At 39.4% G+C, this 69,194-nt stretch overlaps 11 protein-coding genes across 13 annotated transcripts in view; 10 read left to right on the top strand and 1 right to left on the bottom strand.

The window, feature by feature from the left end:
• The window catches only part of LOC107228198, a 3,604-nt gene extending 878 nt beyond the window's left edge, over positions 1 to 2,726 (top strand). Inside the window, exons 3-4 of the mRNA XM_015669576.2 lie at positions 1,061 to 1,511; positions 1,756 to 2,726. Coding sequence (XP_015525062.1) covers positions 1,061 to 1,473 — 413 coding nt within the window. The 3' untranslated portion in view covers positions 1,474 to 1,511; positions 1,756 to 2,726. The remainder of the gene's footprint in view (positions 1 to 1,060; positions 1,512 to 1,755) is intronic.
• Positions 2,727 to 8,275: 5,549 nt separating this feature from the next.
• LOC107228186 lies at positions 8,276 to 16,636 on the top strand. Its single transcript, XM_046746658.1, has 6 exons — positions 8,276 to 8,406; positions 8,594 to 9,076; positions 9,485 to 9,771; positions 14,168 to 14,526; positions 15,048 to 15,220; positions 15,730 to 16,636. Exons 2-6 carry the CDS (start codon positions 8,614 to 8,616, stop codon positions 16,050 to 16,052), a joined length of 1,605 nt encoding a protein of 534 aa, XP_046602614.1. The 5' UTR covers positions 8,276 to 8,406; positions 8,594 to 8,613; the 3' UTR covers positions 16,053 to 16,636.
• A 1,655-nt stretch (positions 16,637 to 18,291) lies between these two features.
• LOC107228185 lies at positions 18,292 to 21,813 on the top strand. Its single transcript, XM_015669560.2, has 2 exons — positions 18,292 to 18,972; positions 21,129 to 21,813. Exons 1-2 carry the CDS (start codon positions 18,501 to 18,503, stop codon positions 21,518 to 21,520), a joined length of 864 nt encoding a protein of 287 aa, XP_015525046.2. The 5' UTR covers positions 18,292 to 18,500; the 3' UTR covers positions 21,521 to 21,813.
• Positions 21,814 to 23,233: 1,420 nt separating this feature from the next.
• LOC107228201 lies at positions 23,234 to 25,072 on the top strand. Its single transcript, XM_015669580.2, has 3 exons — positions 23,234 to 23,777; positions 23,878 to 23,937; positions 24,057 to 25,072. The coding sequence occupies exons 1-3, from the start codon at positions 23,417 to 23,419 to the stop codon at positions 24,380 to 24,382; spliced, it is 747 nt and encodes a 248-aa protein (XP_015525066.2). The 5' UTR covers positions 23,234 to 23,416; the 3' UTR covers positions 24,383 to 25,072.
• A 10,658-nt stretch (positions 25,073 to 35,730) lies between these two features.
• LOC107228199 lies at positions 35,731 to 37,429 on the top strand. Its single transcript, XM_015669577.2, has one exon. It carries the CDS (start codon positions 36,032 to 36,034, stop codon positions 36,845 to 36,847), a length of 816 nt encoding a protein of 271 aa, XP_015525063.1. The 5' UTR covers positions 35,731 to 36,031; the 3' UTR covers positions 36,848 to 37,429.
• Positions 37,059 to 39,074, bottom strand: LOC124293398. Of its 2 annotated transcripts, none has more exons than XM_046734261.1 (2): positions 38,332 to 39,074; positions 37,059 to 38,258 (listed from the first exon to the last, which is right to left on the bottom strand). In XM_046734261.1, the coding sequence occupies exons 1-2, from the start codon at positions 38,696 to 38,698 to the stop codon at positions 38,035 to 38,037; spliced, it is 591 nt and encodes a 196-aa protein (XP_046590217.1). In that variant the 5' UTR covers positions 38,699 to 39,074; the 3' UTR covers positions 37,059 to 38,034. The 2 variants fall into 2 exon arrangements, with proteins under 2 accessions (XP_046590217.1, XP_046590254.1); XM_046734298.1 differs by having other exon boundaries at positions 37,059 to 38,245.
• A 1,778-nt stretch (positions 39,075 to 40,852) lies between these two features.
• Positions 40,853 to 43,908, top strand: LOC124293462. Its single transcript, XM_046734363.1, has 2 exons — positions 40,853 to 41,240; positions 42,242 to 43,908. The coding sequence occupies exons 1-2, from the start codon at positions 41,063 to 41,065 to the stop codon at positions 42,550 to 42,552; spliced, it is 489 nt and encodes a 162-aa protein (XP_046590319.1). The 5' UTR covers positions 40,853 to 41,062; the 3' UTR covers positions 42,553 to 43,908.
• Positions 43,909 to 45,644: 1,736 nt separating this feature from the next.
• LOC107228200 lies at positions 45,645 to 48,570 on the top strand. Of its 2 annotated transcripts, none has more exons than XM_046734012.1 (3): positions 45,645 to 45,951; positions 46,226 to 46,426; positions 47,094 to 48,570. In XM_046734012.1, exons 1-3 carry the CDS (start codon positions 45,747 to 45,749, stop codon positions 47,459 to 47,461), a joined length of 774 nt encoding a protein of 257 aa, XP_046589968.1. In that variant the 5' UTR covers positions 45,645 to 45,746; the 3' UTR covers positions 47,462 to 48,570. The 2 variants fall into 2 exon arrangements, with proteins under 2 accessions (XP_046589968.1, XP_015525065.1); XM_015669579.2 differs by having other exon boundaries at positions 45,646 to 45,951; positions 46,244 to 46,426.
• A 295-nt stretch (positions 48,571 to 48,865) lies between these two features.
• Positions 48,866 to 51,439, top strand: LOC107228202. Its single transcript, XM_015669581.2, has 2 exons — positions 48,866 to 49,327; positions 50,928 to 51,439. Exons 1-2 carry the CDS (start codon positions 48,958 to 48,960, stop codon positions 51,272 to 51,274), a joined length of 717 nt encoding a protein of 238 aa, XP_015525067.1. The 5' UTR covers positions 48,866 to 48,957; the 3' UTR covers positions 51,275 to 51,439.
• An 8,719-nt stretch (positions 51,440 to 60,158) lies between these two features.
• On the top strand, positions 60,159 to 61,363 carry LOC107228197. Its single transcript, XM_015669575.2, has 2 exons — positions 60,159 to 60,727; positions 60,812 to 61,363. Exons 1-2 carry the CDS (start codon positions 60,250 to 60,252, stop codon positions 61,186 to 61,188), a joined length of 855 nt encoding a protein of 284 aa, XP_015525061.1. The 5' UTR covers positions 60,159 to 60,249; the 3' UTR covers positions 61,189 to 61,363.
• Positions 61,364 to 61,718: 355 nt separating this feature from the next.
• On the top strand, positions 61,719 to 64,781 carry LOC124293296. The gene is made up of 4 exons (XM_046733624.1): positions 61,719 to 62,378; positions 62,576 to 62,671; positions 62,745 to 62,909; positions 63,385 to 64,781. Exons 1-4 carry the CDS (start codon positions 61,817 to 61,819, stop codon positions 64,122 to 64,124), a joined length of 1,563 nt encoding a protein of 520 aa, XP_046589580.1. The 5' UTR covers positions 61,719 to 61,816; the 3' UTR covers positions 64,125 to 64,781.
• Positions 64,782 to 69,194: the final 4,413 nt, after the last annotated feature.

Genomic DNA, 69,194 nt, shown 5'->3' with positions numbered 1-69,194 from the left:
CGAAATGAAGGGAGAGCAATGCCGGAAGTTTGGGCTAGTTTTACAGAGATAGAGTTGGCGGCCGAAGTACCACTCAGTAACAACCGCTATCAGATAGAATGCCAGAAGTTCTAGCGATTAACAAACCGAAAATGCAGACGACTTATTCTACGCTCGAAACGATACATGCACGTCGAGAGAGTACCAGGTAGTGTTTTTTCTGCAGTAGTCGGTGTCGCACTTATGCAAAAAGAACATATTCTTAGACCGTGAAATCAGCCGATGAGATAAATCTATCGCATGAAAAATACCGGCATTTAATTAATTTCCGTGATATTGAGTGTGCCTTCGCGAATATGCGGGTATGAAGATTTAAGATTCACGCGTGCTGAGCACCTGTAAATAACGGAGTTCAACAGACACTAACCCAATGTTCGCCAGGCACTACTCTGCTCGACCGGTTATGTTTGTATTTAGCTTCCGAGCATATGTTTGTCCAATAGATACTTCGCAAGAGTTCAACGGCAGACCGGTAACAACCATCTAGCTTGAGAGTACGTTGAGCGTAGACAATACGCGAAAGGTGAAACGGATTTTCGAGTTAGTTAAACAGGTCAAAAGCAGCGCGTTATCATTCTTTCTATCCTTCTTGAACCTTGGTATATAGCGTTCTTAGAGAGGAGGAAAAATGAATTCAAAGTCATTGGCCTTTGCGCCCTCTTACTGTGCTCCCATAGGGTTCCCACGAAAAGACGTGCACAGCTATAATGTGCTTCAATCTTGACTTGACCAGACTGTAGCATATTTAGAGTTAGTCGTTACGCTGCCAGAGATGCTGACCCACTGAGGAACTGGTTCCGCTTCCCCTTGACCCTGTCAAGCTGTACGGAGTCTACCTCCATACGATTTTTGACACACTTACGATCATGTCCGGGGGCGTGTTCAGTCTCCGTACACTGGAGTATCACTGATCGAAGCTGAAGAGATTTTATTTCGACAAAAATTTAGGGATATGATATATCATCACGTGATGCCGTAACTGAATTCCACGCTTACGTATACCCGATTTCCAAACTTTTAGAGAAGGCTGCGAAAATTCTTGGACCACTTCTCATGATCATGGCCTTGAAAATGGCGGCTCTGATCCCACTGGCGATGGGCGCAATTGCTCTGATCGCTGGTAAAGCTCTCCTTATCGGCAAGATCGCTCTTCTCATATCGGCCATAATTGGCTTGAAGAAGCTTCTGGGTGGTCAGCAGAAGACGGTCACGTACGAGGTAGTTTCTCATCCTCATCACAGCAGCTCACACGTAAGTCACGACGATCCTCACGGCGGTGGCGGCGGCGGATATAGCAGTGGTCCCGACTTTGGAGGATATGGCGGAGGTGGTGGTGGCAGCAGTGGCCACGGATGGGCCAGAAGTCTTCCTCAGGATGTTGAGACCGCGCAAGATCTCGCTTACCGCGCGTACGTCCCTCAGCCTGCGCAATAAGGACACGCCATAATTACCTAGGGATTCCATTTTTTCCAGTGAGTATAATTCATTTTTTACAATTCGTATCGTTGAACGCAGGTGTGCTTCATATTTTTGTGAGATAATGTTAAAAGAAAAAGTTAATTTCACCAACTTTAAATCGGCCATTCTGCAAGTAAGAATAACCTTTTATTAAGTATTGAGTAGCAGTCAGAAATAGAATCTAATGCCTTCCCCCTTCACGTGCAAAGAAAGTCGGATTCTGATGCAAGAGTTCAAACCGTTTCTCTTTTGTTTCAGGTCATCTTGCGAGCTCATCCGAAGCATAAAAGCACCGTCATCGAGAACTTAGTTTTCCGGACAGTTCACGACGTGGCGCTCAGCACTGATCGCGTGTAAATCTCCTTTCGTTCTGAAACCATCATCCTATTTTCTGTTTGCTGGATGCATGTTTTCTCTTGACCAACATCCTAATTTTCACTTACTTCAGGTGTTGAACACCGAAAACTGAGCAGGTTCTAAGCTGGTCACAATAACCGGTACCACTCGAATACTCGTTAATAATATTATACATGGTTATTTATTATTTAATCAAATGAACACTATTTATTCTTTAAATTGCAAACGAACAACGTGTTTCACGTTTTCATAGGATAAGGAACTGTACTAGGTTCTTATTTAATCTTATATAGTTAGTACAATGACGCTGTCCTGACCAACGTTTTTAGGTTTTTTACTATACTCGACGATATCAGACAAAGTTTGATGAACTATACAGGTAAAATTTATGCGACACTCAACAGACTTTTAGCTTAAAAATTTCTGACTTTAAATCAAACACACCAAGTTACGTTGACTATTCAACACTGGACTTGACTTTAACTCTAAGTACTTAGCGAGCCTTACATCCACCCATCTTCATTGATATGTTCGGACAAATACGTTGAACAATATGGCAAGAATGAATTCACTCGCCACAAACTGTACATAATTCACTCTTTTTACAGAACAGACAGATACGTTGACTACATCCTTACTGAAACTTTTTTCCTCTCTTCTCTTCTTACATTCTCTGAGATCTCTTAAGCGGAGACTCTTCTATGAAACAGACAGACAATCCTTCAATACTTTACGCCTGACCAGTGTCACGATAAATGTGTTTTACGTTTCTAAATGTAGTAGTGTAATTTTTTTTTTTTTACAAAAAAGCGTAATAATAATACAAAAATAAAATAAAATGAATAAATAAAAACGAAAAAATTAAAAATGAATCATTTCATTTGATAAGGCGTCATTGCATATACATATGTAATCATGCTACCTGCAATGTTATATTGCTTACTTGTTCCGGCCCACGGAATCCAGCCTAGAGACGAAGATATCGTTTACCGTTAAATAACCTACAGCTGTTTCCAATTCTATTTCTCTCTACCCGTTTCTCCTGTCACATATTTTTCGTATGATATGTGCAGCATTAATAGTATTCACGTCGTATCAAATACCATGCGGTTCTGGGCAACTAAAATAATTCCAAGTATCCTTGTCGTCAAATTAATTGCAGCATTGCGTGAAAGTTTTACTAGTGCCAAAGAATGCTGGGGAAGACCAAAGTGTGGTAAGTGTGCAAGCAAAATAATATATCCCGTTAGCTGCAGCAAATGCGCTTTAATAAGGTCAAAATAAACAAGCTGCTTGTATTAACTTGCTAAGTTTTACGCCGCACAATTTACCTTCGGATAAATTTTTTCACAATTTGCTCCGATTAATTTTTGTAAATTTTCAATCCTCTTGTTACCACGACGATGGATACACGAATTTCATTCGTGATTCATGGTGCCTTGACAACCTAAGTCACACGCACATGAGTGTGCTCACCATTTATTCCTCATTTGTGAAGTGTTCGGCATCACGCAAATACCACCTTCACGCAAGAGCTGTAAGACTGAGATTGTATTGACCGAATTGATAGGGCAAGTCGAAATTCGTTGTTGTTTATGAACTGGAAAAAAAACATCCAAAAACATATAGTTTCTGTTCTCAATGTGCAATTCAGTATTTCCACAAAGTATTACTCCAGTCACCAAGATTACTTCGTCAGATTATATGTGTACAGTATATCCGTGATCGCACCATGAATTTTATGCATGACATTTTATTTTTATGTGAAGGGGTTGATCCTATGTCTAACTGTGACATAACTTCTAAAGAAAATCTACAAAGAGATTTTTTGTAGATAGTGAAATTATCCGCATTTTTTATTCGTAATTTTTTTTTTCTAACTTGTATAATGAAAAAGTAGCAAACAAAAACAACTCTAAAATTAAGGGATCAATGCTTTTAAGCGTAATAACTTTTTTTATATCCTTATCCTACGGACAATCAACATCATAATTTGTTCACAGAGCTTTTATTAGCAAACAATTGGACCTACCAATTTAATTTTTTTTTTAAAGATGTTTTAGCAGGTTAAAAAGAAGTGACTAACGGGTCAATGGGATACATAAGTGTATCAAATTTTTATTTACATTTATTTTTGTGTCATTATTTTCTCAACTTTTAGTTAATTGGTTAGTTATATGTACATGAATATACGTTAAAATATTATACATGGTTAAAATGACTTCATATTTTAATATTTTTAATTTTATATATTCTTTCATTTTATACAAATTTTTATAATATTTAATTTATAATATTTTTACTTCGTGTTTTATTTATACTATATTTATTTTTAAGAATAACATTCTTACTATATAATAGACATGATTTGGAGCAAATTCTAATAACATGCGCTAGGACATCAACAGTTTTGAAAAAAAGGTTCTATCAGTAGAATGATTACGTTTGTACGTTATGACCACAATATAATGCAAGATTTCTTGAATGTGTTCCACAAAAATTATGGTTATCTGGTCAGCGAGCGAAATCAATCCAATACATTAAAATAAAATAAAAAAAACACGAGAGCCTTGGCATTTTGATCTTTCGAATTATAAATGGTTTCCTCATATTGTTATTATTATTAGCTTGTGTTATTCGAATTTGTTCAGAATTATTTCAATTATATACTACATATGTTGTTTTATTGGGGTTCATAATTATTGGTAAAATTGACATTGCGAAAGATTTTTCAAACGATCGTTTTTCTGCTTGTAACTTACGACTTAGACTGACATTTCCATTCATCCTGTGTATTTATATTTTCAAAATAAACATCGTAAACACAAAACGCACCTAGTCAAGAGTAGTTATAAGCCAGGAACGGAACGCATATATCAATGCGTTACAACTATCGGTCAGGGTTTGTACCCCATCATCTTTGAAATCGTCGTCTTATGGCTCTACATGGACAAAGTTGAGCATATTTTCTGAAGTTCTATGTGAAGTCACTTCGGAACCTTGTTAGTGTCCCAACTGCCATCCATCCAAATAGCATGCACCTTAGTAATTCTTTGCATCAGATTATATTGAATCCATGTGGATCAGGAATCAGTATTAAGGGAGAACCGGGTGATGCGGAGCAGCGGGAATTATTCAACTTCTTTTCACTTCCGGAGCTCAGATCATTCTTTAAAGCGCAAGCTATGTATGGCTACACAGAATCTTAACATGAATACAATTTTTTATTCACTTTATTCAATCAGTTTGATTTTAGCCTGTGTTCACGTAAGGGCGTTAATGACTTTCTATTTTAGAGCAATTTCCAATGAAAATTCTCAATCTCTCGTTTTACGATAAACACAGTAGTTTTCAAGTTCTAATAATTAAGACAGATGCATTGCGATGAAATGCGATGATAATACGCGTGCGTTTAATCTGGCGCACATGGTGCGCACGATAATTCGTGAAAGATTAGAACGATTCTTCGTTTCTTTACCGGTCCTTAGCATCGCATTTGAGGTTCCCCAGATAACGGTATCTTACTTCTGAACCACTCCCCCCCCCCCCTATATTTATGAATCACGCATTGATCGTGGATGCGTGCATATGGTAACTGCAATGTCTCAAGCAACATTATTAGGCACGGCAGTTGTTGATGATTTAAAAGGTGGTTCCATAGAGTATGAGACTCAAATTATCTGGAGGTTGTCTGGATTTAGACGATTTTTCTACAAAAATTGTCAGATATTCGCAATATCCATAGTGACGTAACCATTGTACGCATGCGCTGACACCATAGATGCTGCATAAGTAGCGCAAGTCTTATGCAAATTGGGCCAGAGATATAATAACGTTATATGCAACACCAGATAGGATGTATCTTAAAACAATTCTCTATTCGCACCAAACCGAGCAATTACGCATGAGTACAACTATAGCGGGAGACTAATAAGAACGAAATATTTAAATGTCTTTCGAATCACGCAAAAGGGTAATAAAGTTATTATTATTCTTTTATTAATGCAAGTAACTTCCTCTCTGTGTATGGGTCACGCAATTAGAAACTTTATGGAAAAAATGCACTATGCCAGAGGGATATCGCCGGCCATTTCGCGGTCTTTTCATGCCGAACGGCCTTGGTCTCATTCAAGGTTGCCCAGTCTACCACGCGTCTTGTAATTATATACAGAATTCTAATAATTTGAATCACCATCTAAGTTGTTGATTTTCAAGAGAAATGTAGTTTCATCAAATCAACCACAATACGAAACACGTGACCATTAGAAGCGGAATGACCTCTGCTACATTCGGCAATCAAAGTAAAGAGGTTGCTTATTTGTCTGTCCTACAAGATTTGCGTTTTCTCTGCTAGGCATTTCCGGTTTTCTGAATGATGAACGCTACTACAATGTAGTATATAGTACATAGGCAATTATTAATCCAGTACAAAAAGAAAGTTGCATAACTCCGCGCTCTTTAGACATACCAGAAATGACATTCGAATTTTCGACGCACGTTTTTACGCTCATCTCTTACAAGTGCTTCAATTAAGCATTACCATGCTGTTCTTTCGGCGTTGTACTTTTTCTTTCCAACACACAACCTCACTATCTCTAAAGGAGATGAACTTTAGCCATAACTGCCATAAACACGATGTGCTCAATACTAGCTAACCGTTTATTCAAATTTCTGAATTTTGATCGCAGTTTACAGACTAGTGCCGAATAGAGCAGGCTCTATTGCAATTTTTGTCACGTTTGATCCGAATTGCACAACGGTAAAATGGACAGTTAAAGCAGCAGCAATGCTTACGGCAGCTCCCAGTTCTCCCAGAAAACATCACAAGCATCGTACCTAACATTTCGTAACTTTCGGTGTCTGTTTGAGTTAAAAAATGTCGAACCGAACAGTATTCGAGAACATATGATCATAAATAATTCTGTTCTTTCGAGAAAATTTGCTCTCTATGTATAAAATATGCCAGTTTGTATACATGCTCGCGACAGTATACTTTGTTTTTTGTCGTCAGCCTCGCCCCAAAAACTTGTCTCGTGTATTGGGTGTTTGGTCTTTCGAGTTACGCATGAATAGATGAAAGCATCAGAAAGAGGCAGAGGACTGAGAATCGGCGAGTAAACAAGAAAGAGGAAGAAGGTGCGAGGAAGGCGACAAGGCCAAGGTAGCCGACGAGAGCGTTCACGTTCGGGTTCGGCCCCAGACTGTGACCGGATAACGTACATTCCATAGTGTAACTTGGACCGAGAATGCCAGAGGCTGTATAGAGTCAGGACTCGCCACTGGTATTCGAGGGCCGAGTGGAGAGTGGCTATATAACCACGATACCGGTTAAGGGCAAGAAAAAGGTAGCTGGCGATGTTCTGCGCGGAAGGGCCCAGAGGAGGTAGGAAGACGAACGGAGAAAAAAATAAATGAAATAAGAGACGGAACTGGTGGTAATCAGCGATTGGTTAAGTAGTTCAAGTGCGCCGTTCTTCGACGTACCCACCGAAGTGCGAATAATGTAATCGTGGAAATTGTATGAACGGCACACGATACTTGTTAAGGACAATTAGCGCTCTTTTAAGGAGTAAAACCACTGACGATGGACGGAATTAAGGACGCGAAGCTCAACGCAACGTGTTCCGGTCAATTATACTTCCATTTCTTTCCCCTCTTCGTGCGTACTTTTGTTCGTTCGTTCGTTCGAACGATAATTGACCGACATCATATAAGACGCGACCCAACCTTGGTCTATCCGACCATCTTTTCCGCTTTTGTGATCAGCTTGAAATTCCTACCTGTATGACCACCTCGATACCATGCCTGTAATGCATATGTGAGTTTACTGTACGCTGTTAGAACAAACATTAATCACCGCGAATCGGCGCTGCATGACCACGCACGGGTATTCCGAGCTGGCTGACCGATTCCGCAGCAATTTTATGTACGAGACGCATTGCGCCACGTTTAGCTTTGCGGTTTTCACTTGGTGTGACCCAGTTGTTTTACCGTCATCTAGAGGTCCTCGTGGATCTGGACATCGGGTTGCTACGCTTGCTGGATGACCGGCTGGCGGGCTGGGGGTACCACGAAGAAAGGCATTGCGGGAAAAAAGGTACTCGGTAAAAAGAACACTGGAATAAAATCTGGTCTGGCTGCCTGGCTGCTTGGCCGGTCCGCCATGATCCTGGCAACGACTCACCTGCGTGGCTCACGCAGGTCCAGGGGGGCGACGGGGGATACATAATGGTAGGGACAGATCGACACCCGTCTTGCCTCGCTCCGGTGGTTGTTGTTGAAATATAAACTCATTGCTCGCTCTCTGAAAATACTCCACAGGCATCTCTAAGACAGGATCTGGAGTGGGAGGCATTCCAGGTACTGCCACGGTGGTACACTCGGACAGATATATAGAGCTAGGGCTGGGCTCGTGTTACGTACAGTCTTACTAGTGCTCCGAAGAACGCATCTTGCCAGTGTCGTCTTTTCAAATTTCAGGCTATTTGAACTTTGTCGGAGTCGGTAGTTTTTTTATCACGTTTCTCAAGCACCCCGGCCACTAGAAAAAAGGTACAACCAGTATTTCGTTTGAAATTAGGGGAGGTTTTATTTGCCCCCATAGTGAATTAGTGAAATCGATATTATATATTTCTTCAATTACCAAGACCGCAGTGACCATTTTTTATGTTCATCTCCCACTGACGTGAGTGTCAGGTGAGTATAGCGATAATATACCCCAAAATTTCTTATTCTTCAGGTTATCGCTCATCGTCAAGCATGGGGCACTTTCCGCGCTACGTCGTCCTCGCTCTCTTCATCGCGATAGCATCAGCACGATCACCAGAACTGGATGGCAACTCGATCGAAGATTCAGGGAGATCTTCAAACGGCGTATTCGGTGACATTCAATATGTGTACCAAATATACAAGGAGTGCTCCTCGGCTGACCTCAGCTCTTGCCTCAAACTGAAGCTGATCGGTGCAATGGATAGAATCTCCAGGAGCTTGGACATTAATCTGTCAGACGGCATCACTTTGACTAAAGACAACGGATTGGACGCTGAGCCGTTGACGAAATCCGAACGGGAAATTGAAGCAGATCTTCCCAGAGCACTTGAGGAGAAAGAAGATGCCCTCAATTCCATAATCCTCGACAAGGTTGTAAACTTCTTCCGAAGCCACACCCTCAAGCTAAAGTTACCGAACATCGATGAGCTCCAGAGGAGCTTTACAGAGGAGGGTGAGTGGGAGAGGATGACTAGCTTAGCATTGGCTTAAGCAATCGAATAATCAACGATTTTATTTTTATTTCATGGTTTCAATTTTAGGTCTTAAGAATTTGACACACCATGAAAGTAATTTTAGTAACTGTATTCTAGAATCTGGCATAATATCACGATATTTAGAACACAAAACGCTACTGACCATAAGCAAACCATTCTTGATCATCTGTAAAGGATAAAAAACGATAGCCATTGAAGTCATTTATCACCCGTTGACAATAGACGCTAACGGAAAACACAATATAATATGATCACACGGAGGCCCAGATTGTTCGGATGTTAGGTATAATTGATTGCCATTGGGTGAGGCAATTAATCACTTCTGCGTTAAACCTCGCTGATGATTCATTTTTCATATTATGAAGGTCGTAAGAAGAAGAAGATGGGTGAACTGTTGGCCATCCCCTTGCTCATCGGCGGCACGCTGATACCATTGGCTCTAGGTGCTCTAGCTTTACTTGCCGGAAAGGCTTTAATTGTCAGTAAACTCGCCCTCGTTCTTGCATCCATTATTGGCCTGAAGAAGCTTGTCTCCGGCAGCGGTGATGGCGGTGGCCACGAAGTTGTGCAAGTAGCTGGAGGTCATGGTTCCAGTGGGTGGGCAAGATCGAGCCATGACATCGCCTACTCAGCGTACAAGCCGCATTCCGCCTAGACCATTCATAAAGTTTCCGAAATTCTTCGTGCCTGAAGAAGAAGAAGACGGTACATTCCTCGTTCTCGACACGCAAGTGTAAAATGCGAGGTTAATTATCCTTCGCTGGAAATACTCTATCGACTATATTAGAGACTATTCTCACTCAAATGATCATAAGACTTTCATCCATAAACGTTATGAAAAAGACCTTATATTACCTTCACTTTTGTTATCTCATACTTTCGCACATAGCAATAAATATTTACTCATTCGTTCTTTTATAGATTTACTTCACTCGTCATTTCAGCATTTTCTATGTTCTTTTGATACTTGTGCATATTTCATTATCATTATCGTAAATTGTGCTTTTTCAAGCACTGTGATTCAACGTTACTCTCATGAATTTCTCTCGCGTTTCTCTTGCTGCTCCGTTGACATATTCTATATTTGTATTTAATCATTGTTGTTTTATTCGTTGAAACTACTCTTATGCTCAAACGCCTTCAGTATTTAATTATGATTAATTAATTAATTTATAACTATGACCGTCTAATTATACGTATATGGATATGTATATAGATATACACACACACGATGTAGATGTTTAATAAATTGAAGAATTTTGTAAATGTATCTGTGTATCTTCGTAACGTTGTACCTTTCGTTCTTGCATCAGGACAAATGCATTCAACTAATAATAGAGCAAGAGCAAAGAAAGAAGAGAAAAAAAAGTAAAATAAACGCCAATTAAAGAAATAACTAGTCTATACCTACTGTGGCATGTAAAGATGTAGATCTCAGACATCCTCGTTCAACGGAACGAAGAAAACAACTTATGCTGGACAGATACCCACAGATATACACAAGTAAATGTAACTGGAAGTCAGGTTTTGAATTTATATTCCCGTCCAAGCTTGGCTGAATCGTCGCCAACGCGTTCGATCTGGGTTATTGGTGCGCACCTAGTAGACATACATCTAGAAGCGATATCGAGACGTTTCTATAAGCTAATCGAGAACTTGCAATTCAGTGCTCATTGAACATGTACATGAATCTGCATTGCAGGGTATATCCACATTAAAAGATTGATCGGATACTGTCAGTTGCGTTTTAAGTAGGTCACAAGCCAAGGGACTGACACAGCCGGTTTCCGTTTTCACATGTTCTAATCTTCAGCACATATATATATACACGCGTAGGTATTATATATATTATATGCGCGTGTCGCATCTCAAACAAGTCTTTCCACTTCTGTTAGCCACGGCTCTGTACCGCGTCTGTAGGCATAATTTAAGCGTAGAAAAACCACAAGAGATTAGATCGTGCCTGTTGGGTGGCTCAAATGTCTTTTGGAAGAAAGACTCTCGGCATGTATGGGAGAAAAGGAATCCCACCATTACCAGCAAGTGTCTCGTCCGCGTCACCCGGGCCCAAGCATGGACTCCTCGTTTACTTACTCAACTCGTAGGTATATCTCTAATTGTAAGTGTATCCAGTTGTGTGTGAGTTGGTGTTGGACGTTAACGACGCCTGGAAGTCGATGCAGGAGGATGGTGATGTGAAACCGGATGCACAAACGCCTTGGTTGACCCCAGTTTTGACCGCTGTGTACTCACTGCACGAGAGTCGGGAGCATCGCATTTCCTATTCCTTGCGTACGGCAACCGGCCGACGCGACCGTCGCACATGGTGTTGGGTCGGTTCTCTGCACCGCACACACGCACCTTACGCACTTGCACGCGTGACGCGCTCGCTACCCGAATAAGTAAACCAGGCCGTCCGGGCAGCATCCTTTCTGCGGTGCGTCTAACACTCTCTACGCCAGAGAAAAAGATATCGTGTCATACTCTACAGTCAGTTCAGGATAACTTCGAGTCCCCAGACAGTGATCGGTGACTGACTTGATATGTAACCTCAAATTTTTATTTGCGTCAAGTTCCGGGATGCCTGAGTTCAGGAATTGTGAAGATTCCTTCCAATCCAGTAAGTCCTTGGTACCAACAGAAATCAAAACAAAAAAAACTCCCTCGATGGTTTCGTATGCATTGGTAAACGCCAAAAATTGTATCATTACGCACTGACCACTAGAGTCCGTTGGCACTTTCGAAGTATTTGGAGACGCTGCCAGACTCGATAGAGTTTCAGTCGTGAGCTTGACCAGGTTCCCATGACTACGTCAGGACCGAAGCTGCGCAGCAGACCGAAGAAGGAATATAGGCCTGCCGCGTGGGAGCCTGTGCCTCGAGGGAGCCTTGACCTGACCTCAATCTTCTGCGGGTTCACTCTCGCCGCCGATGAAAAGAAGAAAGTGTTCCCTCTGTAGCGAGGAGTTGACTTGGGACCAGAGTGTAGACTCAGTGGTTAGCAGATCGGTCCTTATTACTCTTGCAAACCCGGAGTGGGTTCGAGCCGTCCTGCAAAGGATCGGAAACGACCGGTACATTTATCGGTAATAAGAAAACTCTGTGCGCGAGCTCTTCGCTCGATGCCGGTATGGCTTTCGCGTTCCAGGTGAAAGTTGTCGAAGGCTGATCTTTCTATGTGTGTGAACGCCGGAGTTTGACTTTGACTTTGACATTTAGCAGTGATTGCTATTGCTCGTTCAGGAAGGCTGGGACGATCTTGTCTGTCTTTGTCCTATAATACGTGGGGCACGTTGTTACCTTGGCGATGGTTCGATACGAGCTCCGAATAAACCATCGTATAAAAGTAGCCTTTTCCGATATTTTTTTCCTTTCTTCTTCTTCTTCTTCTCTCTTGCTTTTCTAGGCGGTAGGTTTTCGGGGTCAGCGGGAGGAGTGGCACCATGGAGGTTTGGCGCGAGCCCAATACACACGATCTTCAATCGCTTGCACATTCCAGTTAGAAAAAAACCGTTAAACTTTCCGAAAGCCTATGGAATAAATTAATTCTTCCTTAATTCATGTGTTAAAATCAATAAGATTTCTATTTTGCGCGTATTCTTAAAGATAGCATCACACAAAGTGACATATGATCTAGGTCTCGTGTACGAAAGAAAAAGCCGAATGCTTGTGGTACTCGCCACGTGTTTGACATCAGCAGTTAGCTACCATTTCAAGTTAATGGAAACCATCTCGTTAGGAAGAACCTAAATTCTTTGCGCGAGAAATTTGATGATCAAACCCTTCTACCTGTTCATAATCAGGTCTCAGTATTCGAGAGCCGCAAAATTTTACAAAAAGAAAAAAAAAAAAAGAAAAAAATAAAAAATTACAAAATAACTCTGCATACACGCCAATATACATGTCCTGATGTACGGCCTACTCCCTATACTTTAACGTATTCAGAGCCGGCAGCTGAATTCCTCACCGTTCACTATTCAAGGTCAAAAATTATTTTTGCCCGTGTGAATGATTCACAACACACCGCCTCAGATTAAATTTTTGCATTGAAAGTTCAGATGTCGGTTGATTACGGACCTCGAGCACACCGTCGTTTTACCTCACTATTTAAAGAAAAAATTGAATTTCATATAATATCATTATAGGAACAGTGATAAGGTAATATTCAACAAGAATTTTCTCAAAACATTGGGTACCTCCTTTCACGGTTGTCGAAATAGCTTTTTTATACGAAAAGAAAGTTCTCTTTAACGTTTTTTTATTATTTTATCAGATGGTTATCCGGAAATTTCTCCGAGATTGATTTGATGTAGATTCTCGTACTACAGTAGTTTTTGAAGATAGCGGCCATTTATCGGCGACACTTATGACTACTGGTCGTTTCGTAAATGAAAGTGACTGATTATTTCTTGACCATGAAAAAAATCTAGTTACGGAAAGAACAGTATGCTATGCTTAAGAAATGAAAGTTGGTAAAAAACAACTGATTTTGCTTGAGCTTCAACGAGAATGAAGAGTGGACCACGTGGCGATTGAGCGATTCTTTTCAGATTGAACGTGACATACATGGTGTTGATACTCTAGCTATTGGCCAGCTGGGTCCATCTGCGAATGAAACCTACCTTTGAATATTTATGACCTTGTCAGCTATCGTATATACGAGGCGATAGATGGACTACCGTGAGCTTCCTTGAAAACTGTGTTGTTCGTATACGTGAGGTACTGCTAACCGAAGACGGGGCCCCCGGCTCGGGAATCGGCGACAAGAGACGCTGCGGCGGGCCCGGCATACTCACGCACGAGAATGAGTTCTGCTCACATAAATAAGACAGGCGACACACATCCACGCCCGTGGTGTTCACAGCGAAGTCGACTCACACACATTTGCTGTTGGCAAACATGAATGTAGGAATGAGGAAGAGCCGAACCTCGTAAAGAACCAATAGCCTGTGCCAAAGGTGGGGGCCATCAAAATTTCAAAAACGTACCGAGACCCCTTTAGCGAGGAGGATAAAAGCAAGCTGCCGGCCCCCTTTTAGCAGTATTGATACAAACACCGTGACGAGAAGGTCAGGAGCAAAAGAGCATCCTCTCGATCAGATTCGATTCGATTCGATAAACGACTTTGTCAAATACTCGCGATGTTCAAACTCTTGACTGTCTTTTCGGCTGGCTTCTTGGCCTTCGCCGTCGCCGCCCCGGCATCTCAGCAGGAAGCTGTTACCGAAACTACCGGGTCACTTATCGGTGATGCTCTTCAAGTGTACTCTTCTTGTGCCGACCAAGACCTGACGGTCTGTCTGAAGCTCAAGGCCCTGCGATTCGTCGATCGTGCCGCTAGATCCGCCGACCTCGTCATCGGTGACGGTCTTCGGATTGTACAGACTGACGAAGCTAAGGCCGACAGGTAAGGACACGAACGACTGATAGACCCACGCACGACATGGACAGTGAAAACGCGGATCTGTATTCCGTGTGGTGAATTAAAGAAAATGAGTACCTTTTTTATTTTTCTCTCAAACGGAAAGTGAAGTGAAACTTGGATTACAGTGTACGACGACAATGACTACAACTACGACTACGACTACGACTTCCAATATTACTTTTCGATCAGAAGATCTACTCTTTGTTAAATAACAACTATCGACTGACGTTGTACCGAAACGATCACAGATGCTTTGGATATTCACGTTTCACCCTTCACGATTTGATCAAGTTCTAAGTGACATAACAATCACGAAAGTGCGAATTAATGTTCAAATTTTATTGAAACGTGATCCATTCATCTTTGCGATACCATTTTACCAAACAATCATGTATCACGCTACGTAGTATATATATTTCCTTTATTGATAGAACGACTGTGTTGGTATTTGTTCACGTGCGACTTAACCATCAGCGTTAACGACGAACGAATCTGTTTTATAGCCGCGCAAACTCCGGCCGATCTCTGAACGACATCGAAGCATCTCTTCCTCAGGAAGCCGAGGCGAAAGAAGCTGCCATCGACGAAGCCCTACTAGAACGTGCTGGGAAGTTCCTCGCCAGCCATACCGTGGAACTCTCAGTTCCCGAAGAAGTTTCTCGCTCATTCGACGAGGGTAAGTTCCACCTTTGTCGTTCAGCCGTAATCACTTCCCGTGACCTATGTTCGTTCCGAGGTTCCCCTTTCATCGTGATTGTAGTACACGGGGAATTTAAGGAAGCAAATTATTCAAAGTTGAAGCTAATTTCGCTCAGATCTGTATGTGATGCATCCAGGTCTCAGTTTGCAGAGAGATCGACACACTTCTTCGTCTCGCGACTTTCTCATCAGGGGCACGATACGCGATGGTCGTTAGTGATTGAATATCGATTCCGATTAATCATACTGGCACTAAACGAGTCGAATCTATTAACGAAGCCACGATTTTTAGTAAATTTTCCCACCAATCAACGATCAAGATAGAGCCGAATAATCGTTAGAGATCATCAGCCGGTTAACAAACACGTTCCCAGATTACGGCTCATGCTTGATTGTGCTGTAAGCGCGGGTTTAATGAACGATGCCTTAGCGGGCTTTCCTAAGGTGCGTCCATTTGTTAAGTTTTTTTTTTTCTACTTTTTTCAGCTCGTGGTAAGAAAAAGAAAATCGTCAAATCCCTGCTGCCAATCCTTCTGCTGTTGAAACTGAAGGCTGCTGCTTTGATCCCAATCGCTCTCGGCGCTCTTGCCTTGTTGGCATTCAAGGCCTTGATCATCAGCAAGATCGCTCTGGTTCTCAGCGGAATTATTGCCCTCAAGAAGCTCCTGGGGCAGAAACAGTCCAGCAGCTACGAAGTGGTGGCTCACCCAGTCCACTCGTACGAAGACTCTCACCACGACCACCACGGCTGGTCCAGCAGGTCCGCAGGTTCCGACCTGGCTTACAGTGCTTACAAGCCCGAGAACTAATTCAAAGAAAGCGACGATAAATAAACTTCATCAAGATTTCACTAATATAAATCGAAAAATCATCACAGAGCTGAAATGCCCGACGAAAAATAACTACATATCGCGAATCGTCACATCCACGTTCAACGACGTAGGTGCATCAAATTATGATTATATTTGGCATCGTTTAATTATCTAAATCGGACTATTAATGCGCTATTTTGACGACTTAAGACGACCGCACCGTACGACTTAAGACGAGACAATTACGATGACGGTAATTGAGACTTTTACGACGCTCAGACGATACCTAGAGACCACAAAATAATCACAAAGACACATACCTGCGGATGCTCAATCACGGTATCCATGTTTAAGTACAAAAAAAAACAATTATATTTTTCGAGGCATTTCTATGTATAGTTTTCATAGCGATTATAACTCGCGAAAGTCACGCTTGCATGCATATATTACACTCATATACAGGCAAGTGACGAAATTTCTTGATTCTGAGGATACTTAAAACGGGTAGACAGCATTTGCTGTCAGACTTCGTATGAAAAAAAAAAAAAAAATACCTCTAAACATGACGACTTGTACTCAACGTAGACTCGATTATCATACTTCCATCGCGAAGCGTGCATTGTGTACATAAAAATATGATAAAATCATATTCGACGCATAACATGTGCTATACCTGCACGTGATTTGGAGAAGCTACACCAAAAAAGTAAATACGTAACAGCAAATTTTTAAAGACGTACAAACACGCGACTTTCAAACTCTTGACGGTACACGAAGCTTAGACATTAGAGTATTTCCCATTACTGAAAAAAAGCACTTAGCTAGTTTGACCAGTCTGGACGATGCTACAAATCAAAATAGAACGCAACGGATAATTAAATCCCGTAGCATAATCAATTTCAAGAATCAGCTGGCACGGACTAATCAATCGTTAGCTCCTCTCCTTAGCCCGCAATAGCTCAACTCTGAGACGGTTTTGGTTAGCATTACCGGTTGCTTTTAATTACATTTAATAATTTATATTATCATTAATTATTGTATCGTGTACATGTCATTGGCCAGGTTACACCTGGTGCCATGCATTTGCCATATTTATATTATTTATGAATAAATACTCATTTTATAGATAAAACAAATCTCTCATCATTATACCTGATTCTCTGTACAACAATTCTAGTTCCTCTTCCCCGTTTACTGTTAAAAATGGTGACCCTCTACTAGCGTAATGTTACAAATATGCACTTTCTTTATGGTAATTAAAGAAACGTTGTCCGTCTGCGCAAATATAGAGAAAGTCGAACGAGCCAAGCGGGACATGTGCAGCTGAAGTTTGAGATTACCGTCATGGCCCATTTTATTAAAGGTTGGATAATTGCTCGGTAGACGATTGATGAAAGGAAGTAAAACGAAAAAAACATATGAAAAATAACGAACAGCAACAAAATATCGATATATTATTGCAGTATAACGCAACGATCGACACTTACCTTTTAATCGGCTTTATGTTTTCGCGTCCCATAAGCATCAACCGACATCTCAGTACCGCAAGCGATGTAAATAAACTTACGGTGCCCGTGGAAATTTCTACCACACCACAAATTAAGTCGGTATTAACCTTTAGCACGGTTCGCGCGCCTTACGAAGTAAGCCAATGGCACGAATTTAGTTAATTGCTTTTTATTTAACTCATTCGTTTACGTTTTTTTTTCTCCTCTCTTTTTCGATTGTAACTTTTTTTTATACTCCATGCTGTAATTTAATCGTCAGTGACTAAATATGCGGTGAAAAAATGCAGTCATTGTACTCAAATAAGAACCGTTATTCAAGGTGATGCTTGGCTACTCTCTCGTACGTGGTATCGATCTGTAAAGATAGTGTATCGTACGTTTAGTAGGTGGACTCGCGAGAGAGTTATTTTGACTGTATCGCTTGTCGAAGAAAGGATAACGATAATCGTCTGTGGGTAGTACATACATTCGTACTTCATACGCGGAGGCGGAAAGTGATTAAGATGAAAATCGGCGAACCGTGTTCCTGCAGGCCAATCGAAGCGAGGATCCTTACCGGAACTTTGCTCTCTTAGATCGCATCCGGCGTTTGGAATGAAATGGTGTACTTTCGCTGCCACGCTTATACTCCCTGGTTCGCAGGGGCAAAGCCTTGGAGTGAAACCGATTGTTCCGTCGTCTGTGAAAATCCATTGTCCTTGTATATATATAGGGTTCGTTTTCCTCAAAGAATGAGCAGTGCTTATTGTGACTCTGAGAAAACTAGGCTACAAAAATTTTGGTCGGAGCGTAGAGCTGAGGCTCACTCTGAACTGCAACGATCGTAAAGATCGGTTGAAAAATTATGCAGCAGTTCAATCTGTTTAACCTGTATGATAATTAGAATTCCACGAAAGATCATTGATTCGAAATCAGACAAACAGCCCCTAACTTTATCATGAAGTTGTCGCTGCTGTGTATTTGTGTAATAATTTCAAAAAGTGTTTCGGTGATAATGGAGCCGAAAGCGGAGTCCAAGTTGGTCGTCGATGAGCCAGGGACGTTCGGTGAAACTTTGGGAAGTTGTCTGGCTGACAAAATCGGCACCATGGAATGCGTTAATCGCGGGGTTCTTAGCACCCTTCAGTCCATCAACGAACAGGATGAGATTAAAGTCGACAACTTCTACTTGGAACGAGTCACTGGTCAGAACCGGGACTTGCTGGACTTAGACTATGATCCCAAGGACTTTGGGAATATACTGAAGGCGGGTGCGAGGTTGATGGAACAACGGGGGTTAAAATGGGATCTTGCAACCTTGTATCCAGGCCTGGTTATGCAGGTCGGACCAATGATCAATGGTCAGGGTGTTCTTGAGTTTGTTCTGGATGAACGGACTGAGTCATACTCCGAAAGAAGACTTGGCACAGGTGAGCATAGCGTGATCTAAGATGAATGAGCCGTACTGTTCGGATAAAAAGTTAGAAGAAAAATAAAATCGATTCAAAATATCTTCCGCAATGTTATTTGTCCCAATGATGATGAATACGAATAGAACAATATCCCTATTATGGAATAAAAGATAGTCCGAGCAAATTCAAATGACACGAGCTACAAGATATCAATGATTTGAGTGAAAGGTTTCATAAATAAAATGTTTAAAATGGTTGAACTTCAGTGTTTTTGGTATGATTTCAATATTTTTGCGTTATCTCTGCTCATGGAACCCCGTCTCTCTTCCTCACTCCACAGATTTTCTGGAAAAAAATTCAAGAAATTTCACCTTAGAGTATAGTTTTACCTACGCAAATTTATTTTCATCCATTTTGGAAGTATTTATTTACTAAATATTTTCAGGTGACCTCTGAAAATATTCACGGTGTTCAAAATATGAAAAACTATTACGATCGGATGAATAGCACCAAAGCTTAATAATTTTAAACGGTCTAATTACAAATCCTTTTATTAAATTGTTCATATTTTAACTTGTGATGTTCGATGTTCCTTAGATTCCTTTCTACTATATGGTAGGGATGTGGTTTCATTTGATTTAACCATCACACGCACAAATAACATTGCTGGTAATTTTTCAAACCCGTTTTTTATTCCTAACTTTAATCGGCACGGTCTATAAACTCCAAGTAATCTTGAACATCATCAGTCGTTGAAATCAAAGTATATTTCACTTAATTTCATGTAGAACAGCAGGAATAGTTCTACATCAAACAAAGTGCAAAATTGGCTACAAGATTTTCAATTCCATTTCTTTGGTCCTATTCAATTCTGTTTGGACTGAGGTCGTGAACGTGAGGTACATGTCGCTATGGTATTTTTACGGGGCGTAGAAGCATCGGAGGTGGGCCAAAGATCTGAAATCGTTAAATCGTCGCGCCACTTCATTCAGAGATCTGCTACTAAGACACAGCACGGCACAGCTGTTTTACCGACGGCCGATTACTTCGGACGTTATTCTATGTTAACAGCCAAGTTATGGTAAAGAGCCATGAAAGTTTTCAAACTGCGACTTAGTTTCGAGTGCTTCACGGGCGGCGCTATAATGTGGGAACTTCCATTGAGTTTATAAGATCCGAGCGTGTCCACGTAACAATGTAAACGAACAAAAACCTTATTAGTGATATTTCCATCGATTTTTTTGAAAACTTTTATGGTCTGAAGAAGGACAATGTATTATCATTCTGGAATCCGTAGACTGTGAACATTTTTGCAAGTGAATTACGATTTCTTGACAAAAGAAACTCTAAAAAATGTCTTTGAATGTGCGAGAACTACTATTTAAATCTTCAATTTGATATACATGATGTTAAAGGTTTTGAAAAGATTCATTTTATTTTTGCATAAACGTAAGGTATACTATAAAAAAGGTTCAGAAGCGTTAAGTATTGTTGTGACTGGTCCAAAAGTAGAATAATGTAAAAATCTTGAACATAAGATTCACAAAAATCGTATGTTTTTACGTATTGAATACACCAAAAGTTGCTATTTAAAGTGTAATAACTATTATCGAAATAAGGAGAAGTTTAATGTATTATGTAATTTTTTTAACTGAATACAAACAGAAACTTTCTGGATTCAGAGAAGCGATTAGAGACATGGACAGATGTTTAATCTCGATTCAATTTATTTTAGGAAGTCTGCTGTTAGAGATAAGAAGATTTCATAGAAAAATAGTAAATTGACAATTGTCAAATATCGAATAGGATCGTTTTTCTTCGTAGATAACTTTATGATGAAACGATTCTTCTCACGGAATTCTGTTTATTATAACCATTCTAGATTAAATGATGAAAAAATCTCGCATAGTTGAGGTGACGTTTGCAAAGGCTATCCTAAAAGTATCACGCGACTGTTATGTAAAATCTTGGAGTGTAACTGCGAAAATATACTGGCAATAGGTACAAGAACAAAAGTTTATTGGCTTGTAGTCAATTATATATTTTTTTTCATACTCTGGATAAATTAAATATATGCACTTGATAAATATGCTTTTTTAAAATGACGTCCTTTTTATACAAGCTTTTCATTTTAAAGTACATCATCATCGACTCAAACCGATGTTGTTTTTCAGGTCAAGCGATAGTGAGGAATCTCATACTGCCATTTCTTCTGGGATTCAAGTTCAACCTTGTGTCTTTAATACCACTTTTATTTGGGGTCCTTCTGCTCGTCGCCAAGAAAGTTTTTGTACTGGCAAAAATTGCAATTTTCCTTAGTGGTATTTTCGGATGGAATTCCCTGTATGGGAGTGGACAGCAAGGGCCGCAACACGGTGGGGGATACGGTTTTGGATCGGATTATTACAACCACGTACCAAACTACAATTATAAGGAGTATACCACGATCCCCGATTACAATCCGTTTCAGCACGTAATCAGAGAGACACTTAACGTATACAAGAGGGACAGAGCATCCCAAAATTTGGATGAGAGTAGAAACTTTGCATGGGGTAGAGATCAATAGTAACTAATAATTAATAATAAGTATTTCTATAAGGCATCTTATTTTGTAATTTTGTACAGAACGATTTCACTAATATTTGAATAAAAGTTTCGAATGAGAAACGCACGATTTACCGCGAATGCAGTTTTGTCTGTCACTATTTTCGCTGAATGTTTACACCTTGGAAGTATTTTATACACGGCTCACAAAAATTAGCGGATACATTTTTACACAAAAGATTGTATCATTTCAAGGCTGTCTAACTTCGCTCCTACAGAATGTAAAATATTATTTGACAAAGGGTTTCAGGTCCAGAAATATCAGTCACAAAATGCTTTTTGCATATTTAGTCTGAATTATCAATTTTTTCTAAAGCTATGCTCATTTGTCGTCTGCGTCAGAAAGACTCGCGGTTCAAGACTTATTTACAAAATCCATCTCGGATGTTTCTTAGCATGTTTACTTTAATCAAAGTTCTTAGATAACTTTTGGTCATTGAAGAGTGAGTGAAAAATAAATTAAAGTCCTCCGAAAAAATACTTGAGACTCCAAATTAGCTATTCCAGCAACGAAGGAAATTAATTATTATTCTTCCTTGTGCAGTACTTCAAAGTAGGAGCTCACTTTACAAATTTGACATACCTAATAAGTCGTTTAAACTAAGATTCATAAAACTTATGTTCAATAATGTTGACCAGATCTGAAAAAAACACCTCACAGCTGATAATATAAACTTCAAAATTTGATTTAATATATTATATATATATTAAGTGTATTTTTGATATGCTAAGCAATTTTGGAATGTTCCATGTTTTCAAGTAAAAGTGGGTGGCTCATTGATTTTTTGGAGCAATGTAGTTGAAACAATAAAACAGTCAGTTGATTAAATGAACAATAATTTACAGAACATTTAGTGGATATAGTTACTTTATTTATGTTATTGCTTATTTCTCACTAGCATGCGTGTTCATGTACCGACTGCATGTCATGTAGTTCTCACGGACCGTATACCATTTTTTTAACTGTTTCCAGCAAACAATCGTATTGTAGTGTTAGAATTGTAATGCTGGCAATTATCAGATATAGTGTGAACTTGCGAACATTGGCAAATTTACATCAACCATTCACTAGAGCTACATTTTTATGTATAACGATTCACTGTAGTCTCCAAGTTAATGCAGCGTACGCGGATTTACTAAAATGAGAAAAGATTCTGTTAGCGTACATTTCAATTATCAATTATTATAGGATTAGTTGACCATCTACCCGAATTTTCTGCTGAGCTCTTCTTTCAGCCCACTGCAGCGTGCTGTATGTGCTTTACAGTATAAGCGTCTTTCACGTACTATTTTTCGGACGAGGTCACATGTACACGCCATCTAGTTAACTGTATTCTGAAAGGAGCTGTCCTTCCGCAATTGTTGCCGCGAAAATGTAACAACTCCATGAGTGCTTCCGTTACAGTCTCCTTGAAAATTTTCGATCTACTTGTTCGCCGCACGAGTTACCCTTTCATTTTAATTAACTTCTGCACCTTCTGTGCAACGGCTTTTTAAGGCTCGTTTGGCAACCGGGTCACGAGAATATTTTTCCAAAGGACTGTACTGCTATGTTTTGGTTCAGAAGATTTTTGCTAGAGCGTTAAAGACATGTGTATCAGATGTGAGCATGTAATACAACGAATGGGTATATAAGATTCTTTCGATAGACCCAGCATGTCAGTCACGTTGCAGAGCCGTCATAAACATCAACACAACGGACAAAAATCTCATCGCAGTGATTTATTCGTGTGAATTATTACAGTGTCTTCGCAGTCCGTATTCGATCCGAACTAACAACACTGACATTTCAGTCTTATATGTGACTCGGTTCTGAAACTTATACATTTTTGTGTCAATTTATTTCGGCCAAATAGCAATGATGCAGAGGCACGCCGTTGTTTTCACACTGATTATCATACTTGCGAGTTTTTCGAGTCTCTCGCTTGCCGCTCAAAACGAATACACTCAGCTGTTTGGCAAATGTGCCGAAGAAAAGAATACCTTCGACTGTCTCAAACGGAAGGCACTTAATATTCTCGATTCTGCGGTGAAGGAAGACTCAGTTTACACTTTGAATGATTTGATCTCGATAAAGAGGGATCCAAAGTTCGTCGTGATATCGGATGACTCGCGAAGCCTGGAGAACGACACGCTGGACGATCAGCTTGAGAGGAAATTTTACGAGTACCTTTCCTCGCGAAGCATTCAGTTCACTATTCCCGGAAACATAATTGAAGGTGAAGCAAAATTCTCTTCTTCCACTAACATCATAATAACAAGAATACGCCCGTTCGATCAAGTCCAATGACGAATTCGTTGCACCCTTTTTCGTTTCAGGTCGTAAGAAGAAGGACAAATATGGTGGTATGCTCATGATGGGTGGACTGGCAATGGCTGGTAAGATCTCGAGTGGAATAAAAATCATTTAACCGAAAATCGATACGATGTTTACCCGGATGCGTGCACTAAGCATCTTTCTAAATTTCCGTTCAAACGTAACGATCCGTCCGTTTCAGGTATGATGGCGCAGCTGGCAATGGGCAAGATCGCATTTCTTGCGGGAACCGCACTTTTGACGGCGAAAATCGCCCTCGTAATCAGCGCCATAATTGGCCTGAAAAAGTTGGCCAGCGGCGGAGGCGGCGGACACGAAGTTATCTACGCAACAGCTACGGAACACCATGGAGGTGGGGGTGGAGGTGGTGGATCCTATGGCGGGGGCTGGCAACGATCCTTTGGAGGACCCAATCTGACCGGAAACAGCGCTGTGTACCCAGTGTACACGGGTGCGGTAAACGACGGACATGATTTGGCCTACAGTGGTCAAAGGTCTCAGAGTTGAGGTAACTCTAAATCCGTGTAGTATGTACGACGATACATCTTCGTTTACATTTTTGACGAACGTACAGCAGGAATAATGCATAATGTTAGTGGAAAGCAAGGCTATAGTTTCGATGAAATACGAAACGTTCTATTGCTAAGTGATATACGTAGATTATAAGCGGTAAACTGTTACGCCTAATTTAATATTTATCATTTTAGTAATTTATTTCTATGGGTGCAGATGTCAAGTTTTGTATGTTCACGTCTGTTTGAGTGACCTGAAAATCATTCGTTTGAAATCCTAGATTACACTATTCTGAATCAAGTGGATTCTCATGTCCTCTGTTTTATCAAGTCACGTGCGGTCTTTGTTTCATAAAGTGTTTTAATACATATAAACATAATGGCCTTAAATCACATCATTTATCCCATTTCGCTAAACAGTTCGTTAGGTATAATCAGCGTCAGTGATGAAAGTGGTTATTTGATGTGGCCAAGGTTTTTTATAGCTTTAACTAAATTGCGCGACACTACAAAACGTACTACTTTCTTGGATGATCTCGTATTCTGGAAAGCACTGTGCAGTAATTTGTAATAAAATTGGTGTATAGTACTTTTTAATACATTCCAATACACTGAAAACTTATGTATTATATAAAAATGTAATGGTTACTGGCAGCTATTGAACAATAAACTCTGTGAAATTTCACCCAAAATGTGATGTATGGTACTTGAATATTATATTAATTTCTCCAAGCGTGGGTTTTTATAATTAAATAGCACTGTCACCACTTGTGCGTTACACGTAGTAAATATTAGTGCATTCCATGCCTACTTCATTACTGTCTAACGACCTGACTTTTGCGTCTTTGATCCATTTAAAACGTCTCTCAGATTGTTTTGCAAAACGCCATTCGCTTTTATTTCGTTAAAGCAGATGAAGAAGTTTTTCCACGTCTGAAGAAAATTTCAAAAATTTCGATGTTAAATAAAACGAATCCTGAGACTCTTTCAAAACTGGGACCAATATTTATTCGAAGCCTGACTTACTGGTAGTCGACCAGTGTGCAAAAAAGTGGTCGGTAACACAGTGGTTTCACACCATTGAGTCAGTAATTGACCACAATTTTTTTATCGCGGAAATTAGTTCCTTGTTTACTTGTTCAAAAGTTGATTGCGTTAAGAAATCGTAGACATAAACTAACAAAACAACGTACGTGATTAGGTTAAGAAATTGGTCGTAACGAAAATTGACGTAAAAAGTGAAATAATTGGATAAGGTGGGAAATTTTTTCGTTATTTAGGAAGTTTTACCGGATACGAGTGTACACTCATTTATTATTGGTCGTGAATACTTAAAAAATACTCTTTGTCAACTACTCATTCCTTCTTGGAAAAACACTTCCATAATTCGGCGCGATTCCCAGTTTCTAAAGCGCAAGTTCATTCCACATTCTGATACCAATTTCGAGGTATGTCCGTGAAGCTCAAAGAAGTTTCAAGGTCCGAATTATATATAATTTGTATGTTTCAGATATTAGCTGCAAGGTCTTGAACGTCTTATGGAGCTAACGGGACAAGGAACTCATTTGTGTTAATTTTTTGTTCACCCAACCTGCTGCAGGGAGTGCGGCATAAGCCTATGGTTAAGAATTTGTATTAATGACGTACGTAATTCAACCTGGAGCACAAATGCAATTATATTTTGAGCACATTACAAATATACGATACGCAGTGAAAATTCGACTGGATAACAAATAATCACCTCTTATCAGTAATTGTCTTAACGAATTGATTTTGCTTTCTGTGCGAATATTTCGAGACAGTGAAATTTTGGTGAATTATTTCATTCGCAGGTACGACTAATATTGTCAAGTTGGCTAATGTACTAATAGATGTTTAGCTTTTACGAAAAATCGCATCGTTTTTACTTCGCATTCAGAGACTTTAGTCGTGTTCTTATACTGTTTATCAAAGCTCAACAATTAGCAGGTGTTCTAGAACCTCAATTACCTACACATGAATAAAAACCTTACTGTATATGAGTTTGAATGAAAACATTGTTTTGCCGAAGTCAAGTTGAGAATTTGCTCAGCGATTGCACCTGACTTCATCCTCACGAAAATATTTATGATTGCGTGAGACGACTCGACTTCTGTTTAAATACATATAATTGATATACATATTGAACACGGTTAAAAAAATTTGCACATCTTCGACTTTGCTACAGCAATAAAATACGATGATGATGTGAATGAACAGGTGAATAATAACTTTCAGACTTACCGATGACGGTTTAGTATGTTCTTCATCGACAAAATTCATGAATTTTCACTCGCGAATCAATATGATATGGTTTCTTAAAAAAACAATAGTAAAAATAGTTACGATCGAAAGGTGAAACGAGTTTCTATGAGTGCGCCGCACATTGGGCTGCCAAAAATTTCAGGGTGCTGCTTTGCAGAAAGCTCCGGAGCGTTCTCGTAATTTTGCTATCTGTACTAATGAAGGGGAATATTTTCTTTTTTGTCATTCTCGCTGTTACTTCTCAAAATTCAGAGGTTACCTAATCGGTAAGAATATACAGTGAATTAGTACACATATTCAAGTTGAAGTATCGAATGGGAGAAACGGATTTGCGAGCAAAATCCAATCTTTCAGCTTACAATAAAGTAATGTTACGAAAAGGGACTTATCTACGTTTTTTTTTCATAAAACAAGTTCAATACTTTACCGAAAACTTACATCAGTGAGTTTATTTCAATATTCATCCTTTACGAAGTGAATACTTGGAAGCGAACGTTCTTGCATAAATTGAATGAAAATATATCCTCACAATTGGTGTGACGTAGCTGCCTCTGAATGTTTTCTTGTTTGCTACACTGTAAAATGGACTCAATAACTTCATTCGAGCCGATACTTTATGAACAGGTCACATGGTCGCGTCAAACGCAAACCATCAGACTACTGATTAATTTTCGATTTGCATTCGTGCAAAATTTAAAATTTTGGCAGCAATGTAACTGCGGACTAATCGACGATTGATTTCGCGTTATCGATACATTACGGCAAGGTTTCAGCAATGTAGCTCTTTTATTTAAAGGAGTTTTAAGGGGTTGCATTTCTTGTTTATGGGATAATACATCTGAATTGAAAAAGGGATAAAATTATTGATCTGAAAAGTAGGTATATTCGAATATGAATTTAATATCATGTCGAAGTGTGATATCAAGTAACTAACCAGCGTGTGGCAATCATATGTAATGAAAAGTGTGATCGAATCATGTAATTGTGAATTCCTTCTTACAGAATATGTGTACACATGATCAGTGTGATCATCCTCAGCTCTCCTATCTTATATATGACAAAACAATAGATTAATCTTCTACATATCCATGTAAAATTTTTCTTCAAAAGCCTTTTTCTCTCAACAATGATTGTACCTATATCGATATAAATATAAATATGAGTTAATATCAGCAAAAAACTGGTGGCTCAAACGAATTTCGTAAACAACGATCTCCTCAGTTGTGACGGGGAAAACTCTCTATCGTTGTTATCGAACGTTTTTTTCTCCAATTCCGTAATATCATTCGTGTTTTTTGTCCCGAAACCAAAACGATCGGGTTCGGAATTCCCGCTTTGACCCTGATCAGCCGTGTGCTTGTACAAAATATATTTTTCACCCTCATAATTCAGGGCGCCACTATTCGGGCTGCTTGAAACACTCGAAAGGCCGACATTGGGATGCTTGTTTGATAATTCAAATCTCCAGGCATCTGATGGCCCAGTTATTTCACCAGACGGTTCCGGTTCCGGGTTTCTGTTCAGCCTGGTTCTGGCGATGCTTCGCTTGCGGTAATGACCTTCGTATCCTCCGCCTCCGCCGCCGCCTCCGCCGCCGTGACTTCCACCTCCGTATTCGTGGCTTGAGCTGTGCGTCTGCACGTAGGTGTGTTGAGGGTGCTTGATTATCTCGTACGAAGTCTTTCCACCACTTCCTTCTGAAGAGGTTAAAGTTTCGTTAATTACATTTGGTCTTGACCCTCGAAATCGACAAATTAAAGAAAACGGATAAAGGGATGGCCCAAGGTGCGAAGAATAATACGTGCCTCATAGAATCCGGAAAAATTCAGATCTGTTTAAATAGGTCTTGTCATAACAAATCTTAGTTCCGATTGGACGTAATTAGATGTGATTATACCCAATAATGTTATATCAAATATTATATACATGGTTATATCAGGTAAGGGATATTGTCAGATCCAAGTACACATAATATTATGGAATAGGAGATATAATTGGTCCTGGTATTTGTCTCACTAGATACAATCATACCCGGGCCGATCTAATATTACGTGTAACTAGATTTCATCATTTTAAATCAGACCTAACCAGACACAATCTCATATATTGCTAAGTTAGATAATATATCTTGTTTTTTTTTTGAATATGTCTACCTGTACACATAATCATATGTATAGACATATGATTTTATCTGCTTGGCTATAATCACACTATCTGTCTGTGTCTATTTGATTTGGTCACATTCTATGTTAGGGAAAGTGTCGTCATATCGAAAATTCATTTGCAGCTAAGAACATTGGGTTTGTCGCTTGCTGAAGTGTACCAGGAGTCGAGCCAAATGTTTTCGAAACGATCTTGAAAATTTCAAGTTACCCAAGACCCCGTCCAAAGGCTGTGACTGAAGTATAATTAAATCTTGTCAGATGTAATATTTAATACATTTTAAGATGAAATAAATTGCAGTTCGGTCAAATAAGTTAGATTATACCTAGTTGGATCAGGTTAGATAAAGATCAAATTTAGATCTGATTATGTGTAACGGCTCAGGTGTAACTCGATCTCATTAGATCAAATTAGATATATTCATTCTTTCCCGGGAAGACTGAAATCAGATGCAAGGGATAGAAATTTCTGCAACTATGGTTCATGCTTACCAAGCAGCTTCTTCAGCGCTATAACCGAAGCAATGGTTAGAGCTACCTTAGCAACTATCAAGGCTTTGCCAGCGAGCGCCGCGATCGCCTGCATCCCCATCCAAATCATGGCACCCTTAGCAGCTGCAGCAATCATCAGCATTCCGCCGTAGCCTTTATCCTTTTTCCCGCGGGCTAAAAGAAATTGGCAAACCTTATTCATTGCAAGTCCTTTTATTGTTCCCAATGGCTGTAGTGATTTAAATCGTAAACTTACCTTCATGTAGATTGAACTCATAGAGTTTTGGTATGTTCACTTCGACACTGTGGGTAGTAAAGAACGTCCAAATCTTGTTCCAGATTTGATCACTCCAGGCTGTGCTCTCCGGATCAGTTGATTCTGCATGATTGGTGCTTCTGGCGAAGTTTTCGTCTCGTACAAATTTAAATCCTTCGAGAATCTCCAGGCTCTTTGCCTGTGTGATGCGGCTTGCAAAGTTCAGTACCTTCTGCTGCAAGCAGCCGAGTGAATCATTTTTGTCGATACAATTTTCAAACACTCTCAATACTACGGTCCAACTGGATCCTGACGTCGTGTTCGAGGCTTCCACTTTGGCCCAAACGAGTAGCAGAATAACGAACACTTCTCTATCCATTTTACTAAAATTAAAGAAATCTTTGTCTTCTAAGTTGCGAGACCCGCTGACTGACTGACCAGTCAATAAAAAGTTAACCTGTTTTATAGCTGAGAAAATAATTAAACATATATATAGAGTAGCGTGGAGTATACAGAGCGTGAACATGGCATGTAGACGTTAGATGCGTATGACAACTGTCTATTAATTAGTCGGTAAGTATTTGCTTTACAAAACTCTTACTACCTCTTAGAATTTATCAAATGCTCGCTGCGTAAGGATTGTTTGGATACGCACAGTTAGCCGTACGAATTGGCGATAGAAACTAATCGCAAATAAATTTCAGAAGCTGGATTGCTGCGTGCGTATCCTTAAGACAGATTGTTCAAGTCTACGACAAAGAACCGTTGCACTGATACGCTGTGGTTGCTATGCATTTTTTATGGCTATTTTAAGGAGAGCAAACGCACATACGACAGTTATGTAACCAGATTATTGTATACATGTATACATGAATAAGTGCATGTTCTTGATTTTTATAAACTAGGGTATATTGCTCTATCGATGCGCAGCGTTGCACAAGTAAGGTTCTGCACTCGATTTTTCCGCAGGTAAATAACACACCATCTGGTAAAGCGCAGCGTTACTGCACACGGCCGCTCATTTTCTCGTTTTTTTATTCATGCACCGAGAAACTGTTTGCACGGCGATGACGGAACGTGTAACACGATTTTAAATTTGCAGACTCACACTAATGAAAAGAATTTTTCAAATTCTGGTGACATGAATACTTTATTTGTTCTATTTGAATGCATATTATTTAATTGAATGTTATGCGAATGAGTTTTCTATAGGTTTTCTGTGAAATTTTTTTTCACGTCTCTAGATTGCTCACAGTGTTTTACGCAATCAAATGAAAAAATGTAGTTACAAATTGAATTGAAAATTGATTGGTGAACCTAATTTGATGGGCTAGATCGCACACCATATTCGTATCAGGTGAATCAATCGCACAATCTATTTCAAATACACTGAAGATGATATGACTTCGGTTCCGATTTATAATTTCTTGAGAAAATTACTGATTTTTCTAATCGTTCATGCAAGATCATTAATTATGCGTGGTAACCAAGACTCATTGATGACTCACTACTACCGACAGCAGGCGCGTAACCTCGACAACGGTATAATGAGCTTTTTTGATATTTTCTTCTTCATTGTTTCTCTTTGTGAGAAGTGCATCGTTGTAAAAAATTCATTCAACTTATCTCACGTGTATGCGTGAGTGTAAATTCAGGTGAACTATTTAAAATCCAATAGCTTTGTCGAACCTTAAACCGAACGGATTTGCATAGTAATTTAATGTTAATTTTCAAATTATTCGAACTATTCTGGATTTCAGTGAATCCACAAAGGCTCACAAGGGTTGTTCAAATAACAATCTACCGATTGTTATATTTTTCGAAATATGCGGATATTTTATTTTTGTCTATCATTGATTTAATGAGCCTCGTCAAAATTCTGACACCTTGAGTAAGCCAGTTCACCGTAGAATTTACACTAGGTCAATCAAGAAGACTGTCTGACATTACGCTCGAACCAAATGATAGTGCCAATTAAATAATACGAAGTCGGATCAGCCCAAAAATGGGACGTTTTCATCTTAAATGGTAACCGAGTATACCGTGAATATTTTAAATATATATCTACACTCACTGACCGATACTTCGATAAGACCCTATTTTTTGGTTTGTCCTAAACACGAAAGGTAAAAATATGTCAAAATTAGCAAGCGTCGTTCTTCAGCTGGAACAAATACTTTTCTTCTCGTTAAGTGATTTTTAAAAAGCTTAGTACTGGAATGTCCAAATAGGAAAATAGATCAGAATATCATGCTGTATCGAAAAGTACTATCCTAGTTTCTCTTGAGGAACAGTGACATACTGTCGATGCAGGTAAATACGTATTTTCAATATATTTATAATATGCCTATAGTCGATGTATGCTTTAATGTAAATATCCCCAGGAATACCTATATTGATGCTATGTAATGATAAAAAAAAATGTCTATTATTTGTGTTTCATATTTAACCACAAGGCACATACGGAATATACATATGCAATTTAAGGTTGTATTTAAAAAGGTCATTTTTGAATTTCAAGCGAATCGCCCCTCAAATCGGCTCCAGATAATTCAAAAATAATTCCCCAATTTTTCAGATTTTCATGTCAACACTAACCCGTGCCCCACACAGGGTGGATTTCATTCTTCCCTTTCATGGACACGTCAAATCTTCCGAACGGATTTAGATGAAATTTGGTATAGGAGCGTTTCTTGGATTACTGATTACGAATCTAAACTTAAAATTTGAAAATTCGAAATAGCGAATCTAATATGATGGAGCGAAATCCAAAAAGTTATTTTGATTTTGATAAAACTTGGTACTTGGGAGTCTTCGAGGTCGCTGATTACGAATCCGAACTCAAAATCACAAAATTCAAAATGGTCGATCCAATATGGCAATATCGAGTGACTTTTTGGGGTTTTGGTCCACCATATTGGATCTGGCACTTTGAATTTTCAAATTTTTAATTCAGGTTCGTAATCAGCGACCCAAAAAACCCCCCTACATCAATTTTCATACAAATGAATGGTGTGGATTTGATGTGCCGCTGAAAGGATTGAATGGGGAAATCCACCCTGTTTGGGGCACGGGTTAGAATTGGAATAAAAATCTGAAAAAATTAGGGAATCGTTTTCGAACTACGTGGAGCCGATTTGGGGGTCAAAATTAAAAAAATAATGTTTTGGAGGACCACCCTAATATACATTATATTGCAATGATTTTATATTTTACTAATGAAATTATACTGTTGAACGAATGCTCGCGGTATTTATTGTGCGCGACTTCATATAGTAAGATCAAAGTGGAGAAGAGGGTCAAAAGTGTTAATTATCTCGAGATCTGAAGCATCTGCCAACTTCACCTTCTCTTTTTGTGTGCCACTGGGCCGCCTCCACATCCCATCCTAACGCCAGCCCGCTTCTACCAGTTGAACTCTGCCATGCACTGAAAAGATGTTGCTTTATTACGGTATATAACTATATACCTATAAGTATACGGCATTGAACTTTGCAGGAATAGAAGGCTGAATTCTAGCTTAAGGTATATATGTAATAGCGACTGACTTCGTGGTTCGTTTGGACTACTTCCTTTACTTTCGATGAGTCATCAAATATACCTTTGTTCTTTTTCGGTCATCTTTTCCATAATTGCAGCATTAGTGGGACTCACGACTTAAGATCATAAACATGAATTATGCTTTTCACTTGTAGCGCAAACTAATTTCCGTTTCATTCAGCAGTGTATCATATCTTTTGCGTAATTCATCGGACTGAAATATTAGACGAAAAGAAGCTACACACAGAAGCTTTTTGAAAATTTTAACCGTAGCGGAATATTTTTAAGAAAACTTTTTCCGTTCCTTACGTTATTAGAAAATAATTTTCTGTACAGTTCACATTTTCTAAAATGAGTTGAAGTAACTTTAAGCTCGTTTTTTTATGTTTACCATACGAACTAACAATATCTAGCAAAGGCTTAATCTACTATAACGTTCAATCAAGTTATTCTCATTTCATGTGCAAATATCTGTGATTGCATAATTGATACATAGTAAGCAGACAGTCAGGACCGTATGTTACTTCAGCAAACTGCAAGAACGCGCGAAAACCAGACCTGTTTCGCGTGACATTGCGATAAGATACCGGATCATGATCACAATTCTTACCTTACTGAATCATAAGATTCCTATATCACATTTTATAAGTGAAAGGTTCATCCAAATACCCGCTAGTCAAGTACGGCAGAGACTTTGTCTCTTTCAAATTTTCGACTGCTTATTAATATATCTATGTACATTATTAGATATACGAACCTAAGAGCTACTTGACATAGTTCCGGGTTTCACAAATAGGTATGTTGGTTCGTAAACGAAGAGTGGGAATGAAGATTTTTCCGCGTCGTACAAGTACGAGTGCGTTCGTTTTGTGACTGGAATACTGGTTTCGTTTGAGAGCATTACAGATGGTGCTGTAGCCTCGATTGGATGTCATCTGGTCAACGACACTCAAGTCACACGGAAGCGTTTTCTGTTTTGACCACTCGGACTTCGGCACACATATTTGTATTTGCCAAGCGTAGAATAGCATCATCTACCACAATATGGAGTTGAGGAAAGAAGCTTTTCGAAATGGTTTTCAAGTCACACATATACGAATGATTTATAATCAATCAAACTAGAGCATATCGGTTTTACAATGAGAGCAGCTCATGCGACACGATGAGCACGATGTACACGATAATCGGGCACGGCACATTAGATCTCAATTTTTCTAGGTTAAAGATTTCAAACTCGAGTGGTAGGCAGTGCTTCCCCCGAGTTTAGCAGTCTTCGGTGTACAGCATGCAGATATGATATTGTCCAATGAACCAAGTCGATCCTCAGCCAAGCCAGGTCATAACATATCCTTGAAAGGTAGTGCGAGCTAAATGTTCGACTGGGAAAGTGTTGTCTATTTGGAGGCGGGCATTGTTCAGATCCTTGGTCAAAGTATCATCAGTAGTATTGCAGTGCCTGCAGCGCTGGTGCAGCAGAATGCATTAGAAGGCGCATCTACGTCCGCAGATCTGTGTCGTTGAATGGCGACGGGTGTCAAAATATTCCGTTGTCCTAAGAAACCGGCCTCTTTTCCGCCGAAGGCGCGGAATAATGGCACATGTGACCCTACGCGAATATGTTCCTGACCTGGCCTGGAATTACTGTATACATTGCACAGCGTTGACGCTAGATGAGTTTTATAACGATGGTCCCGTGGGAAACGGCTGGAATGATTCACCTCAATCATCGCTTACTCGCTCCCGTGGCTAATTTTAAACAGACGATATTAACTACTGTGGTAATGGGTTTGTTAACGTACCCTCGTGCTCCCTGCTAATCCACATATATGCGCATACAATGACCCAACTTTCAAGTGAAATCCGTCACAATTTTCAACTACAGATTCTTCGTGTACCTTGTTGAATACATATACGGTAAATTCGGCAACCCGCGAGTTAGAAATTCTTCTCATGGGGATAAGACAAGCCGCCTATGTATGCGGATAATTATCGGTAATAAAGATTTGATACGGAATGATCCTCGCCACGCAGCTTTACCAATTCTAACGTGACATGCATTCATTAATTGAAGCGATACATAAGTATGAACCGATAGATCCGATCGATGTTTTCACTTACCCGTTAGAATACGCCGATCCGTTATATGACAATTATTTACCCCTCGACCCGGAAATTGTGCCTACTTACCCGAATGGCCATTTGCCATGTGGGAATGAGTTTTTTTTTTTCATACGGAGTTATATTGTAAGAGGCACTAAAAAGGTTTACGGTCCGCATTGGCGGGTCGGTCGGTGTAAAACGCGAACTCATGTACACCGTCCTTCTCGTCGATCGCACGCTTTCTTTTGTTTACACGAAGAGTACGGGATGAAGGAGCTGTAGGCACAAGCATACGCAAACGTGAATTACCTTCAATGGGTCTCTATGTCAAGAGGGTCCCGAGATTCTCCTTTGGGGTCACATCCCCGCGCACCTCCGCTCGATCATAGAGAGCACGAACGAACTATTATCTCGGCATGGTTTCGAGGCACACAAACACATACATGCCACCCCTCCGACGATCTGACAGTATATATTTCGCCGAACGTCTGCTTAGATTCAGTCGAAGTTGCGATCCCTTTGGTATAGGGTTCCGGTGTTCTCGTCGCTGTACCGAATCTGGATACTGGATATATATACTCGTTCAACGACGAATTTCTGCCCAGCCAAGTGCATAAAAAGTCAGTTATTGAAGTTATCCCTACTGTGGTCAGCTGGTACTAAACGCTCTGTGTGCCAACGAAGTTTTCACTGTTCGAAGTTTTACCGGTACAAATTTAACTAATTGTGCAATTCAGTTTAAGTGTGGTAGGAGAAAATTGGAATACTGTGATTCGATTTTGTGGAAGTAGTCTTCAAATACGGCGAGAAAATGACCTTCGCAAAAAGCTTCGGTTTTCTTTTGGTGTTGATGATATCGTCGAAGCTTGCCAGGGCAGCGGATGACGCTGATATCATTGAAAAAGGCTATAGAACCGCCTTTCGTGTGTACGAGGAGTGCCAGCAGCAGGACATCGGTCTCTCACCATGTTTGAAGAAGAAGGCGATTTCTTTTCTCGATAGATTCGGGAGAATTAACAGCAACATACCGATCACCGAAAACGTTGAATTGATCAAGAACGATCATGTAGATACACAGCGCTACTCTGAACAGGATCTCGAATCTCTAGGCAGAGCCGGATCTTTCAGAGAAGAGACGTTGAACACAATCCTGTTCAACAAGATCACCTCTCTAATGAACGGTTTTGATCTACAAATAAGTCTGCCAAAAATGACGTCTACTGACCTCAAAAGAAGTATCGAAGAAGGTCGTGGTAAAATGAAGAAAATGATGGGCATGATGATGATGGGTATGGGCATGAAGATGATCGCTATGGTACCACTGGGGATGATGGGCCTGTTCCTGCTGGCGGGAAAAGCTTTCATCATTGCTAAAATAGCTCTGGTCCTCTCCCTCATCATTGCCTTGAAGAAGCTGCTCCAGCAGAAACAAGGAGGTGGAGGAGGAGACATGCACCACGGTGGGGGTTGGCAGAGCAGCGGTGGCGGTGGCGGCGGAGGCTGGGATAGGAGCATGAGGAGTCTGGGTCTAGACGCCGTTGTACCTGTTCCCGAAGGCTTCAAGCAGACGGATGAGAGTTTCGCTCACAGCTTAGCCTACAAAGGACAAATCAACGATTCCCGTTAATTGTGAAAAAGGCGAAAATTACAAGTATAGAAGACAGTTTCTTCCTGAAAAAGATAAACATCCGGCAATTCTGATATCGCGACATAATTTTCAACAAAACTAAAGAGAGATTAGATAGCTGAAGAGATGAGTTTTTTTTATTATGAACGTTACTTATAGATCGTAGCATCTCGTTATACGATTTATAATTAATTACATTTTTTCCAATACATTACTATTTCGAAGATTATTCACTGCTACTTTCAGGCCTGTCGGGAAGAATAGAAATTATGTAAGCAGAGGTTAGGTTGAATTCAACACCTTCATACACTTTGCAGAATTGCGATACTGCTAGTATTGAATTCGCTTTGCCCCTGGCTCACAAAGATCTACTCCACACTTCCCTACATTGCGTTCATGTCACTAATATTTTATTTGCGGGATAGGCGAAGCAGAAAGTCAGATTTAGGCTTTGTTGAATATAACGAATTATTTATTACAGAGCGTAAGATATTTTAATGTCATCAGTGTCATGAGATGAAGTAGGTAAGATCTTAATTTAATATAATAAATACCTACCTGAAATAAACTATTTCAAAACTACGAACACGTTTAATCTTAATATCCGAGGAACAAGCGTGTATTGTAGAAGAATATTTAAATTAGCTAATAAGAGATTAATTATAACTGGATACATCATGAAAAGCCATATCCATTCATACACCTAATCCAGATCGAAACATGTAAAACGCGACAAAACAAATGTACTAATGTTAAGCCAATTAAATTAAACAAATATTTATCATCTACAATAATATTGAACTTGTTTTATTGTGTAACAGTTGATGCACGCCTGTATGCGTATAGAATATTTTCCCGTTATTTCGCTGCACGATTCAACCTCGCAGATAATACCTCAGGTTGATGCACTTGTTTGCATCAATGAAGTGCTGTCTTAGAGCAGCTTGATGATGGTCAATGATAACCCGTTTACCCAGACATTTTGCGCTTGATTTATCTGGCTATTCCGAGTATATCGAGCTAGCATAAGGTAGGTAGAAATAAGCGTAAATAAAACCTACACATTTGGGTTATCGACAAAATATAATCATTGCCCAGCTGCACGATCGATCATTTCTTGCAAAGTTCTCTCTGCACAATTGAAGATGCTCCAGGTTGAAAGTATACAGTTTCTCTTTGCGTTAGAGCTATCCTTCCTTGGATAGCATGTTTAGTCGGTTTTGAGTCCTAGCACGGCGGCGAACAGTGAAAAGAAGAATCCAGCCAAAGCTGTTGTTGAGACCAGCAGTGACATCCCACCCATTAGTATTGGTATCAATGCAGCAAATTTCATTTTGTAAGCCACTAAGAGTGGCATCATGAAATCCTCCATCTTGTCCTTTCTCCTCCTCGACACAACTGCAAGAGAACCCTTAATTGGTTACTTTGGTATAAATATTGTTTAATTAATTCGTAAATCAAGAGAAATGATCGATTGAATTCACCTTTCTCGCTCGAGGTCGAGCCATCAGAGTGAAGAATTTTCGATGGCTGCTTAGAGTTCTTCCTCGTACTAGTCAGCACCTGCAATGACCTCTCGGATCCCTTCTGAATATGATTTCCCACCATACTGTCTGAGATATCTTCTTCATCTGGGGTGTAGGAGAGGCGCACATGCTTCGTAACTTCACTTCGACCTCCGCCATTTGCATTACCGAAATCTACGCTGACGGCTTCGATGCTTCTTGAATACTCGTACACTCGGTGCCTTGGTTCGGACTTCTTCGCCAGATCTTTTGTCTCTGGAAACTTATCAGCGTTCGCAGCAAAGGTGGTGCACATAAAAATGATCAAGGTCACTCTTATCTTCATATTTTGTGGCTTCAAATATCTCTGGCTAACTCCAGCTGAGCTTTTACTTCATTACGATGTATCCCATTGCTCCTTTGTCTACTGATGCAGTTGCTGGTTGTGCGTTACTGAACTAAGAGTAAATTGGATTGAGAAAACTGCAAACTCAAAATCAAGTAACCGAAGAATCTGTAGCAACCACGAGACCATACTCGACTGATGGAATACGAATCAAAGTTCGAGTATACTTTTCGTGGCTTTCCGTGTTAGAGAACTGGAAATACCGGAACTCGATTTACGTACGGTAAAGGAAGAACTGACCAGTGTTCACGAACAGCTTGAGTGCATGGTTACGAGTTTGGCGATCGGTTTCGTTAGAAATTACGATATGATATATCGGAGATCCGCAATGAGCGCAGGACGCCGACGAACTAACCAGCCCGACGCAGTGTGGTGCTAGTAGGGGAACAGCGAGACGGGCACGCTTCAGTTGACGGGAAAATATGCGGTCTGTAAAAAAAAAATTGCGAAAAGTATATGTCTGTACGACAGGATATCGTAATAGACGGTGGCAGCTTGTCTACCTGGAGGTAATAATGGTGCGGTGGATTTTGGGTTACGGTCACGATGTGATTTGTGCCGTTTCGAAGAACGCCAGCTCGAAGACATGTGCAGAGCTACTCTACTCTTCGTCAAGATGATCTTCTTCTACTGGACATGACGTTATCTCCGAGAAAGCAGTGTATCGTTCTTCGGATACCTTTTTTCCTGTCCTAATGTTTTTCATGAAGAAATTACCAGATACGAATGAAAACACAGGCATTGCGGTACCTCGCGTAGGCTGCTCTAGTTGGAGGGCAAAATTCAATGGCAAGGAACGACCGATCGATTGATAGTTAATAAGTTTTTGCTCGTTTATCGCATCTTGTGTTTTCCATATTCAAGTCTACCACAACGGTTGGGGGACTTATCTTCATTTTCATCCTTGACATTGAAACAATCTTGACTGATAAAAGTATAACACGGCGAAATAAGTTAAATCCGAATCATGTAACTAAGCTAGATTTCCTTGAACAAGATAGACGAGCTGACTTCAACGGCGTCGAAAGGTGGAATGATGACATGAATACCCTAGACATCGATATAATTTTTCTGTCCATCATCTCCCTCACCCAATTACCGTAGCTCTTGGTGTATGAAACGACTGACCCACAAGTTACAGCAATTTTATTCAAGTGCTAGAGTTAGGCTGACGTCTCTTACTTCATATACACAATACGAATGAGATTTCATAATAATCTTTCAATCCGCCTCTTTGTTATATTCTAAAAATTCAGACTCTGTAATCGGACGTGGTCTACGGTCGACCCAACAATTCGTCACGATTGTTAGATTTAACGTCATCATTACGGTTTTTCTTCAGTGTACCGTTTTTTGGTGATAAATACTTGTTTTTACCAACGACTTTTCATTTGCTTTAATTAATAACGGCTCGTAATAAGATCGTTGAATTGCAATTGGTTTTACGATCTGACTGGTTGCCACTACTATTCTACTTTTTCATCACAGTCGACTTAACTGACATAACCAATACTACCAGTGATCACGATAACCAATTTCACGCCAGAGTTATGCTGGCACGTAGAAGATTCTTCCAGAGTAATGAATTAATACTCGTTTCAATGCTTAAATTCTGTCCTATTACTAGTCTTGTCTGTTTTATTTGACTTCGAAAAATTCTCCCAGCTGCAAGGTAAAAAACAGTACTCTGGGTGACCAGTTTATACCTAAATAAAGTTGGGAGAAATAATAACGAATTGGACGAAAATAAAGAAACGGGATGACTACGGGGATGGACAGTCTGTAATAAAACAGTCAGGTGAAGTAACTCAAGTGTGAAATAATGCGCTAATGGATGATAAACTCTCCCACGGTGAGCGTTGAGCATCGGGTTTTAGATCGGCCAATCATCACACAAATACAGAATGTCACGGCCAATCGAGAGGCTTGATCTTGAAGAAGAATCGCGAACGGCAGCCGGAGGAACTGGAGGAACCGCACGATCGTCACGCGTCAGTTCCCAGATGATTGAAGGCTCTTTTTACTGTTTCCCCAGAGTCTATATAAGGTTATTTACTTCCTCGGAATAGAGCCAGTTGTCCGATTCTTTGAGGGTTGATCGCTTCGTCGGTATGACGCCGATTTTTTTGTATGTTTCACGCGAGGACAAGTGATTTACAATTTTCGGAAGATGAAACCTTACATTCAAGGCTCTCTTTGTGCATAACGAACTCGATATATTGAACGTCTCGCGAGTTCTTCGATTAGATTATATTTTATATTTGAACTGAAAATCGCTAATGCAATAAATTATAACTAAACAAAATGTTATCGTTGTGCTGCATTTACTTGGCGTTTCTGTTGTCTCAAGTCAGCAGTCAGGAGACTCCAATTGAAGGTACTGCAATAGAAGAAAATGGATCTCCTGGTATCAGCGGATGGGTCGAAGACCGCGCCATGAATTTTTTCGAATTATTTCTTCCAGAAAATAATTTCGTCGAAGGTGAGGGATGGTTCGGTTTACTGTCACAAAGAAACTTCAGTTTTATTATTTTTAGATTGGAATTATACGACCCCGACATCTTGGACAAACGTGCTTTCAAATTTAACCAACAAAATTTTTTTTTTTGGGCTCCAAGTTTGATTCATGTGGCCTGCAAAAAAAAAAAAATCAAAAAATCAAATAGACACATTTGTAATCCTTGGATTTTTCACTTAAAAGGGTTTTTTTCGCCACACACAAAACCATGACGACAATCAGAACTCATATTTATATATGGGGCATCCTGTATCAAATCACAGGGTCATCGGCCAGACCCCGTTGGATTTTGATGTCCAATGAATTTTGGTTTTTGTTTTAGTACAAAATTTAATCTCAAATTTAACCTCAAATTTAAATCATTTTTTGGGGATAGCGTGAGATTAAAAATTATAAGATTGAAAACACGAAGAGCGACATTTTTTAGATGAGTGGAATTTTTTTACAGAAATCAAAGATCAAAAGAAATATTTCCATAATAGTTTGAAAATGTGATAAAAATAATTGTTATATTTATTTTAATTTCCTTTTTTCATTCAAAAAAAAATTGACTTTGGCTTTAAACGCCCCATACACAGTGGAATTTCAAACTAAACAAATGCTAAAAAAAAATTGGTCAATTTTGTTGGCAATAAATCTATATTTTCAGTTCTCCATGCTCAGGCAAATGAGTTATAGCGTACAGCACGTGTACACGTGTTGTAAAAGTTCTATCATCTTACTTGTTAACTCAAAAAGGAGTCACGCACTAAAATTATTTTACAATACATTGGAATTATTATTTTTTATCCTATAAGTTATCAACTGCAGAGTGAACAAATGATGACGATTTTTCTCGACTTAAACATTATTACACCGATCCAGACAATTGGTGAATTCAAAATATTCATAGATTCAAAGATGATCAACCCCTACAATCGTGAAGTGAATCTTGCCGATAGTAATATTTTCTTGTTTTTTTCTAGGTCGCAAAAAGAAGGCGAAATTGAGCAAGTACGTTTTGCCTTTGGTAGTCGGTTTTTTGCTCATTAAATCAATCCTCCTTCCGATTGCCTTGAAGACTTTAGCTGTACTGAGCGGAAAGGCGGTGATACTAAGTTTGATGAGTCTCATCCTTGCGTCCATTGTGGGGCTCAAAAAGGTTGCTCAGGGATCAGGCAGTGCCAACTATGAAGTTGTAAACGTCCCATTGAGCAAGTATAGGCGAAACGAGGATTACAGACGAGCTGATCCCGATGACGATGACGATTTACCCTACAAATATTATCGAGATTGAAAACAAAAGTGATAATTTCATCACGCATGGATCTGCACAGACATGATTGACATTTAAGACAATAATTAGGCAATGTTAAATGAAATCAATTAATCAAGAAATATTTAGTAACCTGTTTTCCGAGTATTTTCTTCAGAAGGTCATTTTTGTTTTGAAAAGTGTAAGATTGGAAATACTTAAAGAAGAATGGACGAAAAGTTTTAACTAAGTTATTGATTATTTCATTAGTTTGCGTTTAATACGTTGAATTGCTTTTCATGTTATAGTATATCGCAGTCTATACTGATGAAAATTTTTAATGGGACGCTTAGATTAGTTCACATAGCGATTCGTTGAGTCTTCAGTTGCAGAATGTTGAGTAACAAAAGTCGAGAGTGGCAGTGCTCATAGGAAAGTTGTCAATTCTTTGCAACGCGGGCAGAAATGAACACGTATCTAGAAAAGCGAAATCGTACTCACCTTGAATCTTTTAGGCTGTAATGAAGTGCCTAGAAATTCCATTTTAAAATCATATAAACGATCTTGACCGCGCTTGAACTGGTAGTGAAAAATATTTCTACAAAATCCGTAGACATTCCAAACGACGCAAGTTACAAAAGTTATGTCAGATGCCGAGGGAGAAAGTTTCTCTTTTACCGGACGCGAAGAGTTAATGAAATCGCTCTCAAGTCCGGCTTCAACGTAATCCTTTTGACTCATTCACCAGAATTGGGGTCTGCCATTTCCGCATTCATTTTATTCAACATCCTAAAGACTTCGCAAACGGACTGCTGACCTGAGTCCATTTGCGAACTCAATACCTGTGCGCCACGTAGTCCAATTAATAGACTACTATAAGTGATAGATTAAATTGTATAGAAACTCAATAAGTATTCTGTCAGTAGTTTTATCTTGTTGTTTGTCTAGGTTTAATTTATTTAATTACATTTCATTGTAAGAGAAAAAGATTCAAGGGTTGGATGAACCCGTCAATAAACTTTTGTAACCATTTCGCAAAAATGCGCTCATTGGTTAAAGATACCAGATTATTGTCAGTCTTTACTTATGCATACCGGGAATAGAGGAAGTTTAGAGTGAGTCCAAATGCAACCAAATTCAAACCTTGACTGCACGTGGCTAGCCTCGACCTAGTCCCGCAGGGCATTGACCGACCCTCAGGACCCGTCCTCCAGGGTATTCTAATAACGAGAGTCTTACGTTTAGAAATAATTATGTCATTATTCGTGATGAACCCTCAAAGTAATATGCTCATCTTACACGATTCCTGTACCGTCACATTCTTAAATAAGCGAAACCATTCTTAAAAATCAGATAAGATTGTTCTGGGGAGCGTGCTAAAGTGACATAAATAATTTTACCATTTAGCACCGATTAAGCGACTGTAATTTTTGAATAAAGAATCTTGTTTTCTCTCGGGCAAACAAAAACTCATTCAAAGACACTTTCCATTGATCCTAACTGACTGTGGATGCAGGATTTTGAACGGCCAGCTTGTTCTGCTACGAAAAAAAAATTTCGCTTACGATTCTATGTGCAAAGTGTGAGACAGCTCGAATTGAGGCCCAGTTCAAGCCCGCAGATACAGATATACTCTTGCCGTACAATTTACCGTTAAGTAATGCAAAACCGATACTAAATTTTTAAACACCTCGCCATCTTTCGGCACACAATGAGATGCCTCCCATTGTCACCATTGCTAATAGGGTAACGGAATTTTAAACATAGGTAAATTAATACCGACCCATTTTCATGAATCCTCATTTGGAGCGGGATCGAAAATTCCGATCTGCCAATATATGAATCTCAAATTTCACTGCGTCACGTATCGTTCGAGCATTTCCTATCGGTGGGCTGAGTTTCGTTGAAGAAAGAGTCGATAATTCGTTAATTTTAAGGATATTTAACAGCGCTATTAGCGATTTTTCCGATGAAGCAATATGTAGAACAACGCAGGATTCATAGCGAACAAAAATTGTTTTTAGGCACTAGAATGCGGCTGCATTATATGCGTGGATTACGTAAGAAAACCAGTCGTGGCTATTGGAAGGTCCACGCGTTACCAGATACCGGTTGCCGTCTCTGGGTCAAGGCAATCAAGACAAGCTTGGCCAGCTTACCCTTATGATTTCGAGCGGATGTTATATGCAGCTCTCGCCTAGAGCAGTGCGCTGGTGCATGACATTATCAAATACACGAGTACTGAGTATCTGTTTGGTGAAAGAGTTGTTTGTTGCAAATATTTGGATCGCGGTTCATATCCACAAAGAACAAAGACAGCCGACTTTCTCATTACCTGTACCAATGGCACGGAGAAAAACCTCTTATAACACATCTGCGTAGCTTTGCTTAGCAAATTTCCAAACCCATAAACTCGTGTAGAAACTGTTACGAACTAGCATATTGTTTGCGTCTACCTGCTGCTGAGTGATAGGTGTGGTCTGCCGGCATACATACAATGACAAAAATATCACAAGAGATGTGTTTCTGAATTTTTATGAGTTTCATACGTGGCTATTCGCTTACTTATCTATGCATACGAGTCGTTGCTGAATGTAAAGGCATCGGCTTCAAGAACTGTTCGACAGGAATAGAGATGAATTTCGGAACGATATGTAAATTTTTGTATACTGATTCCAACAGCAACCTTTCATGTAAAATAGATCTGGAAATTGGCCAGCGATTCTCTTTCCTACACCGTTATGTACCATCGAAAATAAACTCTTGGAATACCATTCTGATCCACCGATAATTCTGGATATGCAGGATCATTCCCCAAAACTTCCTGTGTGAGCCAGCCTGTACCGGCACCTTCTTCACATTTTTTCGACGAGACCCACACAGCACTTCTCCCGTAGCTGACCCAAATTCTGCTGAGCCAGCCCTGGGTTGGGGCGACGGAGTCTAATCTCGCTTTGACTCATCAATAGGGTCCGCCCAGGCCGCAAGACCGCGTAAACGTATTCTTAGCCGGTAGTGGTTTGTTTAAAAAATTATCGAGGAAAGTTTTCTTGAGGGGCAGCATCGTCACCGAGATGAGGAGGCGGTAAGGTGGTGGGGGGCGCACCTATAAAGATTCAAGCGACACAGGGCTGGTTCACATTTTGCTCCAAAATTTTCAACGTACTGTGAAGTTTAGTGCCACCTCAGTCAGACCTCTACCGATAACGCGAGTAATTATCCAAAATCGACTTACCATGAACAGACTTATCGTTCTCGGGCTTTTGGCCACTTCCGCGTTCGCCGTGCCTATGCCTGGATCCAGTGGAAATTTGGATTGTCTAAATCACGAAGATATGTTCTCGTGCATCGCGGTAAAGAGCATCAATTTCTTGGGAAGAGCTGCAAGATCGAGTGACATCCAACTGATCGATGGCGTGACGTTTGTGCGAGATGTACCCAGTGAGTTTTCACACTATCCATTAACAATCCCTTTCACTTCTAAAGTAAATTCAACGTCAACTACATGTCTCACAGGCTGCAGCTGAAGTGAATTCACTAATATACTAGAGACGAATCGTCAATCATATCACACGTCGCAATTTCGTTCATTGACATATTTTACCAATGAGTACGTAGAGATGTCGCCTCTTGAATACATTAAGTCGGAACAATGTATCGAGGAACGATTATGTCTAACTGTTCTGTGATCAGCTGAACCAACTAACCGACCAAGTTCACGGTCTTGTTTCAGTGGAGCGAGGTGGTAAGGTGTTGGAAACGGAAACGGAGCTAATAAATGAACTACCTCGGGAAGTAGTCGACAAGACTTTCAAGCTGGCTAGCATGATGTTCGAGTCTGTAGTGTCTTTCCTGAAGAGCCACAGTCTAAAGCTGAGCTTGCCCGAAGGATCGATCGCCCGCACCATCGAAGAAGGTGAATTTGAGCTTCCTGATTCCACAGAGAGTTGCCACCCGTTGTGTAACTCCTCTTATGCTGCGGCATCGGCATTAGTTAGTGGAGACGGGTCTCGAGTGGGCCTTTCACTACCACTTGACTCAATGGCCACAACGTCCCGAGGCCTTCACTTTCCTTAGCGTCAGGCGTAAACTGGGATGGTTATTTTCTTTTACTGTCGCAAATAAGCGGCTCGTTCTTGCGACTGTAAATTAATCACTGTTCATCTCAAGATGAAGAATGTCCATTATCAACTTCACGATTTCCAGGAGGTGGTAATCGATTCACGAATCATTTCGCCTGACGAGAGTAACTGTAACAAGTTGATGTTAAAATCTTTGCTGGCTTTTGCATAACGCATAATCTGATATAATATCGACAGTTAGCGATATAGACAAGCAAATCCGTGCCCTGAGCTTGTAGAGCTTGGGAAATTCGTATGTACGAATCGCTCGGGGCAATCTCACTGAACCTGTGAGAGAGTATTTGAATATTTCTCACCTGCCATACCTAAAGTCAAAGTTAAGGTTTATCAGTAAAATGGCCACAGCGATTAGTTACTTGACAGCAATGCTGTTAGATACGAATTATTTGCACAAGGATTCTTTTACGCCGATGATAAAGCTGCGTTTTTACTCATTTACAGCAAGAGCTAAAACCAAGAAATCGATCCATCCCCTGCTGGCTGCCGCTGGTTTGAAAATCTTCGCTTTGATCCCAATTGCATTGGGAGGACTTGCTCTGCTCGTGACGAAGGCCCTGTTTGTCGGTAAAATCGCTCTGCTTTTCGCCGGTATCTTGGCTTTCCAAAAGCTCTTTGGCAGTGGCAGCTCGACTGGTAACATCTTCAGCAAGGGAGTCCAGCCAATTGCTGCCTGGGCTTCAGCCCCGGCTTCTCAGAGTTGGTCGTCAGCTCCCTCATCTTCTCAGTCTCAGGGTTATTATAGAAGTTTCGATTCTAATGATGCTCAGCATCTTGCCTACGGTGGGCAAATTCCCGAAGAAGCTAAGTAAGAATGCTATATCAACCACTGCTCGACTATTTGGATGTAAAAATAAATGGACGGATGGAATGACAGACAAGCAAACGAACGAACGATGGAACGATAAATCGGAACACAGGAATTACTATTGGTACATAGTTTGGTACAGAGCAGAGGCGAAGACCTCAAACTCTTCAAATTTGCCAGTGGACTGAAAGGAATACGTTATTAATAATATTTAAACGTGAAAATTTATAATTAGTTCTAGTATCAATATTGTTACAATTATATTTATATTATTCTTAATTAACGAAACGGCGTCAATGGGTCCGGAGGAAAAACAGTACTGCCGCATCCCTCACATTTTTGACGCATGCCATGTAACAGAGAGGCCATAAAACTAATGTCATTTCATTCATATTTATACAACACGTATACACGAATATAATTTGTAATTATAAATTTAGGTTACACCCTCGACTGCTAGCATAATATATTATAACTATTTATGGGACAATTTGTAATTAAATACTATTTAATAAATTATTAAAATTATTAGATGTCGCAATTTGTCATCTACAGAATCTGCCACACAGCGCGGTATTATTAATATATAATGTAATATTGACACCCGTACATCTGTAGCGGCTAATATGTTTATGCTAATTAGCTTGTAGCAGCTGCCTCATAAGCAATTCAATTCGGACATGTACAGCTCTCTCTGAAAGCCTCCTACTATCAGATTCGGGCCAACGTTTTGCATACCATGTCACGACAGTCACAGAAAACTAATTTCCGTCACAAAAATGTAATACTGATAAGCGGATACGATTTAAAAATTTTCACACATTTACACGACATTATTTCTCTATCATCCGAATAATTACCATACATTAATACGACAGCTCGTTCATCTCAAGAAGCAAAATGCGCATAATAAAGAGAATTCAAGAGCAGATCGACGAAGTTCAAATCGGAGTATGAATACATTTCGAACTGCTAAAGATCGGTTATTTTTATCTTCTTACTGGTATGGACACCTTGATTCATCTCAAGAAACAAAATGCGCATAATAAAGAGAAGTCACGAGGAAATCAATGAAGTTTAAATCGGAGTATGAATACATTTCGAACTGCTGAAGATGGGTTATTTTTATTTTGTTACCGGTTGAATTGCATAGAATATTTTCGTATAGAATAGAATTGTATAGAATATTTGCGAACATCGTCTGTTCAGCAAAAAAGAAAATGTGGTTAATTTGGCATCAATTACAAATCCGACACATTGTGATGCATCGCGGTACGGACAGAACGTATAGGAATTAAAATTCTTGACACCGCGGTTGTCGGTAGCGTCTGCCAAATAGTCCACCATAGCCCCACTATTGTCCGGTCTGCGATATATAAGAAAAAATTGCCCTGAAGGCAGAACAGTCAAAAAGAACCATCGATTGTCACCAGCATTAACGGTTCATTTTCTAGTCTAATTCAGTAACAAATAAGTAAGAAAATTATCACAGTAGCAAAAATGAAGTGGAAAATCGCGCTGCTTACTGTAAGCCTTGCCCTTGTCAATGCGGAGCCAAAAAAGGAATGTGAGAGCGACATGCGCTGTGCCGAAGACAAGTTAACCCGAGTTATGGACCAACTAAATGGCGAAGATACCATTCGTATTTACGGTGACATGATCACATTGGAAAAAATACCAGTTGACGCTTCTGAAGTCAGTCAATATGAGACAGACCCACTTCTCAGTAGCGTAGACAGATTCCTGCAAAGCCGCAAAATTCATCTTAGTTTTCCCCATGACGGCTCGTCTGCTGATCTATTCGGAAGAGCTCTTGGCGAAAAAGACGTTCAATTAGAACTCAGAAGCTTCACTCAAGGCGCTTCAGAGGGTAAGATTTTCCATTTATCGATTATATGAAAATACTCTCAATTTTCTTCTTATATGTAACAGTTGGATAAGTTTGCAATAGCTTCAAATGTAGAATTAGTCAAATCGGGTCTATTAACCGAACAGTCCAAGTTAAGTATAACAGAAAAAATAGTTAACTATATTTCTGACGTTAAAGACTGCAGAACAGGCGTATGGTAAATGATATTTTGAAGCATACGGCGACCTTAGTAAATATAGAACAATCCAGCATGGCTAGCGTGTAAAATCGTACAATTACTGTTCATATTCATTCAATCGCGTCAAGACCCGAGTTTATAATCTACTAGCAAAAAAGAAAGCACCAATTTTTCACTAGCTAACTTAAAAGTACCTACGAGCTATTGCATTTATTACTATATTTTCAACTAAAAAAGCTACAACCTATAAAAAAGAATATCAGATAAATCGATACAGCTTTCAAAAAATTTTCCAAGGGTATAAGTTGACTGCATATCATACATGCTCTAGTAAGGCAAAGAGCAAGAGACGGAGACGAGGAGAGAATGAAAAGGAATACCGAAAAACGTCGGTGCATCATCGTCTAAATAAAATTCCACCGGCCTATAAAATTATAGATTAATATCAGACTTGTTAGATGTTCGTTTAAAGGATCCTCGATCATTACGAACATAGTTATGGCCGCGACTGCCGAGCGCGGAATGAGAAAGAACCCTTTAAATCGTATTCTTAAATACTAGACCTTTCTAAAGCATCGTCCAATGAATAGTAAGTATGTCATCGACCTGAGAAACAATTCGCTGACAAGTGTATTCTCCCGCATCCTCCTTTCTGGTTGGCTAAGATTGAGGATAATACCTTTTTAATATTTGCCTCGAGATGATATAGAAGATTTTTTTTCTTCCTACTCTCCATCACATCGGATCCCATGAGATGTGTTCTTAGAATCTTAAGACCGGGCTGCAATCGATTTCTAACACGTGGCTCAGGCTGCTGCTCTATTAGCCCTGTGTATATTCAAATCCACATCTTCTTATTTTACCGACAAAATATATACGAGGCAGCCGAAACAGAGTGACGCTAAGATGTAGAGACATACGCGTATGTGATCAGGGATCGATACTAGATAAAAATGGTAAAGAGTATAAAAGAAGAAAAAGGAGAAAGATAAACCGAAGTAAGCTCCGACGCTCCGGGCACGTGGTAACGGCACGTTGACCCACATGCGCTCCCACCATCGTCGTCGGTATAGTTAAGAAGGGTGAAACTCTTGGCGAAGCATGCTTTACCATGTTCTCCAGGTAGAGGGACGTGTGGTACGCGTTCCAGGTAGGTTTTTAGGTCGATTACCACTGCCTCGAGGATAGAGACGCAGAGAGAAAATACTGGCGACTTGACCTTGGCCGTAGAGAGTGGAGGTCTGGTGCATGCTTCGAAGAAAGTAGGTTTCAGGATTCCGAGAGCGACGGTGGGGATGAGATTATGGGTTTTCTAGCCAGGATATACCCGATACATTGTACCCCATATGCATAGTGGTTCGAAATTATCTTTACTCACTTTTTGTATTTTACGATAATATCTGTTTTCCCTACTTTCTTCAGGACGTTCCAAACTCAAGAAAATCCTGATTCCTGTTCTACTGGCTCTGAAATTGAAGGCTATGATTGTTCTACCAATTGTCATCACCCTGATCGGTCTTGTTGGCATTAAGGGCTTGGGTACTGGACTCGCGGCTCTTCTAATTTCCGGTGCTCTAGCTCTCAAAGCTCTCCTTACGCCTCCGCCACTGCCTCCGAGAGTCAGCTACGGTATCATAAAGCCACACGACATACATACACACGATCATTGGCACAGGTCCCAGGAAGAAGTAAGCGAGCCCTACCGAGGCTGGGTACCCGAATACGTCGATCAGTTCCAGGGCTATCAGGGTTACCAAGGTGTGCCGTGAGCCCAGACACCTTTGCGTTACTTGATTGTAGTTTCGATCACTGTAGTTAAAAAAATCATTGCCTCAATTCAATATAAGACATTCTTTTAGTACCGATCATGTTTTACAGTTGTATTATTTATTTTCTAAGTTATGATATATTTATTGAATATGAGAATAAAGAGATTTGTGTAAAAGTGCAGTCCTTTTATTTTATTTTTCTCCATGTTTGCTTCTTTCGAGTGATTCTATGGTCTTGACTCTTGTGGTCCGCTCCCCAGAGAAACGGTCATTCTTCAGAAGTAGCAAGAAGGTACTGATGACTCTACCCTCTGTCGGAAAAGTCAAGAACTTTTACTCAAGCCTTGCGGTTGGTCAACTAATTAGGTCATCTCAGCACACGTCCGATTGGTTGGAAAGTATGGAAAGGAACGGTATCCCAATTTTTTTAGCGAATCCACGTAAGCCTGGCTTCTCACCACGAGCAGCTATTTCAGTCCTGTTTCCGTTGATCACCGTGAAAGTAAGGGTTAACTAACACCCTTTCAGTACCTGGAGGCGGGTCTTAGCTCCAGAGATTCATAATTGGCTGGAGTTTCTGCGGTGGTGTGAGTGCTCGGAGGTTCTCATTGGCGCCCCGGACGACGTCCTGGAGTAGGCATCGGAAAACGGGTCACTGGGTCATTCGTCTCAAAGTGGGGAACGCCACAAGTCTGGAACCCAAGGTGGGAGTGAATTTCAGTGAAGTCACGATCAGCTTCCTTGGTTTTCATTGGTACTCTACGTTCCCTAGTCTTGGTCAGCTCGGTGATGAGGGTCACTGGGTCGTTGCCTCGGAGCAGCAACTCGTACCATTTCCTTTTACATCCTCACCTTCTCCTACTCCATCTACTCCTCCACCTTGCTCACTGAACAGGTTTCAGGCTGTGGTGGGGTAACTGCTGCGTCATACAACCGCCTAACGGAATTGGTTGTAGTTGTGGGAGATCCGCAGGTATATAATACCTGCGGAGACGACAGGTGCTCGCACCACTTCACGCGCTCGAGATCAATGCACCAGCCATACTAGCGATTCAGGGTCAAACATCAGATATTCATACTACTTTATTACACCTACTCTGCCAGCGTGTAAAATATCAACTCCCGGCCCTACATTCTTCTACTATGGCCAACGGTTGTTTAATAACGAATTATTATGATTAAGACGAAACAAAGTCGAGTTGTTGATTTTTTCGTAAAATTGAAGACTTATGTTCAACTTATCAAGGCCTTAATCATTTTATTCAATCTACGATGCCCAGGTGGGGAGCACTATCCAAAACTATTTCGATGGTTCTATAATTCATAAAAGTACCTACGCTGCACTCTTGCCTCTTACTTTATTCAAATATTATCATACCATGACATTCGGGGATTCATTACCCAGGCTCTCCGCTTTAGCTTTTTTCATATAACTTGAATAAGCAGTCATGAGCACATTATATTTTCAATTTTTGCTATTCCGATCGGTCTTTACATTGTGTAGAAATCTGTCATGATACCTCACTGACAATGAATGATATTCATATGGCAAAACACAGATACGAAACTATCATGAAATTCGATACTTATGTGTGATTAAAAGAGTAATATATTAGAATTACTTGACATTATAATCCTTTAGTATGATAAGCAGTCAGAATTCTGAAGTGGATCGTGTTGCGTATCAGAAAGACAAAGTATCGTATAGAGAAACAAGCCTGTGGGGATAACTAGTCTGAAGATGACGTTCGATTCCCATCAGGCTGTGGCTGAATATAATCTGGTAAGATACTGAGTGTAACTTGAAATTGGAACAACTACAAAAAAAATGTAGCAACACATTAAAGCACCTCTTCCAGAATTAGTTTTCGAGCTGTAGGTCTCGATTCTGATTTATGCTTGCGACCTGAATATCAGAAATAACTGCATGCTATGAGCTGTCTCTATTGTTTCAACCTTTTACTGATGTACCTAATCTGTGAAACTTAGATAATGGCAGGTTAGATTATACAAAAGTGATGATACCGACTTTAAAAATATGTGTACGTGACTGTGCAATAATATGCAAATTAGGATTTAAGAAATACACTTACCGGATTTGACGCTGTCACTACATTGAAAAAGAAACTTGTCAGCTAGCAAAGAAACATATACAGCTAGTTACATATCACACTAACTTTGAAATTTGGAACACTTACAGAAAGTGAATCTAAGTGGTAATTGAGTCGTTGAAAGTAAGAAAATATGCTTACAACTCGTAGCGTAAAATTGCGGTACTATTAGCCGTTAGTTTGGTAGAGAACGAAAGAAAAAATTCACAAATAAATTTGCACCTCTTCTTTATTGGTATTACAAACAGATTCAGCTGTGTTAAATGTATTACCAGCAGTCATCGTCATGTCCCAATAATAATTGTAAGACATCTAAAATCATGATTGCTATCCCTTTCAGATATCAGCAAGTCTAGAAATATCGTTAATACAAATGAATCTGTTAAGAACGTAGAGAGAAGTGGGATTTCATCATGATAATCAAGTGTGAAAATCACAATCAATGCCTGATCTTGGTATTCAGTGACCTTATACTTGGTCTACATTGTAAAATACCTACTCTTAAGTCACTTTAAAGCGAGAAATGCCATACCGCAACACATAAGAATCCAAGTTCACTTCAACCGTATCCTCCACAAATTGGAAAGAGCCGTATAATCCGATGACCTACATATGAAATTATGATCGGAGCCTTATGTTGTGGGATGAGAATATGTAGGGTATTCATGGAGGTTTAAAAATGACCGTTGTTACTGGTTCATGTTCCGGTACCGTCGTACGCACTTTAAACTAGATCGAGAGATTGCCTGTACTTACTAATCTTAGTATCATATCACTATGAAGTTGCATTCTTTTTACCTCCAAACCGTAGGCTGCTGAAATCGAATTTAAAAGAACAACTGTGGCGAACTTGTTTTCGTGATCAGTTTTTTAACCAGATGTCGGTAACTTACCGAACATTTCGATCCTCTGCAGGTCTTGCCGATGCAGCAAGCGTTTCTCTTTTACGATCTGAAGGTAGCGGCCAAACATAAATTTCTCGGAGAAGATCCACAATCGCTATACCGGTTAATATACTATAGTTACAATGATATCTGAAGTACCGCAGCGAATGACGTGGTGGCTTCTCATAAAACGGTGGTTATTTTACTCACTCAATCATAATTCTTTTCAAAATGGTTTCTTAAGTCATTGAGAATTCATTAATCTAACATACAATTTTTGTAATACTTTGCCTGCGTTTACCCATTTTTTTTTTTTTTTGATTGACGAAAGATGTGCCTGACTGCTTTGATTTATAAATTACTCAGCAAATTTATTCACTTTCTAATCTTTCTATGAAACAATTTGTCAAAACGTAGAGCTCATGAATCTCAAACGGTTTTTGGTTATCGCCAATATACTAGCAGTTTGTCATACACTCCGCCTCCGTACAAATTCTGTATTTATGTGCAACTTATTCTAGCTTCTGAGAGTTTGACATAAATTGTACCCGCTATCTGACGAATTCCATGACATACCGATTGCACATGTCTGTTTATACGCGTCATATGGCCCAAGAGATAAGAAACTAAAATTTAAATTGATAGGCCAAATGACATACTTGAGCAGGTGTTCTAAACGTTGTTTTGAGACGTCGTAAAGCAACCAAAAAGATTTGTTCTAGACACATTTATATGAATTGATAGATAAAAATTAGGGACAATACCGTATTTTTCATCAAGAATCCTGCATTTTGTGTTCAGTAACTTCAGCATTCTCACTGTGAGCATGTGATATCTGCTTGTCTCACGGTCGACTAAGCACGCCTACCTACTTGTCAGCATCACACGATAATAAGCGGCTTTTGAAAAATTCTAATGACCGTTTTGATTACTGTAACTAATTTCTTTGGGCTTTGAATTGAAGTTCTTTCGTGGAAAACAATTTCTAATGAGTTTCTATACTATTTTATAATTTTTCACCAGACACTCGAGCTCATTGTTGTTGTAAATATATTGTCCATAAAACACGACTTGTCTGGTATTAATTTGTACTGACGTCTTGCGAAAATACTTACCTCCCAGGCCACTCAGCGTATATTGATAAATACACTTTTGAAATTGTTCCAATTCCCATTGTATAAGCTAAATAATTAATAAATTTGCGAAATATTCTGTTTGATTAAAATGTCTACGTATTGATCAATGTGCAGACATTCTATTGAATTAAAAATAATTTATGTCCTTTATTGCAGGTAGCTATCTGGAAACATTTTTATCCTACAGGAATATGCTGTTTCTGGGTACATAAGGCCCTCATTACCGCAATTTTTACCATGAAAACATGCCGTACCATGCAATTGCCACCATGCACGTAAGTAAAACTAATTACTGAGGCTCTGTTGAAAAAATTTTATTGTCTTAAGAGGAGGCTTTGGTGAAACTTTAATTATCGGTTGACAATTGTCTTATCAGATAGGCTTTACAACAATTTTGAGATTCTGGCAGAACAGACTTTGAACAAAATTTTTATTCTTTTGCAGTAAAAGTGTATACGCAAGGAATTTTTGACAGCGGTAGGTAGAACCTCAGTTTTACCGCAGGAGGCTTACAATGTTTTTTCAAAGCCTATACTACCATAAGTTAAAAATTGGGTCACAGATTTTCTTATACGTCTTTTTTAAATAAGTTGATAAATAAAAAATTATTTTTGGCAAAAATTTCACCGAAGTCCCCCATTAAATTTAAAATTACGATTGTATATCTAATATGGGGTTCTAGGACTGAACACCACTGGATTGATTCTCCCTGGACGAATTTCCCGGACAATATCCAAGCGAATGAATCCCCCCCCCAGTAATAATTGCCCCACTCAGAAATTCCTCCAGACATGATGCCCGGCAACATAGAATTTCCCCGGACATTCATTTTAATTTATTCATTTATTTCATCAGGTTTTTCGTACACTAAGTATATATATTAGTCTAATTTATTTATGTTAATTAATTTACTATTCAATATCCTGGAGATTTCAGCCAGGGATGATCTTCCAAGGAGATTTTAGGAAGGAGAGATCTTATTCGAAGTGATTTTAGCCGAGGGGAAAATTTTCCAGTTTGTGTTTCACGTTTGGCAAAAATATATTTTCATGGCAATGACACAGAAGTTAACCTAATAAAAAGCAAAATTTTCGATTTCAATCACATTTTAAAATGATTAAAAAATTTATTTCTCAGCCTTCTACCACCCCGCCTCAAGTTAAGTAGAAAAAAGAGTAATAGCTGTAAGAACATAAATTCAGATTACTGAAACCTAATTTAATTGCTCGATTACCACAAATTGATGGAAATTTTACAGAAATGAAGAGGTGACCAATTCTCAGCAAAGCAACTAGGCTTCCACAATTTCTCGATTTATGCAATAGTGATTTTTTTTCTCAAGTGTGCCAAATCCTAAGAATTGAAAGCGATCAATCAGACGAATTGTGCCATGCTCTAGGAATTCTGCTATCGGCTGACAGTCTTTTTATATCCAGGCAATTACCATTAATTGCCGATGATCGATAAACTCAGACAATTTTCATAAAGTCTGGATCTAAATTCACAATGCTACATATTTCCATAAGTACCAAAAATTAGCGTAATCAACCAGCGACCATTTGAGATGCATTGCTATATAATTGGCATTGCACGTTGCAAGATTTTTCTTGAGACTGAATGACAGCATGCATGTCCTTCCGCTATTGACGGACTGAAAGGTGTAATTTATCGAGCTAATACAGTCAATTCATTTTAGTTTTAATGATTGATAACGAACTTCATCCATCAATGGTGCTTTAGCTATAAATAACCATCTTCAAATAAGCAAGGTGCATCGGCTGTTACATTCTCTCATCAAATTATCATCAGTCACCGCGGATTTAAATAGCAATTTACTTTCTGAATCAATCAGGAGTCAACACTGTCCGCAATCGTATGCAGCACTGATTGCAGCAGACTTGAAATTTGAAAAAACTTATCCAGCATCAATGTCACAATACAGGAATACAATTTTATTATATGTGGTTGATTACACGGTCCGTTGTAGTCTCGGTTTCATCTCTCAGATTGACCTTGGAATTGCACTAGATATGCATCCTGGAAACATAAGCTCGCGTGCTCCCGATCTTCTATGCTCACGTATCTTGTTTCTGCGGAATTAGCGGTTCAAGAATGAGATTACTGATCGCCGAAGAAACGACGCTAGTTTCTGCCCCACCGAATCTCTAGAACGAATCTCTGCCGGGAAAACGGGCTTTCTTAAGATAGATTCAGATTGTCAGCGTTGGAAATTTAGCACGCGGACTCGTGCCAACAATTTGAATCGCTGATTAATTAGCAGGAAAAGCTGAATTACCGGTAAATAGAGCGGTTATTGCATGGCTCGCGTGTGCTTCGTTCAAAAACTATAACTTCACGCTTCTGCGAGTTTAATTCACTTGGAGAGGGTAGGTTCAACTTCCGTTGATGATAGAGAGCTGCTCTCACCGACATGCTAGTGTTCATTAAGCGCTTATAATTGATCTTGAAACTGCTCGCGTTGTGTCATGTCGTCCCTAAACAGTGTGAGTACATCAAATAGATGCAAAAATAACACACTGACATCACCAAAGTTAGTTAGTGACTGTATTTTTCTAAAGCAACGAAATTCAATGAAATCGCCGGAGGTTAGGTACCAAGGAAATAACAATTGCAACGTTTTGCTGCCTACAAGTTTTTGATCGAAATAACAATGCTGAGTCGTCGTTGATAAACGAATGCAAGCATGTTTTACAATACCTAAATATCTATTTGTTTTACAGACATCGTTTTGCCGGAGTAAAGAATCCATATGCTTTTTTAGAATTAATTGGAGTTTGCTCATGATATTCCTGTTGATTAACTTAGAAATAAATTTATGTCGATATCTTCCCACTAGTCTCGTAACGAGACAATCGCGGTTTTGTAAAATGGACTGACTACAAAAGAGATCAGGTGGGGTTCCGCACAAAGCGTTTCGAGTGAACATAGAAACTAAGGTGATCAGAGTCGCGGCAGTGCTCAATTAGGTTTTATCTGAAAGTTAGTTTTACGACGAACAACAGGGCCATGGGAAGGACTGAGAGTCTCTTGAATCGAAAGACAGATCGGCCCAGTTGTTGCGAGAAATATGAGCGCAAAGAGAGTCCGATGAGACGGTTGCGTTACCCTTCACTTGAAGGGGCCCGACGGCCTGACGGGGCCGGCGAGCCAGTGGCTGCCTTTGCAGCTACTGTCACTGACCATGCGAGACGGTGAAGGCCAAGCCTTGATATACATATCTATGTGCAACTAGATCAATTGTAAGTAGTGTAAGTACCCAGTTGCGTTTATTGACGAAATAAGAATGATCGCAAAAAGAACATAGCGTTCAGAAATAGGTGGTCAAGGAAACACGACCGAGGAACAAGGAAGACTGCTGAGCTGTACAACTATTGCACTTCTCTGTTTGCGTGGAAATCGTACACTTTCTCGCTCGCAACGGTTCGATGATCAGCCAAAATACACAAGAGAGGGCTTCCACGGAAACTGGGTTAATTTCAAGTATCATTAGGGTCATATACTCCCCTCATCTGTCTCCCATGAGCACTTTTCCAACCCAGACAATATATTTCGCAATTTATCACACTTTCCCGCTATTATCGTGCTTAACATATTCTTAACGTTTCGCGATAGCGAATAAACTAAGATTGAAAAATAGAGAGACGCTTGCCTTGCGCAGTAATTTGCACAAAAACTCGATCGCCGTTAAACATGTCTGAAGCAGTGAGAGGAAGTAAGATGATTTCGGAATGTCTTTCTCCACGTGATCTCATTCCTTGCTCTTCTGTGTTCTTCTCATTGTACGATAGACTTGGTCATATGTCAATATCAGCAATTACAACCGTGCAGATATACGTGGACCGGATCATTATTAGCCTTTTCCGAACTTGTAAGAAAGTGAGTTGTGGACCAAGGGATTGGACGCAAATGAAACAGTATTTCGGTCAGTGGAAAAATGTGGAATTAGGAGAAAATTGGAACAGTCACCTTATTGTTACCGATTTCACTAAACCTTGACAATGAGAGTATCGCTACAGCCTGTTAGTTGGCAGCGCGCTATGTTATTCGTATGGCAAGTCACCCGTCAAAAGTTTTGTCGCTATTCGTCGCTATTCCTACTTTTTATTCGACACCTTCCAAAGCGATGATGCTATTTTCAATGCCCGGTTTCGTCATTCATAATTCAAAAAAGGACGAAAGAAAATTCTCGGTATCGTATCCCGTTACGATTTACAGGGAGGCAAAACAAGAAAGCAATAAATTTATGCTTGTGTTTCACGGAAATGCGGACATTGCTTTTGCACTAATTAATTATGGAATGCGTTTCATCGTCAACGCGTCTCGAATCACATGGGCAACGGGCCATAGTTTCCTCTTTCACTTGGCATCGCCGACTTAGCTTGCCTGGTATCGTCAAAGGCGCAATTGAAGGGAATCCGCTTGTGGAAGGCTGCAGCGCCTGTTTCGAATCAGACAATACTTGTTCGAGCACTTGAAAGAGTTCTCTTTGTTTCGTTTGTTTTCATTTTCTTTTTACGCGTCACGTTTTTTGTAATTTTGACTCAGATTTGAATTCTCCGCTCTATTTGACGCCCCACTATCGCGTCCTACGCCTCGGTACGGCGTGGCTAAGAAGAGAGTTGCAAGAGTGGTGCTCTGCTCTAGAGAATGTATGAACGGACAAAAGCGAGAAAAAAGACAGTCAGTCTTGCTATATATACTGGCAAGTACTCGGCTGTATATTCAGTGCACTCTACGCATCTCATCCGATCATAACCATTCATCATTTAATACCGATCCCAATCCGGTGATATCATTAATAGTAAATATATCGAGTTTTCACGATGAAGTGGTTAGTTGTGGTTTCGCTCCTGGCACTCCTTGGTGCTTCGTACGCGGAAATTGAGCAGCGTACGGCCAGACAATCGGTCGAGGAATCTCCGGAAACCCTATCTTCCTCCCTGAACAAGGACTGCAACAAATCCTACAGTGCAACGTGCTTGAAACTGGACGTGGTATCTTTCGTGGACAAGTTATCAGAGACCAAGGACCTTGGAATACTTCCAGGGGTCTCTCTGGTCAAAGAGACTAATTCCAAGGATGTTCCGGCCTCGGAAGTCGTCGCAAATCTTGCAAGGGACTTTCCGAATGACGTCGACAAGAGACTTGACGCGTTTCTAGTTCACAAGGTCGGAAGCTACCTCAACAGTCATGCGATCTCGATCAAACTATTCGACCCCAGGACCTTCGAAGCTGCTCGCAGTTTTAATGAAGAAGCTCTTAGTCAGCTGGGCTTCGGCGGAAATCAGAACGTAGAAACAGGTATGAGTTGCAAACACAGTCATGTTCATGAATCGCCTTCCACTTTTCGCAACTGATTTCAACGGTATCATTTTTCTATTGCAGGTCGTAAAAAGGACAAGGGTGGCATGGGCGGCCTGATGGCCGGTCTTCTCATGATGAAGGGAACCCTTGGTGCGGTTGGATTCGGCGCTCTGGCTCTGCTCGCTGGTAAGGCCTTGATGACGGGTCTCATGGCACTTATGCTGTCAGCAATCGTTGGTCTCAAATCACTTGCTGGCGGTGGCGAGAAGAAGACGACATACGAAATCGTTAGCAAGCCCGTATATTCGTCAGCACATACTCACAGCTCTGAGGAACACCATGGCCATGGTTACGGACACTCCGGATACGGACGCTCTCTCGATACCGTTCATGACTCCCTGCAGGACGCCGTGTTGAAGTACGGAAATGTCAGGGATCGTCGATCGATTCAGAACTAATTGCGAAAAGAATGCTCAATGACCAAAAATAGTTTAAGATACCCCGTTATTTATGTATAATTGTAGTGTTATTTATTACAGAGGACTCTCTGCCTACGGTAATAATAATTGTTGTATAGATTTGTGATCGTTATCACCATGTTATAAATACATATTAATAGTTTTGTTACGATAATTCATTTTTGTACACTATTTTACTAATAAAATCCTCATCTATTCTTTCCTATTTGGCGAACTTACGAGAATACTCTCACGGAAACAACTACAATGCGGTATCATGGGCTGATGACATGCTAGCCTGCTATTGTGCGCGAATCGTTCTAGGCGAATGACGTTTAATAATATATTAACCATAGCGGCGCCGTTGTACGCAATGTTTTTGCAAGGTCATATAATTTAGTAACCACCAACGCTAACTGCGCACGAAACCGTTGCCCGTTTGTACGAAGTACGGCTCACTTAGAGGAAGCAAATGACAATCGTGACAATAACGAGGGAAAAAATCAAGGAGGATGCCCGAATGACATAAATCCCATTGTATATAAATGGTCATGAAATACGTAAAGATCGCTAGTGACACCGTGACATTGAAGCAGCTCCAGTCGCCCGCAAGTCACCGGAAAACAACATGAAAATTCTCTTCCTTACCGCGTGTCTTTTCTTCGTTGACGGTGTTGTGTTTGGCCGAATTACGGGAAACGAAATACAATCGTTGGATTATGAGCCAGATATTGAACCCTATGATTCACCGATACCCACGGAAAGACCGATATTCAAATACCAGAAGAACGGCATCAAGCTGGACCTGAAAATCGTTCCGTTTCGCAATCATACCGACCGAGAGGACGATTTTCCCAGCTTTCCCGCCAAAGACATCGGTATCTGCGTTTTGGACCTATCTTTGAATTGTGTTCAGCAGAGATTTCATAACTTCTTGGACCAAATTCGACGTCTGAAGGAGATCACGTTGCTTGGGAATTGGGTAAAACTTGTTCGAACTAAGGAGGTTGCGGAAGAAATTGGGGAGAGCAGATCGTTCGATCTCAACCATGAGATGAGTGACGTTATTAGCCAGGATATCGATTCTTTTTTTGACGTCTTTGCCTTACGGATCAATCTACCGAGCATCCAGGGAAATAAGAAGAAAAACCAGATTGATGTGATGTTCGATGAGACTGGTTTGGTCGAAGGTACGTAAACTACAGCTGACACATATAGTACATACTAGTCATGAAGGGAACTAATTAGGTTTTAGTAAATGAAAAATCGCGTAAGGATGATTAAAGACGTGTATAACTTATTGTACGATTACTTTTTTGAAATGTCACGTGCTGGGTGTTGTACGCTACTCAAATATCCAAAAATATTATTGACTTCACGCGACCAGGTCGAGGAAAAGCTGGCAAAGGGGGTAAGGGTGGCGGTGGTAAATGCAAGAAGATGATGATGATGATGCTGATGATGATGAAGATGAAAATGATGGGTATGAATTTAGCTCTTCAATGACATTATCAATCTTCAATTTGAACCAAAGTATAACAATTCATATCGTACAGGGATGATGGGTATGACGGCAATGAAAAGTATGATGATGGCTGGAATGTCATTGATGATTTCAAAATGGATGCTAATTCAGAAGCTGATGGACTTGAAAAAGGGCGGTGCTGGTGGGGGCAGCGGTGGTGGTCCATGGCAGGGAGGAGGAGGGGGAGGTGGAGGTGGTAAGTTTACTAAAAAAACGAAAATTTAATGTCACGTTGTTTTCACTTCCCGAAAGTGTCATGTCACATGATCAGACAATAATTCACTGCCAGCGGAAACCCGGTTTGTCATCTTCGTCAAACTAATTAGGTTCGACGAAATTCAAGATAATCCTAACGCACATTATGTGCATAAGTAAAATATGAATAACTTTGAAGCGATTTGAGTCCTTCGGCAAAGTCACATAATTAAATCTTTGTTAACCCAGTGACCTACTGTCCCTCGATATTCAGTTACCAAGCTATATAATTAGTTTTTTATCGGCACAACTGCCCGCCGTCCCTTGACATTGTCAATGCTCACCGCATTCTCCTACCTCAGCGATGGCTGTATATAAATACTGTCCTCGAACTGCCTTTCACGGCTTCAAGAACAACCACCTTACCGACATTCGATGAAACAGTTCTCTTTAATTCATTGTTTACTTTCTCCCAGGAGGCAGCGCCCCGCTAAAGGAGATCGTTCTACTAACAAAATCCGCGGGTGGCAGCGGCGGCGGCGCAGCTCCGATGGACAGTTATGGTGCCCCTCCACCGTCGAGTGGCTATGGAGCACCAGCTGGAGGCTGGGATAGTGGGGGTAGCGGTGGATCAGGAGGATGGGGTCGTAGTCTCGACGCCTATCCATCTACCTCAAATTCCGATTCGCAAATAGAGCTACCAGGAGTCACTAAAGCGAGTGGCGTACCTGCAGCTACGGTCGATAAGCCAGATTCTGATAACACGAATCACCAGAAGACGCAAAGAACCGACGTGCAAGTTCCCGTGTATCAAATCGTTAGTCCCATCTACAGGCCCGACGTTGGTAACGGTTCAGCAGAGGTAACATTGGAAAGTCAGTCGACGTCTCGCAAAACGGAAAAAAATAAAACCATAACGGATCCATTGCAACAGAGCAAATTTATTACCATGCGGTCGAGTTACCGCGTTGCTCCCATCAAGAACACCCGCAATGCCTTGCTCGAGGACAGCGTTTCGAATCCTGTGTACGCTGATGAGTGGAAGAAATTTGAACTTGCTAAACGATGGACGGCTAATCAGCAATATCCCGTGGGAACGGGTCAAGTGGAACGTCCCGGTCAAGATTCGTTCGACATCAACTACGAGTACCCACGGAATCATCAGGCTTACGGAAGGCTCATGAAGGATGGAAATATTGTACCCTACGGCTTCTGATATTCCCAGTTTTCAATGGTTGCAATTCATTATGTGTTCATGTGTCACCTATTTATTTACATGATTATTCAGTTATTTTTTCATTTACTTATGTGCTCATATTATTTATCTTTGTGGAATATATCGTCTTAGTATGTGATACACACACTAAAACCTATAATATTATAGCCTACTATGTTTCCGAAATTCTGTTTTTTGTAAGGTACGCTGTAAGCAAAAAGAATGTTGACAATATTGTTTTGATTAATCGCATAAGCTGTGTGAACGTCATTCTTTGTTTCCAGAATATTCATTCTTTCGGGTCGTATAAATTCGAATGCACGGATTAATTAAAGAGGACAAAAATTCTATTACTAAAAGTCTCATAATTTCTGTTTACGAATTTGGAGGGAGACTTCATTGAAATTTTCAAAATTGTTACTTGTACCGGTTGTTATCTATCAGAAGAAATATTCCGTTAACACAAGAGAAGAAAAAGAAAACTTATTATTATTAAGGATATAGGGTTCTAACGAGAAATAAAATTATTTAGGCATGAAATCGATGGATGTAAGCCTGATCAAATTTTGTTTTAATTCTAGTTAGAGTGAAATTCCTTCTTTTTCAGTCAACTATGTATATTTTCCTTTCTTATGTTGAATAAATAAATGACTCATAGGTGTATATATATTTGTTAAGATGAAATTGGAAATATCAATTATTTTCAAGAGCATCGTTTACGTGATTGAAATACGGATGATTATATATAAGTGTTCTTTTCAATTTTAATCGACAATTTTTTGTGACTAGTCTTTCTTAACGTAATAACAGTTTCATTTCCCTTTTTTTCTGACCCAGCCTATACCTTCTTTTGTTATTATTGAAAGAGGTGCTGGAGTTCTTTGGTAGAAAAGCAAGCTGACTTTTTGGTGACAATTTTGTCAGACCGTTGTACCACGTTTTCATTACATAAATTTGATCGTCGTAGATGTTTTTTTCCCTTTATAATTATACATATACGTATTAAAACTGATATGTTCTTATTAATGATTTCAGACAAAATGTGACTAGTCTTTGTTTAAGAAAGAATATCGATTGTAAAACTAGATATGTGTAAAAAGTTTGAAAATGTGGAACACGAGGTACGAAATACTCGTATATGTTAACGCTTCCGCGTGTTCTCGCAGAAATGGAAACCGGCGAAACTTGTTCGTCAACGCACACTACTTGTATTCAATTACTTTTCTCATTTTTATTCTAATAGCAGGCCGGCTGTTTGAACTGTTACATACTGGAACTCGTATAAAAAAAATCCTTTCACCACTTTTTAGGTTATGATATCATATGTAATGGAACAAAGTTTCAATCTCATGCGATGAGGGTGTATGCGTAAGGAATTTTTCGCACCGGTGAGCAGAATCTTTTTCGAAAGGTTCCTTGTGCATACATTTTCATCTCAGGAGGTTAAAACAATTTTTCAATACATTTAATACCATAACCTAAAAATTCGTGAAAGGATTTTTCATACGACTTTTTTGAATCGTGTAAGAATTAAATAATCGATTTTTGTTCGAAATTTCACCGAAGCCATCTCTAGAGGGCGTATTTTAGTATACACTGAGAAAAATTTCATTTGTCATAGCAACTGGAAAAATTCAGTAAAACAGGTATCGTTAAAAAAACGGTTTGAATATTGTTGGGATTACGAACAACGAGGTACGCGTAACCATTTTGCGCTATTGTCGATCCTTTTTTGGTAATTGCAATGCAAAATCAGTTTCTTCGGTTTACTGTACTTTTTTAATTAAGTAAGGCTTTACGTCACTTTATTATTGCACAAGAATTAAAATTTCGCCACAGTTACAAGAAAATATAGTAACAGTGATCGTAATGAGAAAGAATTATAGTAACAGATACTAGACTTTCTGGTAACATTTGAAGGAATTTTATTGACCTTTGTAGCGAACAGGATAGAGTGGTACTTTTGGGTGTGAAGGTCGATGTAGAAAAAACTTTTATTTATAAAAACCAAAACGTTTCGGCCGGGCATGGCCAGCCATCCTCAGTTGTGTTTTTATCTTCTATCGGGTGTCAAGATGTTATTCGAAAGCGTCCCGGTGGAGAAGTGATTCACTTCTCAACATTTTTTTTTCTTCTTAATTATGCCAATAAAAAAAATTACAAAAGGGGAAAATGGTTCCGAAAAATCTGAAAAACTTTTCAAAAATCCCATGCGAAATATAAAAATGTTTCAACAACCATCCATAGTAAAATGACTTTCGCTTCTAATTTTTTTAACGTTTTTTTTTTGGAAAAAGCCTAACAACAGTGAGAAGGAAAAATTGGCCCATCCCGGGTCGAAGCTTAAAATTTGTGATATTTGACGCAGTATCTTCCAGAATTTTTTCAAATTTTTAATTTTGGTCCGTCGATAAAATCGTTTCTAAAAATTGTCGAAAATTCAAATTGAGTCGAAAAAAAATACAGAGTACCTTTCAAAATGAGAACAATCATAGAAAAAATCACGCGCCAAATTTGAGAGATCAAGGGTAAAACCCAGGTTGAATTGGCGTGGAATGCCCCATATGATTTCAATACTTATTAACTGTTTGTGTAATATGACATTTCTTACACTCTGTCATTTGTACTTCAATTCACCTTATTCATCCTAGATATCATAATTTCTGATTTTGTCTGTGATTTTTCAAATTATTTTTCATATTGTTTCTTTTTAGCTGTAAAACATTTTTATAGTTGATTTCGTGTTTTCTAAACTAAATACTCTTTTCAAATTATGAATTATTTAGTCTTCGAACATCTTACCATTTGATGTCTGGATTTTGAATGATTAAATTATTCACAATTAGAAAGTGATTGGTTAAATAAAATTTGCAAAAAATCAGACAGATATTTTAGAGCTAATAGGGAGCAATACAAAAAATCATAGCTTGAATCAAATGTTATGGCGTCTGATACTCCGATGACTAAATTTCAACATCTTCATTTTTTTTCTATCCTCACCTATTATTGTAAAAAATTTTTTAAAAATTACTAATTCCACTTTTTCATTATAAGAATTAATACTTTCTAGTCTTTATACCAAATTTTCTTATCTGTTCATTTCATTTCCAATTTTTGAAAATAAAATATATTTGTCCTTGTATATCTGATGAATTGTTTTCGGACATACCTCGTTACGCTTAATTATATTGTTAATATACGGTTGATTATTGTTAATATACAGTCGATCCCCAATTATCAGAAGTGATAAATGCTATACTATTATATCTAGTAACACTTTCAAATCAAACAATTGAACTAAATCTCCTGAAACTGTCAAACTACACTTTAAAATCGAACTATTTATCTATTCTGAAGCTATCAATTTATTTTTTCACCGTCGTCGTGATCATTATTTTTACTCAATGTCATCTCAATTCATCATGAATGATATGTTTTACATCATCATGTGATCAACGCAAACAAATTTCATCGTCATTCGGTATACAAATATGAACTCATCTGAAACCTGGTAATAACCGACAGCACAAATCACTTATGTTTCTATCAGCTTCTTCACGTGATTTTGAAATTATTGTCCAATATATGTTTATCATTAATTTATTATTGTTAGTAAAAAATTCGACAAATTCTTTTCCGTTATAATTACCAACTCCAGCACACGTAAATTACGTGCATAGAAACTTCTTCGCGTGATTCACATAATGACGGATTGATAATTTTCGAACAGAGATGAAAATAACCAAGATCGATGATCCGGTCCAATCAGGATAAAATGTCAGACACGAAGTCGGCGAATGATTGGCAACATTTCTTGAAAAAAACTTCATCTCCATCTACTTTTTAATTATAGATGAATAGATGGATGGATGAATGTAGATAAAATAAATAAAAAATTTTCATCTGTATAACTTAATTTAAGGGTATTCTCTGTGCTTATACACATGCAGAAATTGATTCCGCGACAGCTAATTATTCTCCATTTCCAAAGTAACTGGCTGGAGAGAAAAATTAGCTGTGGAGGAATCGATTTCCGCACGTTTACACAGGTGTCACTCAACGTGACATAACCCACAGTAAATAATGAAATGCAAACAAGCTGTAAAAATTGGTCGAATTGTTAACATGAATGGCCCGTCATACCTCGATTGAACACAAACTGTAAAATTCTGTAGCATAATTGCACGATATTATCCATACCAATGAGCTATGCAAATTGCCATCTGTAAAAAATACCTTCACAATAAGCTTTCTCGGTTAAACAAATTGCCCTATCAGTCATCAGGTCAAAATTGTAAGATATTATTCACGTTGATCGTGTCTAAAAACGTGTTAACAATGAATTCTTTTAGTCTCCAAATTCTATCAGTTTCCAAATTGATTCGACCTCACGAAGTGATATCGACTGCAACCACAGCACAGCCATCAAATCGATGCGCGAGTAAAATAAATAAATAAAATATTATCCAGCCAATGGGTAAGCGAAGAACAGATATTCAGCCTATCAGCTAAGAATGACCGAAAAAAATCATTGGATATTTTCTATCGATTAATCGACCGACTCGATTATTTTTCTTCACAATCGTTTTTTTTTTTTCACTCGCATGAACAACGCAATACATTATCAATTTATGTGATCAATTATCAGTTATTACATCATTGTCTTACTTAATAATTGTGAGATACCTATTTGATACAATAAGTGAAAGATAAATGAATATTTTCACCTAATATTGAAAAATATTTTTAATGAAACTATGAATTATCAAAAATCTTGTCCGCTGTTCAGATTAAATACTGAAATTGACGAAATTTTGCTTTCATATGCACCGTTAAAAAAAAAAAAGAAAAGAAACGAGATAGTCCATTAATCGATTAATTTTTAAATTAGTAGACGTCGCATTCACCAGATAAAACACGATAATGCGGTAAAATTGACGTTTTGACGCGAAAAAAATTTTAACACTGGAAATACAACAATAATTAAAAGACGCTGTTGTTCATCAGTCCCGCGTATAAAATTGGAACATTTACCACGCGATCTCTCGGTCCTTGGCTGAACTTTCTGAA

This window comes from Neodiprion lecontei, chromosome 1 (genome assembly GCF_021901455.1).
Source record: "Neodiprion lecontei isolate iyNeoLeco1 chromosome 1, iyNeoLeco1.1, whole genome shotgun sequence".
Taxonomy (NCBI): domain Eukaryota; kingdom Metazoa; phylum Arthropoda; class Insecta; order Hymenoptera; family Diprionidae; genus Neodiprion; species Neodiprion lecontei.
Note: the sequence above shows the minus strand (reverse complement) of the source record. Positions and strands in the feature narration are given on the sequence as shown.

What these genes read in the sequence shown, in the direction of transcription:
- LOC107228186 (XM_046746658.1), top strand. Translation starts at nt 8,614, where the DNA reads ATGGGGCACTTTCCGCGCTACGTCGTCCTCGCTCTCTTCATCGCGATA. An exon ending in GAGGAGCTTTACAGAGGAGG is followed by an intron (nt 9,077 to 9,484) that starts GTGAGTGGGAGA and finishes CATATTATGAAG; the next exon opens with GTCGTAAGAAGAAGAAGATG. An exon ending in TTCTCGCTCATTCGACGAGG is followed by an intron (nt 15,221 to 15,729) that starts GTAAGTTCCACC and finishes TACTTTTTTCAG; the next exon opens with CTCGTGGTAAGAAAAAGAAA.
- LOC107228185 (XM_015669560.2), top strand. Translation starts at nt 18,501, where the DNA reads ATGAAGTTGTCGCTGCTGTGTATTTGTGTAATAATTTCAAAAAGTGTT. An exon ending in CGAAAGAAGACTTGGCACAG is followed by an intron (nt 18,973 to 21,128) that starts GTGAGCATAGCG and finishes GTTGTTTTTCAG; the next exon opens with GTCAAGCGATAGTGAGGAAT.
- LOC107228201 (XM_015669580.2), top strand. Translation starts at nt 23,417, where the DNA reads ATGATGCAGAGGCACGCCGTTGTTTTCACACTGATTATCATACTTGCG. An exon ending in TCCCGGAAACATAATTGAAG is followed by an intron (nt 23,778 to 23,877) that starts GTGAAGCAAAAT and finishes TTTTCGTTTCAG; the next exon opens with GTCGTAAGAAGAAGGACAAA. An exon ending in GGGTGGACTGGCAATGGCTG is followed by an intron (nt 23,938 to 24,056) that starts GTAAGATCTCGA and finishes CGTCCGTTTCAG; the next exon opens with GTATGATGGCGCAGCTGGCA.
- LOC107228199 (XM_015669577.2), top strand. Translation starts at nt 36,032, where the DNA reads ATGACCTTCGCAAAAAGCTTCGGTTTTCTTTTGGTGTTGATGATATCG.
- LOC124293398 (XM_046734261.1), bottom strand. Translation starts at nt 38,698, where the DNA reads ATGAAGATAAGAGTGACCTTGATCATTTTTATGTGCACCACCTTTGCT. An exon ending in CTCGACCTCGAGCGAGAAAG is followed by an intron (nt 38,259 to 38,331) that starts GTGAATTCAATC and finishes TAACCAATTAAG; the next exon opens with GGTTCTCTTGCAGTTGTGTC.
- LOC124293462 (XM_046734363.1), top strand. Translation starts at nt 41,063, where the DNA reads ATGTTATCGTTGTGCTGCATTTACTTGGCGTTTCTGTTGTCTCAAGTC. An exon ending in AGAAAATAATTTCGTCGAAG is followed by an intron (nt 41,241 to 42,241) that starts GTGAGGGATGGT and finishes GTTTTTTTCTAG; the next exon opens with GTCGCAAAAAGAAGGCGAAA.
- LOC107228200 (XM_046734012.1), top strand. Translation starts at nt 45,747, where the DNA reads ATGAACAGACTTATCGTTCTCGGGCTTTTGGCCACTTCCGCGTTCGCC. An exon ending in GTTTGTGCGAGATGTACCCA is followed by an intron (nt 45,952 to 46,225) that starts GTGAGTTTTCAC and finishes TAACCGACCAAG; the next exon opens with TTCACGGTCTTGTTTCAGTG. An exon ending in CGCCCGCACCATCGAAGAAG is followed by an intron (nt 46,427 to 47,093) that starts GTGAATTTGAGC and finishes ACTCATTTACAG; the next exon opens with CAAGAGCTAAAACCAAGAAA.
- LOC107228202 (XM_015669581.2), top strand. Translation starts at nt 48,958, where the DNA reads ATGAAGTGGAAAATCGCGCTGCTTACTGTAAGCCTTGCCCTTGTCAAT. An exon ending in CACTCAAGGCGCTTCAGAGG is followed by an intron (nt 49,328 to 50,927) that starts GTAAGATTTTCC and finishes TACTTTCTTCAG; the next exon opens with GACGTTCCAAACTCAAGAAA.
- LOC107228197 (XM_015669575.2), top strand. Translation starts at nt 60,250, where the DNA reads ATGAAGTGGTTAGTTGTGGTTTCGCTCCTGGCACTCCTTGGTGCTTCG. An exon ending in AAATCAGAACGTAGAAACAG is followed by an intron (nt 60,728 to 60,811) that starts GTATGAGTTGCA and finishes TTTCTATTGCAG; the next exon opens with GTCGTAAAAAGGACAAGGGT.
- LOC124293296 (XM_046733624.1), top strand. Translation starts at nt 61,817, where the DNA reads ATGAAAATTCTCTTCCTTACCGCGTGTCTTTTCTTCGTTGACGGTGTT. An exon ending in GATGAAGATGAAAATGATGG is followed by an intron (nt 62,672 to 62,744) that starts GTATGAATTTAG and finishes CATATCGTACAG; the next exon opens with GGATGATGGGTATGACGGCA. An exon ending in AGGAGGGGGAGGTGGAGGTG is followed by an intron (nt 62,910 to 63,384) that starts GTAAGTTTACTA and finishes ACTTTCTCCCAG; the next exon opens with GAGGCAGCGCCCCGCTAAAG.